General features: G+C 48.3%; 1 protein-coding gene and 1 non-coding gene across 2 annotated transcripts; both read left to right on the top strand.

Annotated features, from left to right (window-relative positions):
• Positions 1–312: 312 nt before the first annotated feature.
• On the top strand, positions 313–40,625 carry LOC138493080 (uncharacterized). The gene is made up of 5 exons (XM_069620299.1): positions 313–789; positions 31,634–31,829; positions 32,164–32,292; positions 39,594–39,659; positions 40,212–40,625. Exons 1-5 carry the CDS (start codon positions 313–315, stop codon positions 40,394–40,396), a joined length of 1,053 nt encoding a protein of 350 aa, XP_069476400.1. The 3' UTR covers positions 40,397–40,625.
• On the top strand, positions 39,756–39,888 carry LOC138496884 (small nucleolar RNA SNORA77). Its single transcript, XR_011278342.1, has one exon. It is a non-coding gene; the product is annotated as a small nucleolar RNA SNORA77 (small nucleolar RNA).
• Positions 40,626–60,948: the final 20,323 nt, after the last annotated feature.

Raw genomic sequence — 60,948 nt, 5'->3', positions numbered from 1 at the left:
CCGTTCTATCTGTTTTGGGCCGCGCATCCACGCCCCACTAGGATGTAGCGGTATGCCCTGCCCCCGCGGGTCAAGTAGTGGGAGCACCTTGTGTAGTCTATTTGGTTTAGGCTGTGCTGTTGCAGTTTTTCTCCTGGTGTCGGGAAAAGCGCTGTTCCGCCCGTGTGCTATGTGTGGATTGAAGGGGTTCGAGGGGGACGGACATATGGACTGCATATACTGTCTACACCCTCATCATTCGGCAGACAAGTGCGACATATGTAAGGGCTTCTCCCAGAAGACTCTTAAAGATCGGAGTTGAAGACTTGTGGCATGGTTGAACGACAGAGCGGGGGCATACCCGCCTTCGGAGGTGGGCTCCACGCGCAGCGCGGCCTCAGTGTCAAAATCTTCAGGGGCCCTGCTCTGCTCAACGTTGTCGGAACCCCCGGTGAAGAAATCGCGACCGGCGGAGAGAGAGAATCATCGGAAGGCCATTCCAAGGACTCTTCTTTTAAGAAGGCATCTTCAGCCTCACCTTCAGCGAGGAAAGACAAAAAATCTAAATCCTCGGGCGATCATGGATCGGCCTCGAGTCGAGATGCAGAGAAACGCAGGTCGAGTTCGGAAAAGGCGGGAACGCTGCATAAGCCTGCACGACCACCACCGTTGTCGACAGTAGGGCAGTCGTCGGCTACTTCTCTGCCGCTGACGAAGTTGGCCTCAACCGTTCCTGGACCGCAGACGTCGATGACGGAGCCGACTATCGCTTTATCGATAAAGATCACGCTAGAGGCCTGGCGTCCAGAGGTATAAGACCCAATTTTGCCAGGGACACTTCTGCAGCAAGAGGCCTTGTCGGTGTCCTCGGGAGACGAGGATGTGGGAATAGCTGGCCCTGCAGACCTGGGGTTACAAGTTACCAGGCCCCTCTGCAGGAGCATTCTGTGTTCTACCTCTGCTCAATAGACAGTCACTTTTGTTATTGGAAGTCTTATCCACCTTGCAAACGTTGCTGAAGACACTGGATGACAGACTACCTCTAACAACTCGGCCAGGTCAGTCATCGACGACCCGGGCCCGTCTCGTTGACCACCTTCAACCCCTGCGGCAGTGCCGCCGGATACAAACCTCTCGGCCCCGCGCCGTGAGGAAGGGGAACTGATGGACTCGGACAGCAGAGCCTCGTCAGTTGTCTCCTTTTCCCCCTTCAGGGATCCAACCTGGGAGTCCGAAGCAGAAACGGAAACCCAGAGGAGCCCGCTCAGCCGTCTTCCCCCAGATGATATTGGGTCATTTCACACCATGATGGCCAGGGCTTGTACAGAATTTCGGGCTGGCCCAGGAAGAAGAGAAAAAGGACTTTTCTTTTCGACCACATGGGGTGGGGGTGAGGAGAAGGTCAGTGTTTTCAGTACCCATCCTGGATCATGTGTGGAAGGAAGGACTGGACTGCAGACCATGCGCCACCCTTCCTCGGAACCAGCGATAAAGCGTAGTCTAGAGAAAAAAATGTAAGGCCCCGGACTCTACTCCCAAGTGCCTTTCCTCCCAACCAACTCCTGACTCAGTGGTATTGAGGGTGAGGGCCCAGCACAAGTGCACGACCCCCCAGAAAGTGATGCCAGACAGGATGCTTTCGTCAAAGTGCTGTCGGTAGGTGCTACCACAGTGAAAGCGGCCAATTCTCTAGCCATAGTTGCTAGATACGACAGGGAGATGTGGCACCGGCTGGCTCCTATATTGGAACACCTTCTGGATGAACATTGCAAAGTGGCTATGTTGCTGGTCTGGGAAAGTGAAGAGGCTTCCAATCATGCCTTAAACATCGCAGTGGACCTTGCGGAGTTGGGGTTTAAGCAGGGGTCAATGGTGTTTATTCCCGATACTTTGTGTTGAAAAAGCCAAACGGAAGAGGTGTCCCATCCTAGACCTGCGCGAGCTAAACAAATCGTTGAAAAGCATAAAGTTCAAGATGCTCACGCTCCAAGAAGTGATCCAGTAAATTCAAGATGATTTTCTGGCGTCTCTGGACCTGCAGGACGCATACTTCCACATACCGATGTGTTGGCGACACAAGAAGTTCCTAAGGTTTGTGGTAGGGCAGACTCCCTACCAGTTCACAGTACTTCCCTTTGGACTGAAATCTTCTCCCAGAATGTTCACGAAATGTTTGGCCCCGGTGGCAGCCTGGCTGAGAAGGCAAGGTCATCATGTATACCCGTGTCTCGACGACTGGTTGGTGAGGGGGTCCTCCCCTATGTTGACCTCCATGAGCCTCTTACAACGGCTGGGGTTTGCAATGAACTTCGATAAATCCTCGTTAACACCGTCAAGAAGCTTGGTGTTCTGGGCGCACAGTTCGCGACCCAGTCAGGGTTAGTGAGACCATCCCTCGACAGGATCACCAAACTCAGTCGATTGGCAGGTCAGTTGAAAATCAATACCAGACTGTCGGTGAGAAAATGTACATCGATCCTGGGCGCTATGGCGTCCTGCATTCCTCTTGAGGGCAACTGCTGCCTGTTCATGAGGCCAGTGCAACAGTTTCTGGTGGACCGATGGACGCAGACTCAAGGCCTCTGGTCAGACAAGCTGACTGTCGACGAGCTCCTGTTGGCTCTTCAGTGGTGGAAAAGCGTCCAGAATCTATCCAAAGGAGTACCCCTACAGGAGCCGGGGTTTCGGTTAACCGTAGTGACGGACGCATCCTTAACTGGCTGGGGGGCACACATGGGCACTCTGCAAACACAAGGCCGTTGGTCTTGGAGGGGAATCTCTCCTGCACATCAAAGTTCTGGAACTGAGAGCAGTGCGCTGGGCCCTGGGGCCGTTCCTGCCTCACATCAGAGGGTCCACAGTGAGAGTTTTGACTGACAACACCACGGCGATGTTTTATTTGAGGAAGCAAGGCGGCACACGATCCAGAACCCTTTCCATCGAGGCTCAGAAGGTGTGGCACTGGGCTCAAACACGATATATCCATCGTAGCTCATCACCTTTCAGGAGTAAGGAACAAACGGGCAGACTCGCTCAGCAGAAATATGCACCAGATTCTTGAGTGGGAAATAGACACCGGTCAATTGTCGAAGGTCTTCGAGAAATGGGGGTGGCCTCCGGTGGATCTCTTCGCCACGCAGAGGGACAAGAAGTGAGATGTATGCCAGCAGGTGGCCACAGGAAGGTTCGCTGGGAGAAGCATTCTCCTTCCCGTGGATGGACAAGTTCCTCTAAGCCATCCCTCTGTCTCCTCTGATATGGAGAACTCTGCAGTGGATACGCAGGTACAGGTGCTGAGTCATCCTGGTGGCACCGTGTTGGCTGAGGCATCCATGGTTTTCCGACCTGCTTCGCCTGTCAGATCATCCAATAGCGTTCCCAACCTCCTGTCCCGGGACGAGGGAACAGTGTGGCATCACAATCCAGGCAGTCTCAATCTCACAGCTTGGCTCCTGACTTTTCAGAATTTGGTGCCTTGAACATTCCCTCGGACTGTCGGAAGATCTTGCAAGCTGCGCGGGCCCCTTCCACCAACAAGTCCTACAGGTGTAAGTGGAGAAGATTCTGTGCGTGGTGTCGAGGACAGACGGGAGTGCAACCTCTGAGGGTTACTCCGGAATAGCTTCTTCCGTATCTACCAAACATAGCAAAAAGCGGATTGTCTTTTTCATCACTAAAGGTTCACCTGGTGGCCATTTCTAGGTTCACAAGAAGGAAGTAATCTCCCTTGTTTAGCGGCAGGTTAGTGAAACACTTAATGAGAGGTTTGTTCTGGACATTCCCTCCTGTTAGTGCGTGGTACCAATGTCCTTTAACATTATCACCACCGTTGTGGTCCCTTGGCGCTCTAGCAGCTCTGAAAGAGGAGGGGAGGTTGAGTTAGTGGGAGGAAGCAGGAAAAGTGCAAGAGAGCAGTGATGTGCTGTTAGCGGCCTCAGCCTGGTGGGTCTGTTGGCTGGGCCTGGGGTGTTTGCGGCCGGTAGTCGTCGTGTACTGTTGTGCAGGGCTAGGTGTGTTTTTGTTTTGTTGATGCAATGTAGTGAAATTTGTGCGGTTTGTTGTGCTGTAGGTTTTGGTTGTGTTTGGAGTTTGAGAGGTGTATGCAGAAAGGGAAATTGTTAGTAGGGTTGGTTAGTTTGCGTCTCTATCCTGCATTGAAGCGTAGACTCCCTGTTGCGGCTCTGTCCTGATCTTGGTCTGACTGGCATACGGGTTCCATACTCCTCGTCCCCACCTCTAAAATGCTCTCTGATAGCTCCCCTAATCCTCCATTTAGGCTCTAGTGGCCAGTGCATCTGCCAATGACATGCTAACTTAACAAATCTATCCAGACGCGACATAGTTAGAACTGCGAACATTAGCCTAAGTGTGGACATGCTAACATTCACAATTTCATCTAGACGCAACGCAGGCTTATGTTCACAATTCTATCTAGGTGTGGACATGCTAGTATTCACAATTCTCTCTAGGTGTGGACATGCTAACATTCACAATTCCATCTAGATGCGACGCAGGCTAGTATTCACAATTCTATCCAAGTGCAGACATGCCAGTATTCACAATTCTATCTAGGTGTGGACATGTACCATTCACAATTCCATCCAGATGCGATGCAGGCTAGTATTCACAATTCTATCCAAGTGCAGACATGCCAGTATTCACAATTCTATCTAGGTGTGGACATGCTACCATTCACAATGCCATCCAGATGCGATGCAGGCTAATGTTCACAGTTCTATCTAGGTGTGGACATGCTAATAAGGGAGGTAAGATAGTGATGGGTTTTCTGGAGTAGAGTGATTGCTCTACTCCCCACCCATGTCACACTCAGTTTTTGTTGGTGTCTGTTAGCTGCTGGCTTCTTTGGCGTCCCCTGCGGACACCTGCAGACACATCCTGGGGCTGTCCTTTGCCTTGGGGTCCTTCGTGCAGGGCTGCCGGGCAGAGGGCTGCCCTTGGATGCCCTTGAAGTGGGGTATGGGGACCAATCTGGTGTAACGCTCACCTGATTCCCGCAGAGGCGCCGGTCTTGACTGGGTGAATGCCGTATCATCAAAGGTGATGTGTAACACACGGTTGGCTCTTTGGGCTGGACCTCTGTGCACTGTATGTCTGACTCGAAGAGTAAGATGTCTGCAGATAGAAAATATGGGATTAATGAACTGGGGTTATTGGGTGCCTCTCTCCTCTTCCCTTTCTCTTCTCCTGTAGAACCCCAAAGGTTAACGCCCTCACCTTAGGTAAGTGAACGCTGAGCTCTCCATCTGCCTCGGGGCAGGGTGCCGTAACCAGTTCCTTCACTGGATAAGGGTGCAGGCCTCTTGACCTCAGAGGACTGCTGTCCGTCGTTAACTGCACGAACGGTAAGTTCTGGGCGCTTCAAATGTCTTAAAAGTCTTTTGTAATGATATCTCTTGTTTTGCAGAGTTCCGGCGATGGCGGGCTGATGAGAGTTGAGGATCGAACCCGCGTGAGGAATAGAAGCGCCTGGAAGCACGTAGGTAAGCGCTTGTAGCCTGCTTCACGATGCGCACCAACTGTCCCTTTTATCTTGCAGGTACAAGTTCAGAGCTTTAGAGAAGCTGAAGGGTGCTGGTATACCCACTGGATTCGGCGTGGGAAGGAGTAATGGCACGTGAGTAATAAAGTTGCCCAATGTCTTTAAACGCACCTTCTTTTGTCTTTCAGATGCGGGATGCAGCGCCGAAGGCCTCCGGAGCGTGCGAAGAGCTGGTAAGCTTTTGTCTTTCAGATGCCGGAATGCAGCGCGAGGCGTTGGTGACAGCCGATGGACCAGGTAAGAGATGCGCTGCCACTGAAGACCGTAGTGCTAACCTGTTCTTTCTTTGTCTTTACAGGTGCTGCTGAAGACTGGATGCCAGGATGGTAAGCCTTTGTTTCCTTAGGCCCAGGATCAGAAGCAGAAGACACGATGAGCGTTCTGCTGCAGAGAATGCAGAATAACACGAAGCAAGTTTCATCCATCGGGTGTGGTTTAAATAGCCTCCTGTAGTGCTTAGGTGTCTCCTTCCACAGCCACACCTAGGTAAGAAAAGAGTTCCTGCTTTCCAGAAGAGTTCCAGTGTTCTGAACCTAGGCAGTGGCTCCTGCCCCACCCAACAGGAAAAGTAGTCCCAAACAGAAGAGGATCCGGGGTTCAACTGGCAGGTAAGTAAGCAGCATGGTCTGCTGCAGGTAAGTCCACCCAAGCATTATGAGCCCGGCGCTTCCAGCGCTGGGACTGGGCATCTTTATGAGCCTGGTGCCACTGGCGCCAGGACAGGGTCCAAAAGGTCCCAATTGGGACTGGCTGGCACTCGGAACCGGGGTTATGGGTCTGCTTCCAAGGGAGTTGGGCAAGTCCTGATCTTTTGGAAGCAGAGATCATGACATCTGGATGGAGTGGGTGTGTTGGGAGGCGGGCACCAGGAAGTGGGTGGGCTGGGGAGAGGGACCACGCGCCGAGTGCGCTAGGGTGCTTTTAAGCACCTATGCAATATTGCATTGCAGGGTTTGGGGAGGAGGGGGGTCGGGAGACTCCTTAACTTGGCCTGGGTCACTGCAAAACATGTTAATGTTAAAGACCACAAACGTACATTGTACTCGGGGGAGGCCGGCGGGCGCTGGAGAAGGGAATAGTTTCTTACCTGTAACTCCATTTCTCCAGCATTGGTATCTTTCATGGATTCACATGCGGCCCCCGGCCTCCCCTGAGTACAATGTACAGGTTTGTATTCGCTCCACCTTCCCCCCCATGCTACTTTGGAGGGGTTAAAATCTGAAGGGAGCCGCAGCATTTATACCGCTACGTCCTATTGGGGCATGCGTAAGCAGCCCAAAACGACGTGGATAGGACACAAGTGTCAAAGTTTTTTCCTATGGAAAACTGCTTTATAAGTGTACCGAGGGTTTCCACTCTGACAACTGAATATTCTAAGCATGTGAATCCATGAAAGATGCCAATGCTGGAGAAATGGAGTTACAGGTAAGAAAATATTACCTTCCCCCGGTTTCAGGTCTTGTCCTGTGGGTCCAAGTGCAGTTTTCTCTGAATGGTGTTGCTTCCCAGGAACCTTTGGGTGCATTTTGGTTGTTGGAGTCTTGAGCACCTGGAAGAGATCTGACCAGGAGAGACTGATCGACATTGGATTAGAGAGAGGGTCACAATGTTCATTCACAGTGCCAGAATGCCCAAGGGGTTGGTGGTGGAGAATTTTCCCACCCTTGACTGGGTCATACCCACAGTACTGTCAAGATCCAGTAGCAGGGTTGTGAATTTTTAGAGCAGAGTTGAGTTACTGGATCTTTATTTGATTGGGGTGGGGAGGGCATTTCAGTGTGAAGATCCAGTGCAAAGTGATCGTCATTTTAGTAGGGACTTGTGGCTGGTGGTGCTGAAGGGAGTGGGGGTGTCTAGCATTAGTTGGTGCAGGTTGTGTTTCACATTGAGCATAGTGGATTTTGCGCCCTGTGTTGTCCTGAAACATGGAGATGGTTTTTGTTTTTTTCCAGATCTGTTGGGAAGTACTTGTTTGGTTGCTAGGTTGGCTTTGTTTATTTTGTTTGAGGGATTGGACTATGGCTGTTGTCAAGGGCAGAGTACTGATCCCTTGCACAATGAAGGTATCTAGGGCTAGGAATGGAAGAGGCTAGTGTAGATTTGTGACCTTGAGTTAGTGGGAGGCAGCATAGGTCTTGGATTACTAGCCCTGCATGGAGAAGCAATGAAAGTGGTTTGTGTTTTAGGTAGGTGGTTCTTCGTGCAATTAGGTATGGTGACGTTTTATCCTTTACTATGCAGGTGGTCTTGTGAGTTCTTGAGATGGTTGTGTAGGCTTTTTGGGCTTGTAGATTTGCTTGCATATGCACCACGTTTCTCTGGCCATAGTACTGGTTAGTTTGTTAAATGTTTATCAGGAGATGTGATTTTTGCACTGTAGTTGATAGTTTTACATGTCAAAGGATTTTCGGTTATACAGAGGTTAAAACCCTAATACAATTAAACAGATTTTGAGCATTTCTTTCTGACCATGTGCATATCTGGAGCCTTTAATTTTCTGTTATGTATGACTTATTTCTTATTGTTACATTGTCAATTTTCAATTGTGGATGTTTTGGTGGTCTTGTTTTCCAATTTGTACTGTTAGGAATTGTCATGTTTTTGCTTTGGCTCATTTTTGCTGCCGTTGGTGCTCCTGGGTGAATAGGATTTGAGTTTCGTAAAGCATGCACATGTCTACAATAGCACAACTCAAATTGGGGTCCAGAGATTGGATAAATATGGTCTCTTGTCAGTTTTTGATGCTTTTGGAAACGCAGATTTTATTGGTATAGAATTCCAAAGGCTGGGAGTTTCTAAGGAGAATGCAACCTGCTTGTTTTTGCCCTTTGTGCAAAACAAACTTAACACTCTTTCCGAATCACACTTCTCATTCAACTACATCTTTTGTTGCGAATCGGTTTTCAAACGCACTGTCCATGAAAGGGTTTAGGAGTACCGTTGAAAACCATAGCCGGTTTCTGTACTGGAAGTTGGTGCAATTGCCTGAATCATGGGGAATGTGATCTGGAGCTGCAGATGGGAGATGACCAGGCAGTCCCAGAAAAGGAATTGCTATGATAGTCTATAATAGACTACAGCCACCTGATTGGCCTCAAGAAGAAAAGCTATAACCTTTCGAAGGATCCTATGTTACAAGAAACGGCCACTTACTCCCACATTCACCTGTTGAGCGATGGCCTGCCCCATAACTGTACATATCACCTGATGTTAACTGGGTATAATATTCCTGGCTTATTGTTGAACAATTGGCACAAATCGGATCACAATTTGATCTCTCCTAACAATTCCCCCACCACTTTGATATACTCAGCAGCATCTATATACATCGTGGGTACTTGCTCACTGAATGTTAGTAGCAGCTTAACCCACACACGGCAGGTACATACAATGCCCATCAGTTTGATACTCAATACTAATAGATATAGATCGCAAATGGCATTGTGATGCCTCCCATCTGCACTTCAAGTGTCTGTCCCCATCTCAGAACCCATCATCTTCTCAATGATTCAATTGGTTTTGCGTCAGCCATATCAAAGCCTTAGCTTGGAAAACCTTATTGCACCAATCGGAGGTCTTATTCGTCTGCGCTCCTGTTTTCCAAATGCATGAATCGCAAAAACACTCAACACTAGGTGCCAACTTCTCATTTGGCTGGCTCTGCAAGAACCAGTGGTTTCTGGGGAAATGTGGCTTGCTTGCAAAGGTCATTACTACCCTAGTCAATACACACATCGGTCTCATCTGACTTCAGCTTTATGAAGTGGCTAGTCATTGTTCAACTGCTGTAATGTGTTTTTGAAGCCAGAAAGCTGTGTATTGTGTATCCCTCCAGCTGTACCAGGATCTATCAGCGTAAAAGTAACAACCAAGTTATAGGCTCTAGTTTTATCTGAGGACAGTTGACCTTCCCCCATGGTAAGTGCACTGAGGATGGTAGTTTGGAAGATGCCATCCAGGGTGTATAAAGATTCGTGTGGGTGCCCCTTTAACTAGTTGTTTGAGGTTTGCCATGATTTTGAGGATGGGTTCCTTCTCTAGCTACATGGTGGCCTATTGAAAGATTAACGGCTAGTTGTGAAGACTTTCACGGTCGTCTGTTTCACTGCTGGCATTGTGCTCTGAGGAATGGATGAGAAGTTTGATTTTCGTGGGACTACACCAGGTTTGACAAGCTTGAAGAAATGTGATGAGGGCCAGATCTGTGCCCTGTGTGAAGGCGTATTATCCAAATAACTCAATAGTTGATTCTCAAATGTTAAATCCTTTCACTTTTTAAGACTTGTTTCATGTATGTATCAAGTCTTGTGAGGTGTTTTGGTGTTAAACTATCTTCAGGAGGAATTTATTTCTAAAATATGCCAACAATCGATTTGAAGGAAAATCGGAAAAGGAACTAATTGTATAGGTGAAAAGTACCTTCCAGGTTTGAGCCAAGCAGTTTAGGCACTAATCTCTGAAGTAGTGTATCATTTTTCAACATTGTAGCTATATTTATTCTTGTACATTTTATCGGAATGTGTGTTCCTTACTGTGTACCCTATGCCTAAAATATGTATTACTGCTTGGACATTTCTAATGGGGCACCCATTGAGCTGGTTTATTGTGCTTCAAATGAGGCTCCATTGTTCACCTTAAATGCCTGACCATATCTTTTCAGCCATTTAAAGCAATTGAAAAACAAATGGATTCCTTGGTTTGTTTGCACCGCAGACACGATTGACTGCTTCAAGAGCTAGTCAAGAGACTTGTTTTTAATTTTATGGTATACATACTGACTGCGGACAGTTTTGTTGGTGTACAAACCAGAAAACACAACCCAGAGCCTTAATTCCAATAGTCTGCACGAGCAACAGAAAAAATGCTTAAGGCAGTTTGTATCAAGGATGACTGCTAATTTATATGGCCAACCTTTTAGTAACAAGTGGTAGATTAAAACCTGTCAGTAATTTTGTACCGGCTGAAAGCGCTCAAAGCTTCCCTTGTCATCAACCTATGGCCAACAGCAGCTTGTTTCTGGTTTGTATGCTGTTCATGTAATTTGAAATGTTTAGTTGTTACCAATGTCTTTTTTGTTTTCTTCAAGGGGTCAAACAAATGTAAATGTAGCAACTGCAGACTGCTTTGTCTTGCAAGACCGTCAATGGAGTGCATGTTAACTGGAATAATCTGCAAATAACTTCCACTCCCTAATGATCACCTTTATCAGTAATGAGAAATTGAAAGTAGGGGTTGTGCATGGGAAAACAACCAGCATAGTCTTGGTAGGTAGGAGGAGGAGGATCTGGGTTGGTTGAGTGTGGTTAGACAACTTATAATTGTTCTTTTATAATATGTTTAATAGCAGAGATTGGTTTCTAAGCACAGAATCGGGATTCAAACCTATTTTCTTGCCTCCAAGACTAGCGCGTTGCCCCTGAGCTATCCTCCTCAAAATTGAGGCCTTAGCCTAAAACGAGAGCCAGGGGAGAGGGTAGAGAGGAAGGCCAGAGTAGGCTCAAGTAGTTTGAGCATGACAAGACTGGAGTAAGCAATGGAGGAATGTTTCAAATGTTGGCAAGGTTAATCTGAGCAGCAGATGCTGTGGTAGTCCTTGTAGTCTGAGGTTGCTATTGAGGACACTAAGATTGCAAACCTTGAAAGGGGGAGCAAGGTCGTCTTGTGTAAGTAGGGACGTCATTGGGAGAACAAAAACGTGCATTTGGGCTTGGGGCAGCCATCATCCCCTGATGGATTGCAGTCGACATTGTGTAAGGAATAGTGCGAAGGTGAAAAATGTGTGGCTGCAGTGATGGTAAAAGCCAAAGGATGAGATTGGTCTTCTGAGGTATAGAGGGTGAAGAGCATAGGATGAAGGACCGATCCTTGGTGGACACAGGAAGGGGTGTGGGGTTTGGGGACGGGGGGTGGGCGGTGGGCGGTGGTGTAGTCTGAGGTTTGTGAGCTCCAGGAGATTTAAAGGAAGCAGAGCAGATTTTGGTTGAAGGCGGTAGAGCCGTCCAAAAGGGGGTATAGCTGGGTTTGGAGTGGTGAGCATTGGATAGAGAGTTGGAGACCTGCAGGTGTTGAGTGTACTACAGAAGTCAGACTGAAGTAAGCCTTGGAGGCCTTTATCCTCAAGGTATTTGGTGAAATATTTGAGTAATGGTATGGAGGGAAACTGGGTGCTAGTTGGCTGGGACCTTTGCATTAGCAATGTTTTCTTCAAAAGGAGTAGAACTGTTGCAGATTTGGAGGATGATGGGAGCATAGAGATGCGGCAGGTGATTTAAATTAAGTCTTTGACCCTTTGCAAAAAGGAGGGGCAGTGGATATTGGCTTGGGTGGTGAGTAGATGACTTTGTGGGTGGTTGTGCAGGGCGATTGGTTAGATTTGTGAAGATCCAGTGCATGAAAGATCACAAGATTCAATGAGTGATGCAAAAGAATGGTGGTTAACTGGATTTATAAAGCATGTGTTTGCCCAAGGGCATTTTGGTGCTATTGGACCAATTGTGGCTGGAAGGCCAGGCAGCTAAAATGGGAGGGGTTTCAATGAAAGTCAAATGGTTCTTGGCCTCCCTCCATGATTGTGACAAAGAATGCCAAAACTTGGTGACAACCACTGAAAAGGCCCAGCCTCTGGTCCATGGTACGGAGATGAGACTGGCATTCTCTGATCCGAGTGAACATCCAGGGATGTAAGGCTGTAACCTAGCTTGCAAATATTGTGCTGCCTGACCATGAAAGGCCCAGTGGATGATTCACAATAATTTGAGTTCAATCCTCTTGGCTACAGAAAGCCAGTGCAAAGCATGTAGGGTCTGAGATATATGAGGGCCTTAAGGAGTGTTAGTTGTAACTCTTGCTGCAAGAGTTGAAGGTGATGAATATGATTTTTTGGGGCTGTGCCAAAAAAGACAGTTGCTGTTGTCAATACTGCTCAAACGTGGTGTGAAGTTGAGGGTAGAAATGATGTGAACCTTTCACAAGACCGCAAGGTGGAAGTGACCTGCTTGGCACCAACTTGGCCTTAATGCAGAGAGTGAGCTAATTCCAAACACTTTAACTGACGCCGGTAAAGGTCCAAGAGTTTCAGGCCAAAACTGAGATGTGGTATAAAGGGCTGGGCCCCAACACAATTGTCTTGTCCCCATTCAACTTAAGCCAGTTGTCACTCAGCAACATCCCACAACCTCCAAGCAACCCGTAAACTGAGACGAAGCAGCAGATTGCAATACATTATTATCTGAGTGCTGGCATAGGAGTAACCACAGAGGCCATGGGAGTGGATGAGGGCAACTAATGGTTGGATGTACACTTTGAAAAAACTAGGGGACAAGGCAGAATCCTAAGGGACCCCACAAGAGAAAAATTGAACAAGAGCGAAAAGGAGAAGTTTGTGTCCTCTCAGGAAGGAAATAACATCATGACTGGGCCTGAGTCCAGCCAGGGCAAGGCGGTCAAGCAGGATGAGTGGGTGACTGTAAAAGCAGTATCTAACTATAATCAGTTCCCCCTCCCCCCCCCCCCCACCCTGATCAGATGGCTGAGCCAGTTAATCTGAGGCTGATACCAGAGCTCTTGGTTCCAGGGTGAAACCATGATTGGAAAGGATCCAGGAAAGGCATTCTCAAAGAGTTAAGTAAGGAGGGATCAAGGATTTGGGAAAAAAGGGAGAGGAGAGATTGGATGAAAGTTAGCAGGGACAGATGGATCCAGAGTAGGTTTTTCCAGGAGCAGGAAGGATCACAAGAGCTTGCTTCAATTCTGTTGGAATGAAGTCAGATGAACAAGAAAAATTGACATAATGAGCAAACCAAGGTGCCATTTCTGGCATAACCTCTTTGAGAACACATAAATGAATAGCATCCAGTGGAGAGGCCAAATTGAGTTCGAGTGTAGCTGCCAAAATATCTTTTGATGTGAATAGGAGGAAACGGACCAAGAGTACAAGGAAGTAGCAGCCACAATATTGGAAGGTTGAATTCCAGAAAGTCTAGATCTAGAAGTTTTAGCCTGGGGGCGCTGTTGCCTGACTTTCAAGATGGCTGCTGCCTAAGGAGCTTTAGGCATCACAATCCTCCAAAAATATCCTTGGCATCGGACCCTCATTTAGTCCCCGGAGCCTAAGCTCAAGGAAGACTGAGGGTGAGTCATCTTTTTACACCATTCTGGCACCTGACTGAGAGCTCTGTGGGACAAGTGGCACCCTGGGGAGGGACGCATCCGCAGTCCTGGAGGTGGAGGGTGAGCCAGGACAGTTAGTCCGCACCACTGCAGCTCGCCATATTGATTTGCTCCATGCTGTGCCGTAGGAGACTTCAAACTTCAACACACCCGGTGGACCCTGCGGCCCTGTGTACAACACCCCTGCTGCATATTGTGATTGGGAGTCTGTGTTGAGACGCCCTGCAGTGGAGGCCTGGGGCTTCCTATCGTCGCTAAATGTAGCCCTGGAAAGACAGGCTGGACACTTGTTGAACACTGGGTCTGGCCCTTCCAACAGCCTATCTGGGCGGCCCCAACAGCAATGCAGAGCGGGTATCGGATGGCAGCCCCTCCGCACAGGAGAATACCCATGATGCCGCTGGGCAAATCACGGACGGCCCCTGCCCGGAGTGGTGGAATCTCTTGGGGGAGCCTTGGGTCCCCAGCCACTGTGACTCCTGAGGTGAGACCGGATCCGATGCATCCGGCCGGGTGGCCCAGCGCTGCTCTGGGGTGGCTGCGAGCGGTGGAGGTCCTGGAAATAATTTCAAAATGTGAGTACTGGGCAAGGGCTCCATGGGGGCATTCGGGCGGTGCGGGCTGCAGATCGTAGCACCTCATCCAACTCCAACACGCTTGCGACCTACAGGCCTGCTCCGCACCCCTGAGGTGCTGAGACCGGAGCCAGTCCTGCGGTGGAATCATCGCACAGAGCCCCCACGGGATAACGGGCACCACCACACTACTGCGGTGGCCCTTAGGGCCCATGGGAAAAGCCTGCAACTGTGGGTAAATAGACCATCCTGCTCTGTGGACTGTTGCTACTGCTGCCCACACTGCGAGGTGATCCATCACAGACTTCAACCATAGGCACAGATCCTCATCCCCCCCCCAATGATGCCTCCCACCCGGCATGTCACCTTACCTGGAGGGCCGGCGGCCCAAGTGGGAGCTTGGATTTTTCCCCTGGAACTGCGGGCCTCACCTGAGACGCTGAGGGAGTGGCCAGGAGCTGTCCTGGGTCCCCAACGACTCTGGCCATCGTGGTGAGCTTCTGGACTGTCTCACTCTGAGAGGGAGCCCGGTTAACCACCTGCACTGTCTTGAGCGGCAAACTAACATACCCCAGGCCCGCAGGGCACTGGGGGAGGCAACGCGCCCCTGCGGTAACAAGGTGGCACTAGTCATAGAACCTGCATCCTTAACCTATTTGCCATCAAACTTGCTACACTCCCCTAGCCCCCAAACCATCTCTGGGGGAGGGGTTGTTGATGCTGTGATCATCTCCTTACACCGCTGCTGCACAGCACAGGATTCTCACAGGGCGCCCTGTGCCACTGCGCTGCTACTGGTGCTTGTGTCTGGGGGGCACTAAGTCTACAGGCCTGAAACTGTGTGGACCAGTGAACTCCACTCAACGGAGTGCATACCCATACACACGGCACCAACAGCCAAACCAGCATTAACAAGGCAGCCCTGGTGCACCGGAAGACCCACAGCCTTTGGAAAGCTACCACCTCTGACCTGCCCCAACACATGGGGCATATTTAAGTGGCTCTATGAACCAACTAGCACAGGAAGGGTTAAAGCTCACACCGACCAATAACTCTTAAAGCCCAATCGATGCAGGGCGCTGTACTTTCCAGACGACACTGCCATGGGCAACCCCAAGAAACAAGCAAGGATGGATCAATTTGCACGGGTAGCCCTCGACCCCAAAGCCAGACACAAGCCCAGATAGATGTGGCAGCCCTTAACCAAACACTGATGGCTCTAAAAAGCAGTACAGACAACTTGGGGGCATAAAATAGATGCACTAACTTGCAAAGTGGATGTATCGGCCATACAAATAGACAAACTGAGGCTATGTGACGGAGGCTGAACAACGGATAGGGGAAGGAAAGGATAAGGTCGCTACACTACAGAGAGAAATGGCTGAACTACAACAAACGGTGAAGAAGGTATTTGCAAAAAACAAGGACCTGGAAGGGTGTTCCAGATGGAACGATATATGTATTCTAGGCGTGCCAGAATCCATCCCAATCGATAATATGGAAAAGTTCATTGAGTCTCTACTGGGGGGTATCCTCGACAATCCCCCCGCCCCCCACCTCGATGTTCATGGGGGGATTGGCACACCAATCGCTGGTGGCTAGACCACCTCCAGGTGTCCCCAAACGCCTGGATTCTCTCCTACATTGACCGAGACGCTATCCTGCGAGCTGCCAGGGAAAAAGGAGAACTGCTCACGATTTGATTGTTCCAGATTTCAGTCTGAATGTCCAAGACCAATGTAAAACGTTCCAAAATGCGAAAAACATTCTGGGGAAAAAAGGAGGGAAATGGGTGACGCTATACCCAGCCAAACTTGGCGTTCAAGACGGTGGGTCAGCGGTCTTCTTCACCTCACCAGAATCAGCAGAGCGGTTCCCTGACCCAGGGGGACAGCCAGACCGCTCGCCACACCATTCTTGAACTGTCATTACATGGTGACAATATGCCACGAATCCCGAACTAAGATATAACGACAGCTCTGGGCACTGGGGTGTGACCCAGGTGCCACATTACAAGCCACAGCCACCTGGAGTGAAGAAGCGGCACCTATTCCCACAGCCATTGCGGACTGTTAAATTGTTCAGAATGTTCAAAATTAGTTTTAAGGGGAGGGAACTGGAGCCGGTAAGTTTGTTTCTGGCGTGGGAGGGGGGAAATGTTATTGGTCATAGAGGTAACCATCATGCCCTTGTTCACCCCTATGACTCGCATAGTTGCATCATACTTGACAGACACCACAACACACGTCAACATTATACTAACCAGGTCCTCCTTCACCAAGCTAATGCCGGTTAAATGGCTACATCTACATTGAATGGGAAACCTGGGAAGATTCTGTATTTACTATCCTGGAATGTAAGGGGACTGACCAATCAGAAGAAATCGCGACTAATAGCAGAAACCATGGAGTGAGTATACTGTCTACAAGAGACCCCCCTTACCAAGGGGGGGGGCCCTCTCCCTAAAATGGCTCGATGGGGCATCCATAGATATGATTCCTCTTACTCATCACATGCTAGAGGAGTCGCCACCTACATCCATGGAACCCTACAATACAGACTACATGATCAGATCTGAGATGAGATGAGGGGAGATACCTAATTCTTGGGGGTGAGATTCTCGAGGTGAAATGTCTAATCATAAATAGCTATGTACCCAATTCTGACTCTTCTGAGTTCTTCCACCAGTGCGCTAGTCATATTCACAAATTCACTGGATATGACATGATATGGGCTGGTGACTTCAATCTGGCACTTACAATAGACCTGGATAGATCTGTGACATCACAACTGACCCTCAAGCAGCTAGAGCTTGGTCCACCATTGCACACAGTCACGACTTGCATGACGTGTGGTGAAACTTTCTCCCTAAAGATGGAGAGTACATGTTTTTTTCCTGGGGACATTATAGCTCATGCAGGATTGACTGTGATGGCCTCAACCCCTATCCTAAATGTCACTGAGGCAACTATCCTCCCTCGGTCCTTGTCTGACCATTCATCAGTGATGGTCTGCTTTGTGGTTACCAGGAGCCCCCTCCTCCCCAACCTGCTTCGGTGGCGCACGGAAATAGAACAGGATATGGACCCATACTTCCAATCCAACGAGGAGTTTGTCCCCGATCAAGGCACAATCTGGGAAGCCTTCGAAGTGTATACACAAGGGTGCTGTATCTCAAGAGGGTGGAGTACTAAAGGCAATCCGGAAGTCCATGAGAGCGTTGGAGAATATCAGGCAAAGTGTCACAGACACCCCCCAAGCTCCGTTGTGAGCTACAGGCACATAGGGAGAAGCTCCTTGACCTGGCAAACCACGAGGAGAGGTTCTTGGGAAACCCAACAATGGCGGCAAGATATGGAGAGGGAGATAGGCCGAGTAAGACTCTGGCATGGGCTATTAGAAGAGAACCAACCACCAGCATCGCAGAAATCGAGGACCAGAATGGCACTCCTAAAAGGGATTTGCAAGGGATAAACGATGAATATAGAGAAGTTTATGACTGGTTGTATACATCGCGTCCCACCCCTGGGCACGATGCATTAACATGCTACTAAGATGAAATCACCATGGGCTGGCTGGACTCGGATCAAGGGAGTGCTCTCAATGACCCTATCACAGAGGAAGAGATAAGTAAAGCTAAAAAATCACTACCCAACGGGAAGGCACCTGGCCTGGACATAACTGCAGAATTCTACAAGGCCTATGCCGACCTGGTGATTCCCCACCTGATGGCGATGTACGACAGCACTATGTCCAATGACGTTCTCCCGAAATCAACCAGATCTGTATTAGTAACTGTCCTATTAAAACCTGGGAAGAACCCCCTGCGTATCTCATCATATAGGCCACACTCGCTCATTAATACTGACAACAAAATCCTGGTTCAAGATACTTACAGATCACATACTCCCGCACATACCGTCCCTAGTCCTACCAAATCAGGCTGGATTCATTACCGGACGTTCAACCCAGAATAACTTAAGACGCCTGTTTACCCTTATGCATAATGTTAACCCAGACGTACCAATGGTGGTTGCAGCCCTTGACGCCTAAAAGGCGTTCGACTCTGTGGAATGGCCCATTCTATTTGAAGTACTCCGGAGATCGGGCCTAGGCCTAAGTTATATCACATGGATTCATCTCCTGTACACGGCTCCCAGGGCATCAATATACACAAACGGCTGATCTCCTCGCATATATTCCCCTCATGGGGCACTCACAGGGTTGCCCCTTTACCCCGGTTCTATTTGCCCTCGCAATAGCTTGTCATGTTCATGAGGTTCACGCACAGCGAGGGATCCGTATACACTCAAACCTCTCCATCATATCCCTGTACGCTGACGACATCCTTCTTTAGGTTAAACACCCCTGCCGAAACATACCCCCGTTGATGCAAGAGATGATTAGATTTGGGGAACTATCTGGGTTTAGGATTAACTGGGAGAAATCCGAGGTTCTACCATTAACCCCAGAAGTGCAGAGGGCTGACGTGGGCAATACATTTTGTTGGCGTTATTTGGGCATTATAATAACCACCACTAAAGACACTGTATATAAAGACAACTATATCACACCATTAAAGATCCTAGAGCAAAAATTGGAAGCATGGATACTGCTCCCAATCTCGCAAGCCGCTCGCATTGCTCTTGCAAAAATGGTAATACTCCCCAAATGTCTGTCTGTATATAATAATGTACCGATATGGCTCCCTGATTGCTACTTGACCCGCATTAAAAGATTGAGGACGAGACTGGTGTGGGAGGGTAAGCAGCCTAGGATAGCCTATGACACCCTGACCCGACCGTACGACTTAGGTGGCCTAGAGTACCCTGATAAGTACCTTTTATTACCTGGCAGCCCAAGCAGAGTACATATCTGGATGGAATTCTCCCAGCCCCGATTTCCCCCCCCATTTCATGTTGGCCAAAGGCATCACACATCCAGACGCTCTGATGGGCATGATCTTGGGCAATAGAGGCACGGCCCCGAAAAGTGAGATTCAACCCATAGCGACAACGTTCAAGACCTGGGAGAGGATAAATCAAATGCTACAAACTAACCCCTACTTACTACCATAATTGCCGGTGCACAACATAATGGGAATCCCACTCGCGCACAAAAGTTCCACAAAAGAACGGTTTCAAGCCCTAGCGGTACGCTCCCTGGGAGATCTGGTGTGGGATGGCCGATTTGTACCTTGGGAAGAGTTGAGGTGCAGGGGAGAGCATGATGCGCTTACCCCACTCCATTACTACGGACTGCAGGACATTCTTAGAGCCAAATGGCCTGACTTTCCACAGTCCCCACATCTCCACCCGGTACAGTGCTACGCGGTCAACCCCACATCCACCAGGAAACTGGTGTCCACCATCTACAAACTGGTAAGAAGCGGGAGAGGGGCTGAAACACATGTACAAAGCCACATGGGAGACTTCATTGAACCTGAAAATTCAAAATTTGAAAAAAAACAAACAAAAAAACCCAACGAAATTTGCATAAAATTGTTGGAAACGACTGTTTTATTTGGAATTTTCATTGTGCTGCTATTTTTGGAGCTTTTTAATACCTGGAGCTTTCCCACTATTGCCTGCTTATTTCACTGTTTTTTTGGCTCTTCCAAGTTGGCCGCCATGGTTTTCTTTGTTATGTAGGTAGGCTGTCCTGAACCACCTCTCCCTGTGCAGCACTTCCATTGGTTGCTGAGGGTTTTCTTGCATCCAATCAGGGACCGGCAGGCTTTAGCCGGCCCTCTCAGCAAAAGCCCACTTCTAAGGCCCCTGTCTGCTCCCTGTCTACTTTGCGGCCAAAGTGAGGTCCATCAAGTCCCTCCTCGGGATGATGTCTTCCTGCATCTACCTCATTCCCATGTGCAGGCTCCGGATGCGCCCGTTGCAAGAATTCCTGGATGCGCGCTGGATCCAGACGACGGGCAGCTTCGAGGAAAGGATCAAGCTCGACGAGAGTTTCCGACGAGCGGTACGGTGATGGGGCACCCGCGCGCATCTGACGGCGGGCATGGACTTCCAGACCCCAGCCCACCAGGAGACTGTGACCACGGATGCCTCCCTGGAAGGGTGGGGAGCGCACACCGAAAATCTGCACGCAAGGGGACTCTGGCTCCCGACAGAGAAGTCCCTGCATATCAACGTCCTGGAGCTCCCTGCAGTGTTTTGGGCCCTCAGGTCCTTCCTTCCGTCCCTCAAGGGCAAGGTGGTGAGGATCTTCACCGACAACACCACCACCATGTTTTACATCAGGAAACAGGGCGGAACCAGGTCCCCAGCGCTGTCCAAGGAGGCGCAGGACCTGTGGCATTGGGCCGTCGCCCAAGGGATTTTTCTGGTGCCGTTTCATCTGGCAGGGATAAAAAACACCATCGCCGACTCACTCAGCAGGGAGCTGCGCTCGTGCCACGAGTGGGAACTACGGCAGGATCTGGTGGATCGCCTCTTCCGACGGTGGGGCACACCCCAGATCGACCTGTTCGCGACGGCGACGAACACCAGGTGCCGGAGGTTCGCCAGCAGGTTTCCCCAGACGAGGAGCATGGGCGATGCTTTCTCGTTCCCCTGGGAGGGCCTGTTCCTCTACGCGTTCCCTCCCTTGCCTCTGCTAATCCGGCTCGTCAACCAGCTCAAGAGGTCACGGTGCAGGATGATCCTCGTCGCACCTGCGTGGCCGAGGCAGATATGGTTCCCGGACCTTCTGGACTTGTCAGCGTCCCCACCGATCAAGCTGCCGGCGGACGCGGATCTACTCTCCAGGGAAGGAGGCGCCATCCTCCACCACGACCCGAAGTCGCTGAACTTGCAGGCCTGGCTCCTGCAGCGCTAGAGTTTGGAGGATACGACATACCGGCCGATTGCAGAGAGGTTCTTGCAAAGGCCAGGGCGTCCTCGACTCTTAAATGCTACGGACACAAATGGAAGAGGTTCTCTGTCTGGTGCCACGCACAGAAGATTAACCCTCTACGGATTACGGCTCCCCAAGTACTGCCGTACCTGCTGACGCTGGCCAAAGCTGGTCTGGCACACGCGTCCATCAAGATTCATCTTGCTGCGATCTCCCGATACACCAGAACCACGGGGCGGACGTCCTTGTGGTCTCATCGTCTGGTGAAAGAGTTCATGAAGGGACTGTTCAGATCGTTCCCGCCGGTGAAGGCTCCGGCCCCGGCGTGGGAGCTCAACGTGGTGCTGACCAAGCTCATGGGACCTCCGTTCGAGCCTCTGCACTCGGCCCCGTTGAAGTTTCTATCGTGGAAAACAGCTTTTCTTGTGGCCATCACCTCCGCACGACGAGTGGGAGAGATCCAGGCCCTTTCCTGCAAGGCCCCGTACTTGACTTTCCACGACACGAGGGTAGTGCTCAGGACGCACCCCTCCTTCATGCCCAAGGTACCGTCGGACTTCCATCTCAACAAACCCTTGGTGTTACCTGTGTTCTTCCCGTCGCCTTCATCGCCGGCTGAGAGGACTTTGCACTAGCTGGATGTAGCTAGAGCGCTGAAGTTCTACGTGGACCGCACGAAGGGTTTTCGGAAGACGTCAACTCTTTGTGAACTTTGGACCTGTCAATCAGGGGAAGGCTCTCTCGAAGGCTTCCATCTCCAGATGGCTCTCCGGCTGTATCATGTGCTGTCACCGGTTGGTAAACCGACCGCTGCCTGGCCGTCCGAGAGCCCATTCCACCAGAGCAATCGCAGCTACCACGGCGTTCCTATCTGGTGTGCCCCTGCTGGACATATGCAGGGCTGCTACGTGGAGGTCGACGCACACCTTCACGAAATTCTACTGCGTCGACCGGGATTCCAGGGAGGAGTCCAGGGTCGGCCAAGCAGTGCTGCGCAACCTGTTCGCCTGAGGTGAGCCTGGTGAGGAGGTAAGATGCTTAATGTTGAGTTGATGTGATGCTTAATGTTGAGCCTTTGCCACCTCCCGTGGTTGTGCATGTGTGTACTGCTATGTATTCTTTATTCATGAGCATGTGAATCCATGCCAGACCCCATGCTGGAGAAGGAACAAGTTACTTACCTGTAACTGTTGTTCTCCAGCATGGGTCTGGCATGGATTCACATGCGAACCCTCCCGCCTACCCCTCTGCGGCTCTTCACTTGGTCATACTGCCACTTCACGTGCTTCCAAATCTGAAGATGGCTGCCAGAGGCGGTGCTTAGGTAGAGGGCAGTCATTGGCTGTGGTCAGTATGACGCAGAGACCAGTGATTGGTTATTACTGCGAAAGACAGATCAGAAACGAAACTGATACTGGTTTTTTATTTACCGAGGATTCCCAGCCTGACGACGGGGAATATTCATGAGCATGTGAATCCATGCCAGACCCATGCTGGAGAACAACAGTTACAGGTAAGTAACTTGTTCCTTCTTCTTCCGTGCCTCCTCTGTGGACAAATGGCCATGTTCACAATTGTGGAAATGTTGGTTTGTGGTCCAGCGGTGAACGTTGCTACAGTGTACCATTACTGACCGCCATTTTTCCAGTAGAATTTCCAATGACCCTCCACATGTTTTTGAGCTCCACCAAAGATGGTTGCTGATTGACTTGGACCACTGTGAAATACCTTGCATATCTTTTTTTTTTACCTGCAGCCGACATTTTTTTATTGATTGTTTTTGCAAGATGCCAAGCGTCAAATTGGTGATTTATATTTTTGTACTCTTCTCTCATTGTCTTGGCAATTGAAACGTGTCTGTCCGTGGCTATCAGGTCGATCACCATTCCCCGCGATTGTAGTTCTTGCAATGATGCTACAAAGCCAACTTTCTCCATGGCCACTGAGGCTGTACTTTGTGACACCTGCACGACCACCGAACTCACAATTTTCTTACTTTCCATGTCCTGAAAGTGGTAGGTGCAGTACTTGGCTGAAAATCCTGGGCTGTCGCACTGTCCATCACCGGCTAGCCTGAACCGTTTGCCCGCGAATGTACTATCAATAGACATTTTTCCATTCTCCAAGCTTCGCTAATGGCTGGAAATAGATAATCGGTTTGGTATTTGTAGAACTGAGTTTTCGCAATGAAATGGATTCCCACAAACTGAAAGAAAGACTCTAACTTTTTAAAACTTGAACCACTAAAAAGTGCAGCCGCTGCACAAAGTAGATTGCCTGCTGGCAGTTGCCCCAGCATGGGTTGTGCAGACCATGAGAAAGGATGATATTTTGTACAGGTAGCATGTATTTTAAGGTTAGTGCCTCGAATTGCACGAGTCACATTAATCAATGGCTCCCCACATACTTCCCCACCAACCGAATGCCCACATTTCATCCGAATAATATCAATCAAACAACTATCGAATACAATGAATTTGGCCTCTTTCCTTATACTGTCACTCTGCATCCCAGCTGGTTCGGCCTGTAACGTTGAGGACATGTCACTCACATGAAAGGTAGAATCTCTGATATCGTCTTCCGCTATGTTCAGTGATATTGATGGTGTTTCATTGTCGTCCACTTCATTCTCTTCCATTGCAACATCTGTTCCTTCTCCGGCGATGGGTGAATAAAACAATTTCTTCAACTTTCTCGCGGTCTTAGTTTTTGCGGGTGTGGATTCTGTGAATTGATCTCCGACTGCATCCGAACTACCAGGAGGACATTCACGATCAATGGCTGGATGTGGTATAGCTCCGTTGTCAATCACTTCATATTCTTCCCATTGGCATGATGCAGCTCTAGTCTCAAGTCCCTGCCAAAAGGTTTGACAAGCAACATCTCTCGTTCGCTTCACTGTCTGTGTAGATCTAGTTCGTACACCCACTCGCAACTAGAGGACAGATTGGAAAAGGGATGTTCAGTTTAAACACAACTTACAGTATTGAACTATTAACAGTGAAAAACAACATAATATAGTGACCAGGACACTAACCTTCTTTTGCTTTCTTTTCTTTGAAACTTTCTTGCCTCGAACTTCAACATCAGGACGCTGTTGCTCCGACTCGTGTGTGCATGTCTCCACTTCCTCTTGCGCTGCAACGACTATTTTCATAAGCACATCCATCACGCCCTGACGCTCCATCGACTCCCTGAAACATAGAACTTTCATTAGTATGTATAATATCGAAAACACAAAATGTACTTGGGGACCAATACCCACGTACATCTCAATAGCAAAACACGAATGAACGCTTTGTGTAGAACATTCAAACGACAATTATTCACGCATTGTTGATCTAGTTAGATGGAACTGTCAAGATCCATACCTCGGGCTCCTCATAGACTTCCATTGATATTATTGAAGATGATGCTTCAGTAACTCCCTGAAACACAGTAATTGCATTAGTATGGTTTTCTATTTTGTTCAAAAGAACAAACTTTGTGCAGGCGTCAACGGCTCATCTAAATAGACCTGCACAAATGATCAGTTGTCTAAAATAAATAATGGATATGTAAATATGATTCGATTTGCTCGATCGTTGGAAGTGTCACCACCCAGAGATCTGCATCAACTACTAGGGGTGATGTTCTTGTAGAAGAAGCTCCGTCATCTCCCTGAAACATAGTACTTGCGTTAATAAAGAAGGAAGTATAGCGGATGTAATCACGTCATATGATTTCGCTTGATCGAACTGTCAGTATCCATACCTCGAAATGCATAAGAACATCAAGGGACGCTGTAACTGCGGTGCACACCTCTGCAAGCTGTTGCGCCGACCCGTAACTGCATGCTCCCCCTTCTTGGACTAATGCTCCATCGACTCCCTGAAACATAGGACTTTCATTAGTAATGAACACAATATTGAAAAAAGAAGACACATAGGAGGGCGACGACAGAAGGACATATCAATGGCTAAAAACGAAAGAAACATTGTGTGTAACAATCACGCTACAAGAATGCAAGATCTGATGATCTCCATCGATGGAACTGTCCGGAAACGTACCTCGAGCATCTGAGTGACCTCAACGGTTGTCGTCAATAAGTTGGACTCCTCAGCATCTCCCTGAAAGACAGTACTTGCATTATTTTGGATAACAATAATTATAACTGAAAACAAAGACTAGAGGACGAGTACAAGGGTGTACCATTAGGTAAAATAATTACACGATAAATTAAAACTATTGATTTACATGCCTAAAACAAGTCAGTGGCAGAATAGCTAAGTAAGATTACCCGATAGGCGCTTGAAGTGGCTGATGACTGCAATAACGACACGGATGGAGAATCTTCCGCCTTCATATTGAGTGGATACATAAATGGGGAAATTATTGTTGGCTGATGCTACACACTACCGCAAGGCCGAGAGATAAATACGTAAACTTGACTCACCAGTGGAGGGATGTGGACAAATAGTGGGAATAGCGGTTGAGAGCAATTTTCGCCTCGCTCGCGGTGTTCTTCTTTATTAGCAATGATGTGGAGTACATGTCTGAGCTAAAGTGCCTGCTGCAGATGCGGTATCGATCACCCCTCTTGTCCGCAAAGACTTCTAGGACTCTACTTTCAAGCTCAGACGGTGGATATCCGCAATATCGGACCCATTCTCTTATCTGATCTATTGTCTTAGGGAAAACATGCATTATAGTACCTTCAGATTTATTATGGGTCTTCGAAGGGCCACCGCCAATGGAACAGGCAGGCATTGTGGAAAGTTCTGAAAAGTAAAGATCAACAATTCTCTATGAATACCAATGTAAACTCAGAACATGTGACTAGTTCCTTGCATGTACTGTCTTGAACGAAAAGAAATTGGACGCAAAATGATTATGGTACATGGCCTTACCTTGACGAACAAACAGTTAGATGCAGGGATCAGAGTAGTTTCTTGTCGTAGAACAGGGAGCAATTCACAGGTTGCAAACTGACGAGTTTCCTGGAAGTGGTCACGGAAGTTCACAGAGACGAAGAGCAGATAACCAGCACCTTCACGGGTTGACTAGCAAAGCGCAAAGAAGTTCTCATTAGAAATATGAAGTGGGTTATAAAGAATTCGAAACAGGGGTGTTTGTGAATGAATGACGTGTATATGTCGTGGCATTATGCGGTTTGCAGGGGGCCGTCCAGCATGAAGGGGGATGCTTGGCAGGAGACACGGGGTCTGGAGGTAGACATGGGAACAACCCATGCTCTATAGACCACTTTCAAGTGTACATGGTCTTTGGCACCTCCTTGGCCTTTATCGCTCCCTGACAGCTCACTTGGCAGCACAAGTACCCCGGTGCGAACTGCCTTTGATAGGGCGGGGGGGTGTGGATTAGGGCGGTGGTCGTGCAGACAAGACTCGTTTGCCGCAGGGCCTCACCAAGGAGAGGCCATCTAACTGCATGTAAGAGGCAGGCTGCAGGATCTAGTACATGGAAGGCAGGGGGGTGAGTTTATAAATACCTCACCCTCCCAGGAGAATATATGGGTGCAGTTCACCCTGGAGACCCTGGATGCCTAGGCAGTTAGTCAGCAGCAGGCTGGCCTGTGGTGGCAAGGCGGCACGGGCCAGAGGGGGTCATCTCTGTACCCGGTGCCCAAAAATATGATTTATTATGATCAACCATATTGATTATTTACCTATAACCATGTTTTGTATCAATAAAATCCAACCTAGGTGGTGGGCCAATACAATCAGCACTACAGATGGGGGGGGGGGGTATCAGCCACTTTTACTCGCTAAAATAGGCAAGTACTCCCAGAACATAAAATGGGTAGTAAACATAATCCCAATGAAAAATAAGAAAAGGACACAGAACCGTGTGCCCCTGCTTTCACCCACACAGCTCCATGGATGTTTGGGCTGGGAGTGCACTTGGTACCGCAGGAAGAAACGATTACTGCCTGATGGAATAAGGAAACCTGTATCTTTTAAACAAGGTGCAGAGAAATAATTACATTTGTTAAAAACAAATATTCCCATTAAGAATTAATTATACTCCCTAAAAATCATTTTGCTTCAACTTTAAAAAAAATAGGGGGGGGAGAATACTCCTTCCAAATATCTAAAGCTTTGAATACCGTAATACACCTTCCTACACAGTAAAACGTGATGTAATAGGTGGCTTACTTTGTGGTGGCCAGGGGGCTTTTCAAGGAACAAAGTGTGCGGGGAAGAATGTTGGACACCTAAAAAGTGGCCCTGTTCCCTCAATAGGAATTTTAGCTTAAAAGCTATCTTACTGCCGGTATCCTCACTGTACTACTCGCCTTCTGGCAAAGGGTTCAATGTAACCAGGAACCACAGGCAGGTGACATTGTGTGACTAAGCATTCTTGTAACAGCGGCGCAATGCCCCAGAACCACCTTGTGCGCTTTATAAATTCAAATAGAGGTAAGAATGTTTTACTATAATTTTTTTATACTGCTTTCCTTCCATAGACCTCTGGGACTCAATTTCTTTTTGCTTTGACTCATGACCTGACAGAAGTAAAGCCACCTGCTTTTTTCCTTGATGAGCATCAGTCCGAGACTATCCTTTGGAGAATTTCTTGTTTTTAAAGCTGCATCAGCTTAAAGTGAAACTTCGTATACAAACTTTATTTTGCAAGTTTGTGGTTACACGTGCAATGTCCAGTATGTGCTAGAGGCAGCAGGTTTCAATTTTTTAGAATTTTTATTTGTGCACCTTTTTTTAAAATTTTAGAACATGCCATGAATAGCATAAAGGCTATGCCACAGATTTTTGCCTTTCTTTGGCCCTCTTCTTGCCATTGGGTCTGAAATTACCATATTGAAAGCCCTTCACATTAGAGCCTCTGCTTTCCCTGGCAAGGTGGTTGTGTGTGTGCCCGGATGTGGGAGCTGGGGTGGTCTGTGCCCAGCAACAGATAATGTGGCCCGTACCAATGTGTGGCTAGTCATGTTTGGATAGCCACTGCCAGTTTCAATGTTAGATCTGTGCGTGCTTCCTGTCCAAATCTTAGATAAAGGGAATCCTGTAGCCATTCGAGTGATCATGGAGTTTCAATACCCCTACAAAGAAGGGCAGCCTGTTTACGACCTAAAGACTACTGTTGCAGCTGACCATTCCCGGTGAAGCCCTGCCTCTGTCATGATCTTAAGAACCAGTCTCCCTCACTGAGGGTCCATGCCTCGGAGTGTCCTTGGAATGACCAGCTCTTCCCTGGGCTATGTTGCTGCAGTAGTTTTAAGTGCATCTTTGGAACTTGGAGGATCTTTCGCGCTACAAGGGGCCTGTGCCTGTACTTTCAGCCTTCTAAACCCAACAGAAGTCGCTCCTTTGTCAACCGATTCCCATTGCAAATCCTTGTTCTTTGCTCCCTGGAGGTCACCTACTACACTTGATAGTGTCTGGAACAGAGATTCAGGTACTGAATCCATTGTAAAGCTTGTGCCTAAAGTGATTCCTGCACCTGCAACCCTGCCCCAAATACTTTGACCAATGAAGGCAAGCGTCCCCAACCAGCACGATCCTCCCTGCAATGAGAGACAGTGATAGACTCTCCCAGAGTGGGAATAAGGCCAAGACAAAGTGCGGGTGAGCGTAGATGGGAGTTTATCAATCAGAATAGGGCATGCAAAGAACTCTGCAAACTCCGAGAGCGCTCTGCCTGACAATAGCAAAGACAGGCGTCTATATTTACAAAAAACGTCATCAAAACCTACACACTATAGGGGGCACAAGTTCAATGGGATTGGGTGGCGACGACTAGCTATAGGTGCTGCTGTGATGTGGTTGGTCTTGGCTGGAGGACGTCACTGGTCAACCTCGTGGGTTGGGCTGGGCCTGGCGGGTCAGCTGGGTCCATCCGGGCGGTGTTGTTGTGCCAGTGTCAGAGATGAAGGTCTTTTCCTGACTTCTTTGCCCTAGGCCATGCACACCGCAGTCATTCAGTCATTTGCAATATTATTCTCTTTAGTAAATCTCCCAATAGGTTATGCTACAGGTTAATGCAACACAGGAGGAATGCACCTTGAGAGGGGTTTGATGGCGATTCATCAGTACATGGTTACCAGTGTCCTGTTGACCGGGTACCATAGGTCGTGGGGCAGGGTCTCAGGGCATGGGACAGATGGTACATGTCCTCCTGTCTTGTTAGAAGTCGTTATGAATGTGTTGCTGTAATGTTGCCATAATATAGGGTGTCCTAATTTTACAGGGGCCATTAACCTAAGGTGATCCGGTGGGTTGTGGGGTGTAAGAGAGGGCAGGGCGCCTCTGGAGTTGTGTATTCAGGCAGAGGTTTACTGCTGGGCTGTAAATAATGCAGGTGGCGGGTCGTGGCCTTGGGTGCTGCAGAGGGAACTACAAATCTTTGAAGCGGCTCCAGCCTAGTTGGGAGAGGTGGAGATGTGCGGCACGGGGCCTCTGCTCTCGTCTGACAGGCTTCTCGGGGAGGGAGGGGGAATGGCCTTGCACATATTCACAAAGGTATCTTCCTCGTGTGTTGCCGATTTTAGGTGAAAGCGTAAACATTCGAATACTATACAATACTCATTGAATCATTCCAAAGCTTACATTTTAACTTTGCTAAATGCCTCTCAAATATAGCCAGTCCGAGCACATTATTTGTACACTGTTTTAACAACTACAACATTTTAGTATATGCATATACATTTACAGTAAGTGAGGTGGTAGTAGTGAGGTTGGTGGAGCACATAGAAAACGACTCGCCACCGTACATGACGGTAGTGGCACATAAGGGGCTTGGGCATACACACATGAAGGGTGCATTCTCGCACGTCCTTCACACGAGCCCTCTCTACAGTTGCATTTGTCTTTCTTTGCACTCTAGCAGCATTAGTTTGGTTATGGCGCGGGACCGTGGGGTGTAAACCTTTCAATGATACGCATAACAAATACCCCCCCCGGGACGCTTCTACTATTTGTACATAACTGCAGTGGTGTGGGTGCTTCATTGCTAATGCCATGTGAACATGCATTCTGTCATATCTATACGTTGTACAGGTTTTCTAATCAGAGGTTTGTGGAGAAAATGCGCCCATCGCAGGTAGTTTTGGCATTAGTATTTGGGAACTTTTGCTTTTATCCGAGGGCCATTTTACAGTTCTTTTTCCACCCAGGCTCTGCTGGCCGGGTCATGTTGGGAGCAGTGATACACTGCGGAAGGTGAAATGTTAGTGTTGGTATCTTACACTAGCTCATGTCCGTCTTGTTCGTGGGAACGGGCTCACAGCGGATCTGCCAGGGGGCTGCGCTGCAGTGCGCCGAGCTCACACCATCTTTATTAGACAAAATGGTTCCCGAGGCCTAGCTAAATTCAATGTTTGGGCAATGTCTTCAGCAGGTGAGCCATCCGCCACCTGGGCCCTGGTGGTAAGGAGGGGAAGCCCGATGAGCCATGGCCCTCACCGGGGGAGGGGATGTAGGCAAGGGGGGTCTTTTTGGACCAATCCTCCCCTACACCAAGCAGAGAAGGACATGTTCCCAGAGGACTCCAGAACCTCCGAAGTGAAATAGTAGGGGGCGGTAATATAACATACCCCTTCCGCTGTCCTCCATAGGGGTAGTTACATGGGTGTTAAGTCCTGGCTCACCCCATTTCTCTCACCTACCTGAAAAGTAGATATTTTGGAACGGTTGACTTTAGATTACAAATCCTTCTCAGGGCTGGACTTTCTAAGTTTCACATAACTAGTGTTTATACAGCGCATATACATTTGACTGCTTACCTGTATTGCACTGGATTTGAATGAAATGATTTTCTAACTTCTACAGGGGTGTTATAATACTTAGAGGTTTGATATTGTGTACTTTAGAGGCCTAATCATTGTAGATTTGTGTACTTCTGTCTATTTGTGTACTTCTGTCTAACTGGAAAGTACTCATCTTAGCCCTAGACCAATCTCACACCCCCTTTGTAAGTCTAAGGGTTACTGCTCTGCTACTTACCTTGATTGGATTTGGCTGGACTTCAGTTTTTTCCTGTTAACCATAAGAGATTGCCATCCTCTAATCCACGGCCAGGGTTTTTTAAAAAATCGTTAACACCTATAAAAGAGAACATAACTTCTCATTGCCTCAACGTCATATAACCACTCTGATCCCCCTCAAAAGTTTTGCTTGCTTGTTTTCTCTACTGTGCATCCAGGTGACTTGGGGGGGGAGGGTTGGGGGCGGGGGGGGCCCTGCTCCCACACAATGCTAGTCTCTTCATAAATCCTGCAGGCCTTTACCATGACATCCATGGACCAGTTTGTGAGTGATTGCTCAACTTATTGGTCAGCCCTGCAAGGTTATGTAAATGGTGTAAATCCCTTCAGATGTCTCTCAAATTACAAGTACATGTCTGTAATCTAGACATTTCCAAATTTCCTTTTCTGTAGTTTCATTAAATTGAGACAGCGCTTAAGGAAATCGCGGACGTTACATTTTTTAGTGCTAAGTGCTTGTTGCTTGGTATATTTGGTAATGCATGCTTTTAGTCTCGTGTGGAATTGAATCTATTTATTCTTTCCTCAAGGCGCGCAAAACTATTTAGATTTGCATCGGAAAATGAACCGCCGGAGTGGAAGGAGCGAGGCACGGGTGATGTAAAACTGCTGAAGCACAGAGAGAGGGGAACCATTCGTCTTCTTATGAGGAGAGATAAGACACTGAAGATCTGTGCAAATCATTATCGTACGTATCCCGGCATTGTTCCATTGCTCTTGTAGTCTTATTTCAAGCCAGTCTCTCAGAATGTGTAGTCAAAGCAGAGGCCTCGCTTTTGGCTCTTGGCCCCTTCTGGACCACTCGTTACATCTTAACTATGTCATTGTTTTTTTGTTAGCAATTTCTACAATAGAATGTCTCGACTTTTCTGCAGTGGGTTGGTTTGGGGGTGTATAGCAGGGCTTTTCCCCCTTTGAGGTTACACGTCATTACTAACGTTGTTGCGCTGTGTCAAAGAACAGCGTGCTGGTTTACACCTATTCTATTTTCTGTAATTGATTCTTATTGTATTTTCTCTTAGTAACACCACTAATGGAGCTGAAACCCAATGCTGGCAGTGACCGTGCATGGGTCTGGAATACATACGCTGATTATGCAGATGAAGCGCCTAAACCTGAACTCTTGGCAATTCGCTTTTTAAATGCAGAAAGTAAGGAAACCAAACTTGGAATTGCCTAGTCCTGTAATCGTATGCATATAACTAGCAGAAAGGTCTGCAGCCTGTGGTTCCATGGTTTGGACTACAACTTTATGATCCTTAACAATTAAATATGCTGGACAGGGCTAGTTGGAGTCCAAACATCAGGTTGCAGATCCCTGAAGCACAAAACGTTTGCCTTAAATTTGTTAATCTGTTCACAGCTGCTGCAGCATGTTTAACGTTTTTGTACTAAACTCGTGTTGTAAATGCTGAGCGGTCTTACTTTCAGCAGCGTTTTTGTTTTTAATGCCCTTCATGTTTAACTTTTTGTTGGCAGTTCTGTGGCATTTGTAACTTTTGCTTTTTATTTATTTGACTTGGTTAAGGCATTTGTTGTTGCTTTCCATATAACTATCTAGAACCTTTAGCCTGAAGCTCTGACCAGTGGGACCTTTTATTAATTTGATTTTGTAGTAGCTGGATTGTAGACTGCTCACTTCCCCATTCCATGCATGAGGACACCCAGTCTTTTTTTTCCTTTAGAATTTTGTGACAAAGTGCCAGAATTCGATGAAAATAGGACTGGGTGGCCTTCACATGTATGGAAAAAACACTTGATGTGTTTCAGTGTTACTGTCTTCAATCCAGGCATGGGAGCTGTCAGGATGCAAGGTGACTTCTCCAGCCACCCCCATCGTTGTGTGTAAGAGATTCTAATATACCGTGGGCTAGGGAGGAGGGTGGGGCTAGAGGTTCACGTGGGTCTGGAAGGCTTGGCAGTTATGTTGTGAAAGAATAAAGACGTTTATTTTCCCCATCTCCGCGTGTTCTTTGGCCTCATGTGAGCCTGCACACCGCGTTGAGTCCAGGACCCTTGCAAAGGGTGCTTGAGGGTCCTGACAGCTGGCGGCGAGGATTCTGCGAGCCTGAAGCCTGCATCGTGAAGCAAGAATCCTGTCAGGAAAGACAGTAAATGACGTGGAGGGTGCAGTCTATCAGATCGCACGTGTCAGCGAGCATCTGGATGCCACGGGGAAACGAAGCCCAGCACCGTTAAGGGGGGAAAGTATAAAAACATGGCAATATTAGGCGCCTACAGTGCGCGCATAGTACCTCACCGAACCCATTGCTAAAGAAAAATCAATAAAGGGAAAGAGGAAGGAAAGCGGGCTGGAAGCCCAGCACCGTTTTTACTATTTAAGCAAAAACAGATGTTGTTCTGGAAAGTGAAGGTGGAAATATTGAAGAAGGGCTACCCGGATAGCCATAATACATACGCAGTCTTTTGCAATTAAAGCAGTGTAGTGGGGTCTGAAGAGAGGGCGATCAAAGGAAAGAACTCCATCCCAGCCTAAAAGAGAAAAAAGGGAAGGAAAACCTGCATTCTACTACAGTCTAGGATTTACACATACAATAATACTGACAAATGGATCCCCACTAATATACAATTATACAATACTACAGTCAACATGTCTGAAGAAACTTGCACGTCCTCGTAGGCTCATCCACGCACAACTACCCCAAGTGTAGGCTCACAAATATTAGTTACCACATGTTTTTAATATGAGACACTAGCAACTTAGGACCCAGATGGGCCACGTGGTTATGTGATTTTTAATTTCTATGTTGGGGCGATAGGACTCAAAGATACCAGACTCAAGAATACCCCATCCATGGCAGTGGAGCCTGCAGTAAGAGACCTAATAGTGGAGCTGATTAATCTGAGCACTGCCACACATCAATAGTTACATTGTAAATTAACAGAATACTTACCCCTTTAACCAATGTGGATTATGAAAGACTATTCCACACCACTCGTCAAGAGAGTCTAATCCTAGACAACTATGTAATGCGTTTGCAAATCAAATTGAAGTATTATGAATTTCATTGTTCTACCAAAGAGGCTCTTACATCTCAATGTGACTTGCATACTTTTTGCAAGAAACTTCCTCAAAAACTCACTTGATGAAATTCTTGCCCTAGCCCGCATGGAAGCTGCAGTTGGATCCCAATTAGACATTCTTCTGACCAAGAAGTGGCCCTAAATTACTATCCACTGTAAATCGACCTAAACTTTATTCAAAATGAAGCTACCTGCTACAGACGTGGTTACGAATACCCTCATGCTGGAGAATGCCCGGCTATGGGTCAGACATGTGCAGCCTGCGGTGGATATGACCATTACAGAGCCATGTGCAAGAATGCCTCATTTCAACCAATTCTATAGAAAGCTTTCACAGAGTCAAGAAGGTTGACTCCTACAATTTCACCTGAAGGGCCAGGCCCCGATCAAAGATGGGAAAGGTGTGATGGGAGAGATTACAGAAACATTTCTAACGGCATCTTCTGACATCTCAAAGTGGCACAGAAGATGCTATGTCTGGTACATTGAAATTACATCCCCTTCCAGCAGCGATCTGTCCATTAGGAGACTAACGGAAAAAGGATGTGTGGGCCTTAAACAATAGCACAGCCAGCCAACAGTCCTATTCTGAGCATTCAAGTAAACACACCTGTAGATTTCCTCATTGATGCTGGCGCCACGGTCAACATGAGTCAAGAGGCCTATGATTTGCTACCAAATCCTCTTAAGACTCAGAAAAGCAATAGTAGACATCTACCCATATGGCTCCACCACGACTTTACCCTGTAAAGGAGTAACATCAGTTGTTTGCCCATAAGAGACACACGGCAAAAGTTCGGGTACATGTGTTAAACTGGAGCAAAAAGTGGTTGCATACTCTTAAGACTGCGGTGGACATGGGACTAGTACACATATACCAACTCATGGCTCACAAGTACTTCAGTCGACCAGAAGACATTGAGGCTACTTTTCCAAAACTATTCAACGGGTTAGGAAAACTTAAGAATGGGAAAAGTCCCCTTCACATTAAGCTGGAAATAAAACCCATTGCTCAGCATTACAGGGGCATACCCATAAATATCCAACACAAAGTAGAAGATGCCATCAACAAATTATTAAAACAGCATGTCATATATCCGGTGATAGTACCAGTACCTGAGGGATCAATTGGATTGGATATGAGAAGAGCAAATGAGGCTATCGAAAGACACCAAGCCCCAAGAATAACAGATTAATCTGTTGCATGGAGCCAAGTGTTTTTCAAAACTAGATTTAACTAAAGGATATGAAATCGAAATTGCTTCAGAATCAAGGTACATTACCACATTTGTGACTCACCTAGGACTTTTCAAATACAAAGGACTGCGCTTTGGTATTTCATAGGCAGCAGAGATCTTTCAGGAAGAAGTACATAGTCATCTGACATGTCCCAAACTGCCTGAACTAATCAGATGATGTACTTATGTATGGAAAGACGAAAGAAGAATATGATGCAGCTCTACAGTGTGCTAATCCCTTTAAACAGCGGGTCTCATGCTCAAAAGATCCAAGTGTGAATTTCATAAAGACTTAAGATTCTTTGGACACATTTACAGAAAAGGGAATGAGACCTGATCCAGAAAGTGACTGCTCTCAACTCAGCCCCCACAGAATATATCAGAACTACGATTTTCTTGGTTTGGCTAGGTACTGTTCTTGATATATACCAGACTATGCGACAGTGAGTAACCCACTATGCCTCCTCACACGTAAGAACCACACTTCTGAAACCATTAGTGACGACATCACTTAGGCTGATAACATGGCATATTTTGACACTGAAAAGAAAACTGAAGTAATGGTGGATGCCAGCCCCGTGAGACTTGGGGGTATATTAACACCATGCAACCCAGCAGAACCTAATGAAACATTTGTGGTGGCCTACGCAAGCTGGAGCCTCAAGACAGAAGAAGCTTACTCACAAGCTGAAAAAAGGTTAGTGGTATGGGCCTGTGAATAATTTCATTTTTTCTATCTTGTAAAGCTTTTACAGTCATCACTGATCACTCCCTCATTACAATCTTCGGTGATCCAAAGTCAAGAATGCCTTTCGAGAATAGTAAGGTTAGATCCCAAATTTGACATAATACACTGCCCCGGAAAAGAAAATAACCCTGCAGACTTCCTGTCAAGACACCCTGCTGGACCACCCAATGCCAATCCATCTGTTGCATATAATTGCATTAATTACATTCATAATGTTCAGCAGCTGCCCGTGGAATGATCTACTCTAAGCAAAGAATCAGATGAGAAAGCCATAAATATATTAACTCACTGCCTGTGTACAGACTGATGCCTCATGTCAAACAAGCCAAATCGGAAAGACTGAAAGATGTCAAAGCTCTGGTACATGTGAAAGATGAACTGACTGTTATTGCGAATTTCATACTGATGAAAGGCTCGAAGATTGTCATACCCTCAACACTAAGAGAACGTGTAATCGAGCTAGGTCATGAGGGTCTGGTCACAAAACTCCTTTCAAGGGGAAAAAGTATGGTTTCCAAAATTGGACACTTGTTGAGCAAGTGGCTGGAAAATGTAATGTATGTGCCTTAGTGGCTCCCAAGCCGCCCCAAATCCCTTAAAAATGTCAATACTACCTGGAGGTGCCTGGGAGGAGGTGGTGGTCAAGTTTGGGCCCCTGCCAAATGGAAAATATATTACCATGCTCATCAATGAAAATTCGAGATTTCCAGATGCCCAGATCATACTCCACGTCGGCCAACTGTGTAATTCCTGCTCTAGACCGTATGCTATGTGTTTATGGCATACCGATAATGGACCGAAGTAATGACTTCGAAAACTTTTTCCAACTACATGGGTTTCATACACAGCAAGATAACGCCATGATGGCCTCAGGCTAATGGAATTGCGGAGTGTTTCGTGGCCAATATCAAGAGTCCCTATAGATGGCACATCTGGTTAACAAACCCTTCGAACAGGCTCCATCAGTTGCTACGTGACTATAGTCACACTCCTCATAGCACCACAGGGGTAAGCCCGTCGTGCCTAAAGGTTCGGCGGATCATAAGAATGAAGCCACCTGAGAGTCCAAACAAAGTGCCACACCACTTGAACAACAAGCCCAGACTCATGATTTAGAACAAAAGGAAATGATGAACAGCACTGATTAAAAAAGGAGCTGGCGAGAGTGCTAGATAGTTAGGAGGCCAAGTCATCATTTGTCAACCAAAGATTCAAAAAGACGACTCGGCGTTTGCTCCTGAAATGCTAGTAGTGACTGCTAAGAAGGGCAACATGGTAACAGCCGGTCAACAATAAGTCACGTGAAACTCATCTTGCTACAAAAGATTTCCCGGTCGCATCCCTGAGAGGTGGGAAATGTCCAGCGATAGTGACATTAAAGCTCAGAGGAGTCATGCCAAGGTGACTGGACCCTCTGAGGAAGACCAAATGGAAGGAAATGGCTCTCGCTAAAGAACCTTCATGTCATGGGAGACTTCGGCGCAGCTGCATAAAGCCCTTCAGGCTAATTGAAGAAATGTGATCAAAGCGATGTCACGATGCAAGGGGACTTCTTCAGCCACCCCACGTCGTTATGTGGGTGGCTCTAAGCTAAGATTGTAAGAGCTTCTAAAATACTGGGCTAGGGAGGAGGGTCACGTGGGTTTGGAAGGCTAAGCCGTTAGCAGATATGTTAAAGAATACGTTATTTCCCCATCTGCACGTGTGCCTTTTCTTTGGTCTTATGTGAGCCTGCACACAGCGTAGAGACCAGGACCCTCAACAGTCCTGACAGGAGCCTTGGTCTCAAACTTCCTTGCTGTTTGCAGTGGGTGGGCAGTGCAGTGGTAGATATTGCACTCTTTGGCAGTTTGTCATACTTTATGAACACTTAGCAAGCCAATTTGTACTCCTTTATTTTTACTCTGAAGACTCCAACTCAAGATCTCAGATCTATCCTACCAGCTGCAGTAGTTGTGCACCATGCATTTGTTTTAATTGTGGCTTTAGTCCTCGACGAGCAGGTGTATAGAGCGTTTCTGCAGCTTGAGGTGCAGAGGGAGGGAACTCGGAAGACTGTGCTGTAGTGTAAAAGGTAGGAGTGCCACTAAGGGAGGCTCAAGGATGGGAGTAGTTGTGGGGTGGATCTCACAAAAGGCATTACGTCTGCATTTCTGTTCCTAATGAACGCCTGGGTTGCTCATAGACTACTTGACACATTGTGTAAATCCCTTCCAGTACATAAATGATTGTTGGAGCATCTGCCCTGGAAGGTGAACCCTAATTCTACAGCGTCTTTATTTTCAACCATAAGTGGGGAAACACAAATAGCCTGTCTGTGATACCTGCCCAATGTTTTGCAGAGCTCGGTTTTCTCAGTCTTTTCTGGGACTTCAACTCTGGAAAGCTGAAAGGTGCTGGTGGGTCTCTGGCTTCATTTCTAGGTATGGGTGAGGTGTATCTGGTCGCAGTCTTTTTAGTTGGCGACTAATGGCCTAACACTGTAGTTCTTCAGTCATATTTCCAGTTGCTAATCCTCTTCCAAGACTGCCTAGGCTGCGGTGATGTGGACTTGTAATTGTTTCTTTCTAAAATTCTTGTACACCAGTGTAGTGCTTCAAAGGCTGGAAGGGAACAAGGGGATACAGTCATTATTCTTGGGCCTTGAGGATGCCAAATGATCGAATGGCAATAACTAGCATAGTAGGCCAGATGCATTTTTATTGGTATAAGTTGGTCATCAATGGGGGAGACAAAGGGGGAAAGGGACTGACACCTGCTAGGCCTAATACATTCAAGGTTGTGCAAGTGTGCAGACGGGAAGTGTGAGGGAGGGGCACAACCCAGGCCCCTACTGGACAGGGCGCACTTAAGTGCAGACTGTTTACCACTCTCATGGAACATATTCAGAGTGCACTAGTGCAGAGCAAAGTGCAGGACTGGCGGGGGAGCCTGGGACCTATGAGGCTCTGGAGTGCATCAGGCGATCAATTTGTGAACTGAGCAGGTTGGGGGAGAAAAGGGAGGGAAGCAGGAGAGCAGGGAAAGAGGTAGAGAAGAGTAAGGTCTTGAGGAGTTTTGGGAATTTATGGTCTGGCTCAAAATGGAGGGAGGCTGTTCTGGGGGGGAGGGGGGGACCTGCAGAGGATGGTGTCTTGCAAGTAAACCGGTTGGTGTAACTAGCCCAATTAGTGAGATTTATAAGATGTTGGCTTCCTGGTACATTGCAGCGTGTGGGTAGCACTGCGTGTTTTGTTGCACCATAACGTTTCAGTGGGCAGCCTAAAATGTATGTCTGACTGCAGTCTTTGGCTTGGTATTTTTTATCCAGATCCCAACTGAATGTCGGACTGGATAACTTGCTCTGTATATAATAGCATTACTGTTGAACCAACCTATAAAGTGCAAGCATGTATTTAACATTTTATATTTTTCCTGACAGATGCTCAGAAATTTAAAGCAAAGTTCGACGAGTGCAAAAATGAAGTGAAGGGCAGAGGTCCAAAGGGTAAGTAAGACTTGCTTCATTTTCCTGATGACTGTAGCCTAAAATGTATGCAATGTGGTTGCTCTGCTTTTTTTAATCCAGCATGTTGGCCGTTTTGCAGACTCACTCTGTGCCTGACTGCAACCTTCAGTCCTGGCGCTTTTTCGGTCTGCTAGAGAAAGTCCCTGATCTAGCACACTCCTTACTTTACTGTCTGGAAGGTAGTTGCTCTTGGTCTTGGTACACTGACTTATTTGTGTGCGAGCACTTATGCCAATATCCTGATCAGGGAGAATACGCATGGCCTTAAATTGGTGGTGTAAACCCTAAATATGTGTATGCTAAGCCTGTATTTTATTCCACAGCAATTGATTTAGCGTTTTAAAATACTAATTCACACCTTTGCAGGATATTGGTGGTACCAGGGGTTTATTGCAATAAATTCCTAGAGCAGCACCAGACCACCCAGGGGGTCTCGCCTTGCTTTCTCTCAAATTTTAGGGGGATATTAAGATGTTATTTGACTTAAGCAATGTGCATCTTGCCTCATCAACCTATTCTTTGTATTCTCAGACTTGGGAAAAATCAATACTGCTGATAAAATTGCAGAGAAACTGGAAGAATTATCTGTAAAAGAGAAGATAGAGTTGCCTTCAAAAGAAGAGAGCCAAACTCCCAAGAAGGATGCAACCAATGATGAAAGCAAAGAAAGTGCTCCTGAGAAGAAAGAGACTGAGCAGACTGAAGAAAAGCAATAAGTCATCCTGCGCCTTGGTTTCTTTACATTTTTTTTTTTTTTACAAGGGACTTAAAACTGAATTGAACATTCAAGTTATTTTCTGAGCTTTGCCCTTTGGAAGATGTCTTCAGAGCAGTTCATTCCCCGGTCATGAAAGTGTACTGTGCTAGCTTTCTTTTCCATAGTGGAAACACTTATTTATAGTCATCCAAATGAATGAATAAAACACACTTAAAAATGGCATCAAAGGATAGAACTGCGTAATAACTTAATTCAAGGCAAACTTATGACCAACTTTCCAAAAGGGTAAATTTTTGCTGACCTGTGATCTACTAATCTGCTTTTGGTACCCTGAAGCAATTTTCAGCTTTGAACAAAACTATAAAGCATTTCAGGGGTGTTAAGAATTGGTGCGTGCTGTTGTCCAATAAGTTTGAACCTGGCACAAGCTTTTGGCCTTTGGAAGCGAAATGAGTTTGCAAGCTGTTGGGCTAAAATGAACACACGACTGCAGATCTCATGGAGCTTGTGGTTGGTCTAATGCTTCTGCCCCATCTTCGTACACATGTTGCATTCCGATCTTTAGTTTTTGTAAATGCTTTGATCCAGTGGTACAACTTGTAATCACCCTGGAAATGTGTGGGGACTGCCATATGTGCTATAGGGATCAAGCTTTTTGGGCGACTTCAATACTTACACTTTGTCGGGCATTTCAACTTTCAATGCATCTTGTTTGATATGTGGAAGGGAAGACTGTACTTAACTAGATTCGTTCCGCATTGTGGAATTGGTAACCTTGAAATGCAGTAACTCGCTTTAACCCATTTGTCCATATTGCTTATAAGCATTCATCACTTCTGCCTTGAAGTCTAGTGAGTATGGTGTAATGTTGTGATGGTGCTGGTAGAGATTGGGGTAAGCTCACTTGTATTTTCGTCAACGGGTAAATTACTGGAGGGGATGGGGGTGACTGGTTGAGCACCAAAGCACAAATATTGCAGTTACGCAGGAGCATGTGCGCATTTTGTTTCCATCCCTATTGGGCCGTGGAGGAAATGGAGGGCGCTTAATTTACAACTTTCTTGGAGGGATATGTATGCAAATTCGAGCTACACAGCCAGGAGTTTCTTATGCTGGAATGTTGGCAACTTAAATGCACACGTTTATTTCCAATTAGAAGTTTATACCACTATCTAATTTTGTATAACAAACTGAATTTATTTGGTGTTGAATAGTTGCATTTTTTAAATCTTTAATACAAAGATGTTACCTTTTTTAGAGGTTCTCTTGTAGAGAATTTTAAGCATTTTAGCTAACTTTCTTGCAATACAGCAGATTAACTCAAACAAAATATAATGTAGACCCTCTGATGCTTTAGTTAAGTTTACCTTTGTGCCTTCCTCCGCCTCCATCCCCCACATGCAATTAAGGGGATGTCAAGCTACCGGTCCTAACTGTTCTAATAGTTCTTAAACCTTCGTAACACGATTCTAGAGGGTCTCCACCCGTTTGTATTCCTCAAAATCCTTGTTTTACATACGGAGTATGTGGGAGTGCAGCGTGAGCAGCTAGTGGAAAGTCTGTCCAAACGTTGTCTGAAAGCTTCTATTTGCACGTTACTATATTTTTATGGGGTAGTCAGCAAACCTACATTTAAATTGCCATGATACTCATTACATCTAGCATTCTGAGGCTTCCCTAATGTGAAGTAGATTGCATGTGTTAAGATCTCTTGGCCCATGATTGACACTTTTTAGCATGCTCCGCAGGCTGGTTTGGAGGCGCGGGAAGGTGCTGGGTGTGCAACGGAATTTATGAAGTCTTGAGTAGTTTCAACAGTGTTCTAGGTATTACTTTTTAAATCTGCTAGGTATCCAACATTCTGGATACTAGCTGGTTTTCTTGTATGGTTCTGTGTGCCTGTTTATGAATGAGCTTGATATGACGCAAGAATGTGTAGCCACTGTTAATTGTTTGAATCTTTTTTTTTTTTTTATTTGAGCACAAATACCTGTGTGGGGTCATGTTTTCATAATGGCAACATCTTGACCAAAAGCAGATTTCAAACCAATAAAGAATTTTTTTTTTCCAGGTGTTGACAGTACATGTTTTGGAATGTTCCTGCATGGTTTTTCCCTACTTGCATGTTTGATTTCTCAATATTAAATGTATGTTTTCAGCAATTTTACATTGCATTTTAAAGTGATAATGGTCAACCTCTATTTGCAAGAAACATTTTCCTTGGGCCTGGATTTATAATTTTGCATTGCATTCTGTTCACTGTGAAGGCACTTTACAAAATGTACACCGCGTTGGCATGGGTTAAAAATAGGTGGTGAGCCGCCACTGCCTACTCCTTGCCCACTCCCATTTTGTGCCTGACCTGTAATGCTGTCTTCTACAACAAAATGCTGTTGTGGGTGCTCCTTGGGGCATGAGTCTGAAGCATTGAGGGCAGCGTTGGTGGAAAAGGCTGGTTTGAAACTTGAGGCGCTTAGTTGGTGGTCATAAGTACTTTGTCTGCCAGTACATCTAGTTGGTGACTGCATATACCTTTTCAGAGAGTAAAGCACAAGATTAGCTACCGCTTTAATTTATTTGTAGAGCGCTCCGGACCCGTGGGTAGAAGGGCGCTTTAAGGATATAGTTAGTCATGAAATATGCATTAACATTTACAAGGTACATCAATTTACAAAGAAAGATTTGCATAATATGACAATTTACATATAATACAGGTGTGGTTGCGGCTGTTAGATATTGGAGATGAGGGTAAAAGCTACTCTTTGTTCAGTAGACAACCAATAACCAGTTTCCTAAAGATCGGGAAGGACTCAGTGGTTTTAATTTTGAGTGGTAAGGTGTTCCAAAGTTGGGAGGCTAGCCCAGTGAAGCTAGCGCCTCTGCTCTTTTTAAGGTGAATCTGGGCACTAGTAGGCTTAAGGAGTTGGATGATCTGGTGATTCTGGATGAAGATTTGAAAGTAAATTTGTTGGAGAGGTACGGTAGGGCTAGATTATTTAAGGCCTTATGAGTGAGGCAGATAGTTTTGAGGTGTTTTTTTTTCCTTTTTTCTTTCTGTATGGAGAGCCATTTGCACGCTTTACTGGTTGTAGAGATGTGTTCACGCCTTGGGATGTTGTGCTGCGCGTAGAGCATTGTTCTGGAGGACCTGGAGTTTGTTAATTATAGATTGGTTGGCTCCTAGGTACAGGCTGTTGCAATAGTCTAGTTTGGATTGAATGAGTGCTCTGGCCAGAGTGAGGCAGCTGTCGGGGGGGGGGGATAGGAAGGGTCTGCCCCGATTAGCTTACCCGTATAGGCAGTGTCCGAGGCAGTTGAGTTGATTTGTTTGGCGAGGTTGGTGTTGGCATCACGGTGGAATCCAGGTTTTCACACTTTTAGCGATAGGGATGGTGTTACTGTCGATTATCTTGTAACTGGGGCTGAGTTTAGATAGGTTATTAGGAGAACTGACCAGCAGAAGCTCCGTCTTCTCATCATTCAGACAGAGGCCGTGGGTGGCCATCCATGCCTGAATGATGGAGATTTCGTTGATCTGGGTGACGTCCGCATTGTAGTTGCCTGAGATGGTGAGGAGAATCTGGGTGTCATCTCATAGTTGGTGTAGGTGACACCCAGACGGTCCAGTTTGTCAAATAGAGGCTTTGTATATATATTATACAATGTGGGGGAGACACAGGAGCCTTGTGGGACTCCGCAGGTGATGGGGATCGGGTCAGCAGCGGCTGTTGTGGAGAAGACTCGCATGGTTCTAGTCGCCAGGAAGGATTTTATCTATGCAGAGGCAGAGCAGTGGGCTGCGATGGATAGGTGGTTGCATAGGATTTCATGGTCGACTAAATCGAAGGCCGCTGAGAGGTCTAGGAGAAGTAGGATGGCTGCATTGCCTTTGATTTCATCAATCTGGCTTTTGAGGTCAACCAGAGCGGTTTCAGTTCCATGTTGAGGTCTGAAGCCAGATTGACGTATACCCAGCAGTTGGTTAGATTCCAGGTACTCCTGAATCTGGATGTAGGCGACCTGGTCCAGGATTTTTAACAAACTGGACAGTGGTGATGGGTCTATAATTGGTTGGTATGGCTGGGTCTAGGGATTGTTTTTTTAGGAGAGGGAGCACCCAAGATTGTTTTAGGTTGTTGGGGACAGAATTGTTGGCAAACAAAAGGTTGATCAGGTTAGTGATAAAGGGGAGAGGTCTCTGGCAGCATCTTTATTATTTGGGCGGGGCAGCTGTCCCCTTTATAATTAGAAGGTTTTAGGGAAGTGATAATGTTTTGGACTTCTAAGATGGTCACTTTCTTAAAGGTGAAGCCCATGTCTTTGTTAGATGTTGGTGGGCTTAAGCTAGGGTTAGTGGTTTTGTTGCTGGGGAGTTGACGTTTGTTCGCAATTTTGGTCTGGAGCCCTGTGATTTTGAGGGCATTCTGGATGCTGGTGCACCAGGGTTTATCTTTTGAGCAGTTGTCTGGAGGGGGTTGGGTTTTTCTAGCTCCTTTAGAATTTTAAATAATTCTTTGGTGGAAGAGCCTGCCTGATCAATCCTGACGTTGTAGGCATCTTTTTTGGTGCAAATTATTTCATTTTTGTATAATGCGGAGATGTTCTTGAGATTGGATTTGTTTTAAGGTGAAGGGTTAATTTTCCATAGTAATTCTAGTTTGCTTTTCTTTTTCCTGAGTAGTTTGAGTTCGGGAGTGTACCACGAGTTCAGGTGGTTTATTGGTTTGCTTTTACGTAGTTTCAAAGGGGCAATGGTATCAATGGCGGTAGCCATGGAATTGTTGAAGGTGTCAACTCGTAAGTTAAGGTCAGTAATGTCCGGTAGGGCGTTAAGGGTAGATAGGACATGGGGTAATAGGGCTTCGGCAGTGAAGTTACGCTTGTTTCTGGTTGGGCAGGCTGGTGCCAGGGGGTGTTTCTTGGGCATGGTCTGGTTGATGTGAATTTCAAGTGGGATAAGGTAATAATGATCTGTCCATGTAAGAGGTTGGGCGTCCTTACAGGTGGTGGTACAGTTGCCGGTGTGTGGTATGGGGTTACACGTTAGTCTGCAAAGCTCATTGTGGCTCTGCAGTAGCTGATATTTGTGGAGTGAGCAGTCCCATTCCAGGGGTTTTTAAAAGATGTTTAATAGAGAAGTAGGTTGAGAAACTGATGGGATACGGGTAGATGGGTGTAGTACAATTCTACAATGAACTCCAGACGGATTTGAATTTACATTGCCCTATAATTTATATTTGAGTAATGTCAAAAGGTAGCAGTGGATGGGCTGGAAGTTCTGCTCGGCAGCCCTTCAGACTATCGTGCTGGAGGGAAGATTCCAATTTGTATAGCTCTACGTGAGTTTATTTTACTGGTAAAGACACCATGTCAGTTGAGTTTTCTATTAAATGTCCTACTTTAATGCGAACATGAATGCAGGAAATATAAAGTGTGAAATTTTACTTTTCCTCTGTCCCCAAATGGATTGAGCCTGTGGTTTCCCGACTAAGTTGCATACATCTGGTCAAAGCAACTATTGTAATTTCTCAATTGGCACTTTTCAGCTTTACTCTGAAGACCCAGGTTTTACTTTAGCCCTCTTACGTTGAGGTAGTTTGCTACTGTTTCTTTTGCAGCACGAACTGCAGAAGTCTCTCTAAAAAGGCAACACGAGACTAGCATTGTAGAATTTTTATTTTATATATTGGGCACAGTGCGTATGTCATGGATTCCTTGTGACCTTGGACTGCTTCCTAGCCCTAAACACAGTGAATGAAACATAATTTTAATTGCACCACTAAACAATATTATGTTACCTAAGCATTGTTATGTGGTGTGCTTCGAGGGCCACCATTCTAGCATCGGCAGTAGCAAGACTGTAGGCAAGAGGGTCATCTGTTAGTGTAAGAACATCTGCTGTGACGTAAAGTTGGTGCACTTTGGCAAGGAGGAACCTTGCCCAAAAATTGACTGCTTGTTTTACGGTTGTGTGGGGAGGGGTGGATCCAGCCTTCATTTTTGGCTGGTGTGCTTGAAGACCATTTTAGAGTGGAGTGCACCCATGCAGGATTACCCAATGCCTTTTTGTTCACTCTGGCCTTGGTATCCCTCTGCTCCCAACTGCCATGAGGACAAATTTAAGTGGTAACTGCGACTACAGGTCACAGCATAGCAAGTAAACCTGCATCTCATCCAGGAAGGGATATGTAGCCTGCAGATTAGACAGAGTACGTAAATTAACCGATTGGGTGGTTATATCACGTTTCATCCTGGAACTTGCAAGCTGCACACAAGAAAACCTGGTCTTTCTCTGACAAAACTGAATATTGTCTTTACTGGCATCCCTTTTTCCTGCTGCTTTGGCCCATTACATCCACCATCCGCCCTGATTTGGAGAATCAGATTTTGCATAAACTTGCAGATCAATTGGCAGGTGTGGACCACATGAATGCAGAGCATTTACGCCTTTGGTTTCATTATGGGTGGGCAGGATTCTGTCTGTGGGTTTGTTGCTAGCGCCTGTTACAATGGTTGCTCGTAGGTGAGATGTTTGACAGGATTTTCCTGTAGCACCCCTTCTCGATCTACTGCAGGCTGAAAATCACTAGCTTCTGCTTTTTGGCAGGGCTCAAGTCCCTCAAGCTTGTGGCTATCCGGGCACTGTGCAGGGGGACTTGTTTCAGACTAGGATTCTTAATGAGGTAGACGATTCAGAAAGTCCACTGAATGATGGAAATGGTTCACATTAATGTACAACCTTAAACGTGTTGGGTCGGAAGTCACTGATTTTTCTGCAGGCACCAGAGGGAAGGGTTCTTTTGGCACCCTGCTATGTCGCCAGCCGTGTTTTGACTTGAGCATTGGTCTATCTGCTCACTTATCCCTTTTCCCAGAGTGCTACCCATCTTCACCTTGACTAAAGTTTCACATTTTATTACTCTGGAATCGGCTTTTTTACTTTCTGCGAGAGAAGTTCTCATCCCCATAGCATGAACCTTGGATACGTCCTTGGTTTTGGTTGGATAATAGAGCGGGTGATACTAGTTAGGAATGGTGCTTCAAAATCTAGTGTTCATCCAGACAATTCATTGTGTATGGTTCTCCAGCATGGGGTCTGGCATGGATTCACATGCTCATGAATATTCCCCGTCGTCAGGCTGGGAATCCTCGGTAAAGAAAAAACCAGTATCAGTTTCGTTTCTGATCTGTCTTTCGTAGCAATAACCAATCACTGGTCTCTGCGTCATACTGACCACAGCCAATGACTGCCCTCTACCTAAGCACCGCCTCTGGCAGCCATCTTCAGATTTTTACCGCACGTTCATGTGTTGGGATCCTCGTGCTATTGCTCTCGAGCGTTAGTGCTATTTTTTTCGCGCTTTTTTCACAAAAACTTCGATTCTTCGGTCAAAGAGCCTCAAGCTCCACCGATACTACATCCGATCTACGGGGACCCGTGTCGGATTCATCTGTGCCCCTCAAGGGTGAAGATTTCGTCGAGCTACGCTTCGGAGGACTCCAGAAGCTTCTCAGGCCCGGTCTCGGAGATGGCCCAGGAGAAGGGAAGCTCGACGCCCGGAAAGCTGTTCAGGGTCTGCCCTGGATGCCAGCTGCAGAACGTCTTTAAGGAGGACGAACACTCTTTCTGCCTTTACTGCCTTCATGAGGACAAAACGCACGTGGAGAAGGACTGTGCGTTTTGCGGCGACATGTCGGAACGGACCATGAAGGACCGTCATCAACGTCTCGCCAACTGGCTGCAGGGTAAGAGCCCGTCTGGCGAGAAGAAGAAGAAATCCGAGCGGTCTTCTAAGACCTTTGAGGGCGCCCCGGCGACGGGGGCCCAACATAAGGCCAAGCACCGCGAGTCCGCTGGCACCGGGAGCGCCGAACGGTCGGGCTCTACGGGCGCCAGGCAGGGCGCACCCTCCCCGGCACCATCAACCACGAGCCAACGCTCTGGGTCGGGTAAGAGGAAGGCCGAGCACCCGGCGAAGCTCCTGGAGAGGCCCCGGTCGAGCTCGAAGGCAGAGGAGGAGCGTGGCAGTGCCCCCTCCCTCAAGGACAAGGCGGTGAGCGCACCTAGGGTGGTGAAGGCCTTGATCCATCCGACCAAGCCCTCTATCGAAACGGTCGCGGCGGCCCTGGCCCAGCCTGTGGAGGCTACTCCAGTGGTGGCGACCTCAGGGCCCAGAATCTCCCTGCCTCCTCGGAGGGAGTCTTCTTTTATGCCCATCGATAGGACCCCCGTGAAAACCTCCGTGGAGAAGAAGGGGGGGCAGGGCGTCGTCGTAGATTCGGCCTCAACCTCAGAAGAAGAGCTGGTCGAGGTCTTAAGCCACGGCCTAGGCGTGGAACAAGACCAGCCCGTCGGAATGGGTGCCGACGCAGGCGACGACGACGACATCGTCGAGGATGCCGACGGGGCCCCTGCTCGCCCGTCGGATTCCCCTCTGCCAGCGCCGCGAGACAACTCGGCGGCCATTTTGTTGGCCATACAGTCCTTATGCACTGAGATAAGGACGAGGCTACCGTTACCGACGGAGGAACCTCTCCCGTCGGGGGATCCAGAACCGGGACCTTCTGGTGTTCCCCCTGCCAAGAAAAGAAGGATCCATCCTCCACCTCCTTTTCAACCGTCGCGCCCCGTCCAGCCCTCCTCCCCGTCCACCCGAGGGGATGATACGGGGACTGACACGGCAGCGACGGGTACGGACGACGAGGCATACGACGAGGATTTTCCGTCGTCGCCCCCCACCAGGGCTTCTCCGCCCGACGAGATCGGATCCTTCCATTCCATGATCTCCAGGGCTTCCGAGCTTTTTCAACTCTGCCCCGAGGAGAAGAAAAAGGAAGGCTTCCTTTATCAGCGGCGCGAGGCCAAGAGGAAGACGGTCCTCGCAGTGCCTCTGTTGGACGACATTTGGGATGAGGGTCTTTCCCTCCTCAAGAACCCTTCCACGACGCCAGCTAGAAGAGACCGGTACGAGAAGAAGTACCGGGTCCCGGACACGGCCCCCCTATGCCTCCGGGCGCAGCCTACCCCGGACTCCGTCGTCTCCGCGGCGGCCAGGAAGAAAGCGGGGGGGGGTGCGGCCTCCACATCGACTTCCCCGCCGGACGGCGAGGGAAAGAAATTGGATGCTATGGGACGTAGAGTCATCTCGTCGGCAGCGACGACGATTAAAGCGGCCAACGCCTTGGCTATCGTGGCCCGCTACGACAGGGAGCTCTGGTACAAGATGGCTCCCCTGCTGGATTTTCTGCCGGACGACAAGAGGGCTGAGGCCCTTGAGATCCTCCAGGAAGGTGAAGTGGCTTCGGACCACGCCATCACCGTGGCGACGGACATCGCCGACGCGGGGTTCCGCCAGCTAGGCAACGGCGTTTGCCTTCGACGTCGTGGATGGCTCAAAGCTACGGATTTTCGGCAGGACGTCCAGACCAGAGTCCTGGACATGCCCTTCGACGGGAACAACCTGTTTGGGAAGACGGTGGACGATTCCCTCCAGGCCATCAAGGCGGATACTGAGACGGCCCGGGCCCTGGGAGTCCTGCAGCAACGACGGACGCCCTTTCGGAGAGGCGGAGGCAAGGGCGCCTCCAAAGGTTCCGGTGGCGGTTTCGCTTCCTACCGTCAAGCGGCCCGCTCGTCGTCGCAAGAGGCCTACAGAGGACGAGGCAAGTCTAGCGGACCCCGCCGTCGTCGCCAAGGAGGTCAAGGCGGCAAGGCCGCGTCCAAGCAGGATTGAACCGGCCGTGGGGTCGGGCCCCCACCGAAGCACCCCGGTGGGAGGCCGGCTGGCGGGCTTCGTCAGCGTGTGGGAGTCCATCTCCACCGACCGTTGGGTGCTGGATGCCCTGGCCCGGGGCCACGCGCTCGAGTTTCAAAGAAGGTGCCCGCGCGTCCCCCCCGTGGCCAGGAGAGAACTTCACGTCCCTCAACTTCTCCTGGAGGTAAAGGCGATGCTCAGAAAGGGCGCCATCGAACTCGTCCCAAAGAGGCTTCGGGGCTCCGGAGTCTACTCGCGATACTTCCTCGTGAAGAAGAAGACGGGAGGATGGCGCCCCATCCTAGACCTGCGACGGCTGAACAAGTTCATCAAGGCGCAGAAGTTCAGGATGGTCACCTTACAGCACGTCCTGGGTCAACTGGAGGAAGGAGACTTCCTGTCGTCGTTGGATTTGGAGGATGCCTACTTCCACATTCCAATCCTAAAGGGGCACCGAAAATTCCTCAGGTTCGTGGTCCAAGGGCGGCATTACCAGTTCAAAGCCCTTCCCTTCGGACTGCGGTCGGCACCCAGGGTATTCACCAAGTGCCTCGCACCGGTGGCGGCGCAGCTGCGCCGCGAGGGGATTCACGTCTACCCCTACCTGGACGACTGGCTCATCCGCGCCAAGACGAAGGAGCTCGCCGTGGTCCACACGGCAAGGACCGTCCAACTCCTCACGGACCTGGGATTCTCCGTGAACTACACCAAATCCCACCTGGTGCCCGCGCAAGTCGCACTGTTTCTGGGAGCGAGGCTCGACAGTGTCCCTTCTGGCCTCCCCGTCGGAGGAGAGGACCAGGACCATCTTGGGCAAGGTGCAACGGATGCTGGTGGCCGACGCGGCCAAAGTGAGATCCATCAAGTCCCTCCTCGGGATGATGTCTTCCTGCATCTACCTCATTCCCATGTGCAGGCTCCGGATGCGCCCGTTGCAAGAATTCCTGGATGCGCGCTGGATCCAGACGACGGGCAGCTTCGAGGAAAGGATCAAGCTCGACGAGAGTTTCCGGCGAGCGATACGGTGGTGGGGCACCCGCGCGCATCTGACGGCGGGCATGGACTTCCAGACCCCAGCCCACCAGGAGACTGTGACCACGGATGCCTCCCTGGAAGGGTGGGGAGCGCACACCGAAAATCTGCACGCAAGGGGACTCTGGCTCCCGACGGAGAAGTCCCTGCATATCAACGTCCTGGAGCTCCGTGCAGTGTTTTGGGCCCTCAGGTCCTTCCTTCCGTCCCTGAAGGGCAAGGTGGTGAGGATCTTCACCGACAACACCACCACCATGTTTTACATCAGGAAACAGGGCGGAACCAGGTCCCCAGCGCTGTCCAAGGAGGCGCAGGACCTGTGGCATTGGGCCGTCGCCCAAGGGATTTTTCTGGTGCCGTTTCATCTGGCAGGGATAAAAAACACCATCGCCGACTCACTCAGCAGGGAGCTGCGCTCGTGCCACGAGTGGGAACTACGGCAGGATCTAGTGGATCGCCTCTTCCGACGGTGGGGCACACCCCAGATCGACCTGTTCGCGACGGCGACGAACACCAAGTGCCGGAGGTTCGCCAGCAGGTTTCCCCAGACGAGGAGCATGGGCGATGCTTTCTCGTTCCCCTGGGAGGGCCTGTTCCTCTACGCGTTCCCTCCCTTGCCTCTGCTAATCCGGCTCGTCAACCAGCTCAAGAGGTCACGGTGCAGGATGATCCTCGTCGCACCTGCGTGGCCGAGGCAGATATGGTTCCCGGACCTTCTGGACTTGTCAGCGTCCCCGCCGATCAAGCTGCCGGCGGACGCAGACCTACTCTCCAGGGAAGGAGGCGCCATCCTCCACCACGACCCGAAGTCGCTGAACTTGCAGGCCTGGCTCCTGCAGCGCTAGAGTTTGGAGGATACGACATACCGGCCGATTGCAGAGAGGTTCTTGCAAAGGCCAGGGCGTCCTCGACTCTTAAATGCTACGGACACAAATGGAAGAGGTTCTCTGTCTGGTGCCACGCACAGAAGATTAACCCTCTACGGATTACGGCTCCCCAAGTACTGCCGTACCTGCTGACGCTGGCCAAAGCTGGACTGGCACACGCGTCCATCAAGATTCATCTTGCTGCGATCTCCCGATACACCAGAACCACGGGGCGGACGTCCTTGTGGTCTCATCGTCTGGTGAAAGAGTTCATGAAGGGGCTATTCAGATCGTTCCCGCCGGTGAAGGCTCCGGCCCCGGCGTGGGAGCTCAACGTGGTGCTGACCAAGCTCATGGGACCTCCGTTCGAGCCTCTGCACTCGGCCCCGTTGAAGTTTCTATCGTGGAAGACAGCTTTTCTCGTGGCCATCACCTCCGCACGACGAGTGGGTGAGATCCAGGCCCTTTCCTGCAAGGCCCCGTACTTGACTTTCCACGACACGAGGGTAGTGCTCAGGACGCACCCCTCCTTCATGCCCAAGGTACCGTCGGACTTCCATCTCAACGAACCCTTGGTGTTACCTGTGTTCTTCCCGTCGCCTTCGTCGCCGGCTGAGAGGACTTTGCACTCGCTGGATGTAGCTAGAGCGCTGAAGTTCTACGTGGATCGCACGAAGGGTTTTCGGAAGACGTCACAACTCTTTGTGAACTTTGGACCTGTCAATCAGGGGAAGGCTCTCTCGAAGGCTTCCATCTCCAGATGGCTCTCCGGCTGTATCATGTACTGTCACCGGTTGGCAAACCGACCGCTGCCTGGCCGTCCGAGAGCCCATTCCACCAGAGCGATCGCAGCTACCACGGCGTTCCTATCTGGTGTGCCCCTGCTGGACATATGCAGGGCTGCTACGTGGAGGTCGACGCACACCTTCACGAAATTCTACTGCGTCGACCGGGATTCCAGGGAGGAGTCCAGGGTCGGCCAAGCAGTGCTGCGCAACCTGTTCGCCTGAGGTGAGCCTGGTGAGGAGGTAAGATGCTTAATGTTGAGTTGATGTGATGCTTAATGTTGAGCCTTTGCCACCTCCCGTGGTTGTGCATGTGTGTACTGCTATGTATTCTTTATTCATGAGCATGTGAATCCATGCCAGACCCCATGCTGGAGAAGGAACAAGTTACTTACCTGTAACTGTTGTTCTCCAGCATGGGTCTGGCATGGATTCACATGCGAACCCTCCCGCCTACCCCTCTGCGGCTCTTCACTTGGTCATACTGCCACTTCACGTGCTTCCAAATCTGAAGATGGCTGCCAGAGGCGGTGCTTAGGTAGAGGGCAGTCATTGGCTGTGGTCAGTATGACGCAGAGACCAGTGATTGGTTATTGCTACGAAAGACAGATCAGAAACGAAACTGATACTGGTTTTTTCTTTACCGAGGATTCCCAGCCTGACGACGGGGAATATTCATGAGCATGTGAATCCATGCCAGACCCATGCTGGAGAACAACAGTTACAGGTAAGTAACTTGTTCCTTAACATGCTAATGTAGTGTTTTTGACTTTTTTAACCATGTGAGCTATAAACAATCTAAGCTCTTTAGCTGATTGCCCAGCAGTACCTGTTGATGGTGAGTTTGTCTTGTGTAAGGTGGTCGATTCTAAAATGAGGCTGCATGTACTGGGGGCCTGGAGTGCCTGCTGGGAGTAAGGTAATTGGCACCATACTCGCCAATTGATTAGGTCAGTGTTAATGATTTGTGGCCAGTGGTGATGATTTGTGGAATTCTAGTTTGATTCCATTTGATTATGACGAGTCCATTTTCCAAATAGCGTGTGTTGAGATGCACCTGGATTTCGGTTAAGTTAGCCTAATTTTAGGAGTGCTTCCGCTTGGTCAAAGTTTGAATGAGTAACATGTTGAGTTTTCGATGCTGGTCTTCTGCAAGTGTTAGTTGAGAAGCCAGGATTTTGGCTTTTTTCCTGAAAGTGAGTTAGTCTTCTGCTTGTTTGGGCAAAGACTTTTTTTCTAGGTTTGCTAGAAGAGGAATATCCTTAATGTATGCAGTGTATTTTTGCATAGATTTTGTCAGTGTTTGGTTTTTATGTATGTAGTTAAAACGTGTAGTCTGAATACATTTTATGAAAGTGCTTGCTTAATGAGTCGTATGACAAATTCAATAAGCTTTCAGTTTATCAAAATGGTGTAGAAACATGCATTTGGGACTGTTGAATCCCTGTACATATAGCCCTCGCCCCATTGAAGGGGTGCAAGTCTCCCCACTCAGGTTGTACTGTAGTTCCAATTCACTAGATCTAGTATAATTTATTGCACATACTGTCATGACAGTACAATAACATAATAAAATAGACCCAATATGACATTCCGTATGTCATAAAAATATATAGACACATCCAGTTCATACATCTAATACATATAAAATGAAAGCCAACCTATGCAATAAACACCCACTTTATGCTTAAAGGTCATACAACATTTTCACAGATGCTTGCAATAGTTAACACCATAATGCATGAACTCATCCCCACCCATAAGTTTCCAGGACTCCTATTTTCAAAATCTTAAACACTCATTCCTGTATTTGATTAAATATCGGTTCATAATGGTGTGCAAACTTGAGCAATCGACATATGCCTCGTGCTTAAGATTAAAAATAACCCTGCATAATCTACAGAACTGCTGCTCAAGGCCAATGTGTGCACCGATAACTTCAAATGGCGGCATGCAGTTAACTATTGCTGAGTTTGGATGGGCCATGAGGTATTTCTGTTCATCCTTACATCAAGCTAACCCATTCATTACTTTTTTCTTTGTAGCCAGATCACCACTACTTTGTCTCTGTTGGTGGCTTTCAACACTTGGTTCACCCTCTGAGCTGCCACCCAATTGGCCAGTTGGAAAAATGGTGATCTTTGTTGCCCATTCCAATTAGGCACAGGCAATTTCTGGTCACAATTATCTTTTGTAGCATATGGTTCCATTTAACTTCCTAGTTGGCAATATTAATTTTATTGAGACCTTAATGTCCATACTATGAAGACAACATTCAAGCATGGTATTCACTGAGGGAGCCCTCGAGTAATTTCAACAATTTCCCATCAATTAAGTTCTCAGTTGAGTTTGTGGCCCCATACTGTCACACTGTGTACAGTGATAGATTTTCATGTTTGCTTGATTGCTGGTAAGGCTGGTTTTGATGTTATGACTCCCATTCGTCCAATAAACTTGCTCATTGCACTAAGTCGTACCTTACTCCCGATGTGCATGCCAAGTTTATCAACCACACCCCCCCAATATTTGTAACAAGAGGCCCCCGTCTCGACCCAACTGTCATTTAGGATCCACACCATCTTTTTTCCCCAGACACATTCATTCTGAATACCATAATTTTGGTTTCCACAACATTAATCTGGGGGTCGGTTGATGCGGCATAATTATACAGTGGGTTTAGCCTGTTTTTCCCATGGGGGGTGGGGGGGGGGTATAATCTATAATGACAATGTCATTTGTGTACACCAACCATGATGCGCGTTGCCTCCCATACTTGATTGCACTTGTAACTGCCAAATTGAGTGCCTGTTAAAATCTAGTAGCGCCATTATACCCTTATTGTATGCTCCATCCCTGTCCTAGGATGTGGCCTTCTCTTGGTATCCTTATTTGGCCTAGTGGGGTAGTCTAGTTTTCCTCTGGATGAGTAAATAATAAACTCATGGATGTCTATTCTCCCCCCTCCTGCCCCTGTCTTGTCCACTATCCCACCACTCACTTCCCCTCACCTAGTCTGCCGTTCACTGCTTTCCCTTCAACTATAGTCAACCACTTGCATTCAAGCTGCCAAACCACTTCTCCAGCATTGGATCTTTCATGGATTCACTTGCTTAGAATATTCCCCGTTTACAGACTGGGAACCCTCGGTAAGCTTATAAAGCCGTATCCCATAGGACAAAAAAGTGTCGACCGTTCTCCTATCTGTTGTTTTGGGCCGCGCATCCACGCCCCACTAGGATGTAGCGGTATGCCCTGCCCCCGCGGGTCAAGTAGTGGGAGCACCTTGTGTAGTCTATTTGGTTTAGGCTGTGCTGTTGCAGTTTTTCTCCTGGTGTCGGGAAAAGCGCTGTTCCGCCCGTGTGCTATGTGTGGATTGAATAAGGGGTTCGAGGGGGACGGACATATGGACTGCATATACTGTCTACACCCTCATCATTCGGCAGACAAGTGCGACATATGTAAGGGCTTCTCCCAGAAGACTCTTAAAGATCGGAGTTGAAGACTTGTGGCATGGTTGAACGACAGAGCGGGGGCATACCCGCCTTCGGAAGTGGGCTCCACGCGCAGCGCGGCCTCAGTGTCAAAATCTTCAGGGGCCCTGCTCTGCTCAACGTTGTCGGAACCCCCGGTGAAGAAATCGCGACCGGCGGAGAGAGAGAATCATCGGAAGGCCATTCCAAGGACTCTTCTTTTAAGAAGGCATCTTCAGCCTCACCTTCAGCGAGGAAAGACAAAAAATCTAAATCCTCGGGCGATCATGGATCGGCCTCGAGTCGAGATGCAGAGAAACTCAGGTCGAGTTCGGAAAAGGCGGGAACGCTGCATAAGCCTGCACGACCACCACCGTTGTCGACAGTAGGGCAGTCGTCGGCTACTTCTCTGCCGCTGACGAAGTTGGCCTCAACCGTTCCTGGACCGCAGACGTCGATGACGGAGCCGACTATCGCTTTATCGATAAAGATCACGCTAGAGGCCTGGCGTCCAGAGGTATACGACCCAATTTTGCCAGGGACACTTCTGCAGCAAGAGGCCTTGTCGGTGTCCTCGGGAGACGAGGATGTGGGAATAGCTGGCCCTGCAGACCTGGGGTTACAAGTTACCAGGCCCCTCTGCAGGAGCATTCTGTGTTCTACCTCTGCTCAATAGACAGTCACTTTTGTTATTGGAAGTCTTATCCACCTTGCAAACGTTGCTGAAGACACTGGATGACAGACTACCTCTAACAACTCGGCCAGGTCAGTCATTGACGACCCGGGCCCGTCTCGTTGACCACCTTCAACCCCTGCGGCAGTGCCGCCGGATACAAACCTCTCGGCCCCGCGCCGTGAGGAAGGGGAACTGATGGACTCGGACAGCAGAGCCTCGTCAGTTGTCTCCTTTTCCCCCTTCAGGGATCCAACCTGGGAGTCCGAAGCAGAAACGGAAACCCAGAGGAGCCCGCTCAGCCGTCTTCCCCCAGATGATATTGGGTCATTTCACACCATGATGGCCAGGGCTTGTACAGAATTTCGGGCTGGCCCAGGAAGAAGAGAAAAAGGACTTTTCTTTTCGACCACATGGGGTGGGGGTGAGGAGAAGGTCAGTGTTTTCAGTACCCATCCTGGATCATGTGTGGAAGGAAGGACTGGACTGCAGACCATGTGCCACCCTTCCTCGGAACCAGCAATAAAGCGTAGTCTAGAGAAAAAAATGTAAGGCCCCGGACTCTACTCCCAAGTGCCTTTCCTCCCAACCAACTCCTGACTCAGTGGTATTGAGGGTGAGGGCCCAGCACAAGTGCACGACCCCCCAGAAAGTGATGCCAGACAGGATGCTTTCGTCAAAGTGCTGTCGGTAGGTGCTACCACAGTGAAAGCGGCCAATTCTCTAGCCATAGTTGCTAGATACGACAGGGAGATGTGGCACCGGCTGGCTCCTATATTGGAACACCTTCTGGATGAACATTGCAAAGTGGCTATGTTGCTGGTCTGGGAAAGTGAAGAGGCTTCCAATCATGCCTTAAACATCGCAGTGGACCTTGCGGAGTTGGGGTTTAAGCAGGGGTCAATGGTGTTTATTCCCGATATTTTGTGTTGAAAAAGCCAAACGGAAGAGGTGTCCCATCCTAGACCTGCGCGAGCTAAACAAATCGTTGAAAAGCATAAAGTTCAAGATGCTCACGCTCCAAGAAGTGATCCAGTAAATTCAAGATGATTTTCTGGCGTCTCTGGACCTGCAGGACGCATACTTCCACATACCGATGTGTTGGCGACACAAGAAGTTCCTAAAGTTTGTGGTAGGGCAGACTCCCTACCAGTTCACAGTACTTCCCTTTGGACTGAAATCTTCTCCCAGAATGTTCACAATGTTTGGCCCCGGTGGCAGCCTGGCTGAGAAGGCAAGGTCATCATGTATACCCGTGTCTCGACGACTGGTTGGTGAGGGGGTCCTCCCCTATGTTGACCTCCATGAGCCTCTTACAACGGCTGGGGTTTGCAATGAACTTCGATAAATCCTCGTTAACACCGTCAAGAAGCTTGGTGTTCTGGGCGCACAGTTCGCGACCCAGTCAGGGTTAGTGAGACCATCCCTCGACAGGATCACCAAACTCAGTCGATTGGCAGGTCAGTTGAAAATCAATACCAGACTGTCGGTGAGAAAATGTACATCGATCCTGGGCGCTATGGCGTCCTGCATTCCTCTTGAGGGCAACTGCTGCCTGTTCATGAGGCCAGTGCAACAGTTTCTGGTGGACCGATGGACGCAGGCTCAAGGCCTCTGGTCAGACAAGCTGACTGTCGACGAGCTCCTGTTGGCTCTTCAGTGGTGGAAAAGCGTCCAGAATCTATCCAAAGGAGTACCCCTACAGGAGCCGGAGTTTCGGTTAACCGTAGTGACGGACGCATCCTTAACTGGCTGGGGGGCACACATGGGCACTCTGCAAACACAAGGCCGTTGGTCTTGGAGGGGAATCTCTCCTGCACATCAAAGTTCTGGAACTGAGAGCAGTGCGCTGGGCCCTGGGGCCGTTCCTGCCTCACATCAGAGGGTCCACAGTGAGAGTTTTGACTGGCAACACCACGGCGATGTTTTACTTGAGGAAGCAAGGCGGCACACGATCCAGAACCCTTTCCATCGAGGCTCAGAAGGTGTGGCACTGGGCTCAAACACGATATATCCATCGTAGCTCATCACCTTTCAGGAGTAAGGAACAAACGGGCAGACTCGCTCAGCAGAAATATGCACCAGATTCTTGAGTGGGAAATAGACACCGGTCAATTGTCGAAGGTCTTCGAGAAATGGGGGTGGCCTCCGGTGGATCTCTTCGCCACGCAGAGGGACAAGAAGTGAGATGTATGCCAGCAGGTGGCCACAGGAAGGTTCGCTGGGAGAAGCATTCTCCTTCCCGTGGATGGACAAGTTCCTCTAAGCCATCCCTCTGTCTCCTCTGATATGGAGAACTCTGCAGTGGATACGCAGGTACAGGTGCTGAGTCATCCTGGTGGCACCGTGTTGGCTGAGGCATCCATGGTTTTCCGACCTGCTTCGCCTGTCAGATCATCCAATAGCGTTCCCAACCTCCTGTCCCGGGACGAGGGAACAGTGTGGCATCACAATCCAGGCAGTCTCAATCTCACAGCTTGGCTCCTGACTTTTCAGAATTTGGTGCCTTGAACATTCCCTCGGACTGTCGGAAGATCTTGCAAGCTGCGCGGGCCCCTTCCACCAACAAGTCCTACAGGTGTAAGTGGAGAAGATTCTGTGCGTGGTGTCGAGGACAGACGGGAGTGCAACCTCTGAGGGTTACTCCGGAATAGCTTCTTCCGTATCTACCAAACATAGCAAAAAGCGGATTGTCTTTTTCATCACTAAAGGTTCACCTGGTGGCCATTTCTAGGTTCACAAGAAGGAAGTAATCTCCCTTGTTTAGCGGCAGGTTAGTGAAACACTTCATGAGAGGTTTGTTCTGGACATTCCCTCCTGTTAGTGCGTGGTACCAATGTCCTTTAACATTATCACCACCGTTGTGGTCCCTTGGCGCTCTAGCAGCTCTGAAAGAGGAGGGGAGGTTGAGTTAGTGGGAGGAAGCAGGAAAAGTGCAAGAGAGCAGTGATGTGCTGTTAGCGGCCTCAGCCTGGTGGGTCTGTTGGCTGGGCCTGGGGTGTTTGCGGCCGGTAGTCGTCGTGTACTGTTGTGCAGGGCTAGGTGTGTTTGTTTTGTTGATGCAATGTAGTGAAATTTGTGCGGTTTGTTGTGCTGTAGGTTTTGGTTGTGTTTGGAGTTTGAGAGGTGTATGCAGAAAGGGAAATTGTTAGTAGGGTTGGTTAGTTTGCGTCTCTATCCTGCATTGAAGCGTAGACTCCCTGTTGCGGCTCTGTCCTGATCTTGGTCTGACTGGCATACGGGTTCCATACTCCTCGTCCCCACCTCTAAAATGCTCTCTGATAGCTCCCCTAATCCTCCATTTAGGCTCTAGTGGCCAGTGCATCTGCCAATGACATGCTAACTTAACAAATCTATCCAGACGCGACATAGTTAGAACTGCGAACATTAGCCTAAGTGTGGACATGCTAACATTCACAATTTCATCTAGACGCAACGCAGGCTTATGTTCACAATTCTATCTAGGTGTGGACATGCTAGTATTCACAATTCTCTCTAGGTGTGGACATGCTAACATTCACAATTCCATCTAGATGCGACGCAGGCTAGTATTCACAATTCTATCCAAGTGCAGACATGCCAGTATTCACAATTCTATCTAGGTGTGGACATGTACCATTCACAATTCCATCCAGATGCGATGCAGGCTAGTATTCACAATTCTATCCAAGTGCAGACATGCCAGTATTCACAATTCTATCTAGGTGTGGACATGCTACCATTCACAATTCCATCCAGATGCGATGCAGGCTAATGTTCACAGTTCTATCTAGGTGTGGACATGCTAATAAGGGAGGTAAGATAGTGATGGGTTTTCTGGAGTAGAGTGATTGCTCTACTCCCCACCCATGTCACACTCAGTTTTTGTTGGTGTCTGTTAGCTGCTGGCTTCTGCACCTGCAGACACATCTTGGGGCTGTCCTTTGCCTTGGGGTCCTTCGTGCAGGGCTGCCCTTGGATGCCCTTGAA

The sequence above is a fragment of the Ambystoma mexicanum genome, chromosome 10, assembly GCF_040938575.1.
Source record: "Ambystoma mexicanum isolate Mex_15411 chromosome 10, UKY_AmexF1_1, whole genome shotgun sequence".
Classification (NCBI taxonomy): domain Eukaryota; kingdom Metazoa; phylum Chordata; class Amphibia; order Caudata; family Ambystomatidae; genus Ambystoma; species Ambystoma mexicanum.
This window is presented reverse-complemented; position numbering and strand designations above follow the sequence as displayed.

Bases quoted from the DNA above. Each gene is read 5' to 3' on its own strand.
- LOC138493080 (XM_069620299.1), top strand. From the start codon at position 313: ATGGTTGAACGACAGAGCGGGGGCATACCCGCCTTCGGAGGTGGGCTC. The intron at 790-31,633 runs GTATAAGACCCA...GCATGCTTTTAG, and splicing joins TAGAGGCCTGGCGTCCAGAG to TCTCGTGTGGAATTGAATCT. The intron at 31,830-32,163 runs GTACGTATCCCG...ATTTTCTCTTAG, and splicing joins GATCTGTGCAAATCATTATC to TAACACCACTAATGGAGCTG.